Source organism: Mixophyes fleayi, chromosome 1 (assembly GCF_038048845.1).
Source record: "Mixophyes fleayi isolate aMixFle1 chromosome 1, aMixFle1.hap1, whole genome shotgun sequence".
NCBI classification, from domain to species: Eukaryota; Metazoa; Chordata; class Amphibia; order Anura; family Limnodynastidae; genus Mixophyes; species Mixophyes fleayi.
The window spans coordinates 279,373,075-279,445,163 of record NC_134402.1 but is presented as its reverse complement, the minus strand read 5'-3'; the positions used below and the strand labels follow the sequence as shown (position 1 = coordinate 279,445,163).

The 72,089-nt window shown below is 40.3% G+C and overlaps 1 long non-coding RNA gene across 3 annotated transcripts; it reads right to left on the bottom strand.

Annotated features, from left to right (window-relative positions):
* Window positions 1-41,783: 41,783 nt before the first annotated feature.
* LOC142154185 (uncharacterized) lies at window positions 41,784-46,681 on the bottom strand. Of its 3 annotated transcripts, none has more exons than XR_012691610.1 (3): window positions 45,149-46,681; window positions 42,623-43,927; window positions 41,784-42,488 (listed from the first exon to the last, which is right to left on the bottom strand). It is a non-coding gene; the product is annotated as an uncharacterized LOC142154185 (long non-coding RNA). The 3 variants fall into 3 exon arrangements; XR_012691609.1 differs by lacking the exon at window positions 45,149-46,681 and having other exon boundaries at window positions 42,623-42,704; window positions 43,812-44,917; XR_012691607.1 differs by lacking the exon at window positions 45,149-46,681 and having other exon boundaries at window positions 42,623-44,917.
* Window positions 46,682-72,089: the final 25,408 nt, after the last annotated feature.

The window sequence follows — 72,089 nt, the reverse complement described above, 5'->3', positions numbered from 1 at the left end:
GCCAGAGGTAGTAGCATGGGGTTGTTTATGTTCCACATGGCAAGGGATATTTTTAAATTTTTCCATGAGAAGTTTTAGGCTAAAAAGATATTATTATGTTTCTAAAAGATAAAGTAATTTTTTTTTTATACATTGCACTGATGAAATGTAGATAATGGGTGCTAAAATACTTTTTGTGGAATCTCAGGTAATAGCAGAAGACTTATACCTTTTCTATTCACTCTTACAGTACCCTTTATCACTAGCCGCACAAACAACTAATTAAGTAGCCATATTATCCTTGTGGCATTGAGATTTACACTCACCGATAAAGCTATTGTTATGCATTGTTCATGCACTGTTAGCAATAGAATATGTAACATTTATAACTTGCATTTATTGATTATATGTAAACAACTGACTGTTTGTCATGAGGGAAAAAGAGAGTATAAAAGATATTGTGGCCAACAGCCTTTAGACTACTCCTTGTGCAGATTGGATTTCTGTTCCGGGGCTATCCCTTCGCATCTGCTTCATCAGGTCTCAGCCATGTAAGCTGGATGGGGTCTCATCTCGGAACATAAGAGGAATCATACGGACCATACTATTCACTGACAAATCAAGTTGCTCTGATAAGTAGCTGCGTTGCTAACTCAATTTGATTTTTATTTTCTTGCATTCTTCTCTATCTGATTATAAGCTAGCTGTATACATTTGCACAGTTAGTGTCTGTCTCTTATTGAATCTAAAGTACTGAAAACATTTAAAACAGCCTTGAATATATGGCGTTATAATTCCAAACCATTACAACTGGTAAAGGTACCTATAATGCTGTATGTACAATATATAAACAACATGATAAATACAGTAAACATTAAGCACAATGTACCATATGTTAAATCAATACTTACCAACAAGTGTAATTATGTGACTTCACTTACTGGAAATTAAATATATACATATTGTTGAAAATTGTGATTTATTCATAAAAAGACTTTCATTGGTTTAATATATTATGGGGCAGATTCAATTAGCGGCTGATTCAATTACGGTAATTTCTCCACTGAGTTATGTTTGCAGCTCTAAGAGCTGTGAGAAAAAAAATCAGTGGGGAAATCCCACGGCCACGTTGTTCTGAAGAACGCGGATAATTGAAACTGCCCCTATTTGTCTTGTTTTCATGCTCCTCTATACTATATTGATATCTATGTAGAGTAAAAGTCTAATACTGGCCACTCTCTGATCGTTTTGGTGCCACACATGCTATGATACTGGATCAATTGCCTGATATCGCTACAAATTTTGCAGTGCCTGTTGCCAGATTAAGCCCTTTTATGAACAACTGTGACCTTAAATCTGCAAGCAAAAACATACTAATGAATATAATAAAAAGGAGAAACATCATTACAAAACAGTAAATAAGTAATAGGAAGCAGTAAATAAGAGGATGTTAAGTATGCATACTGTATAAATTTGAGCTTCAATAATTTGTTATTGCTAATGTTTGGTAAAGGTTAAGGTTCAGGGGTTATTTATCTGCAGATGACTGCATTTATTGACTTGTACATGCCCCCCTGCAGTTTTTACTAATTGCATTACTTTCTCCTTTAAAAAAATATATTTTAAATAAATCCTGGCACATGTTGGTCTAGTATTAATACTTTCTTAAAGCTTTTTTTCTTAAAAACATGTTAGATTTAAATCTCCATTCTGTGTTGACATACTGGTTAGTTAATTGGGTTATAAACTCTGCCTGTGACCTGACAACCCCTGATTGTTGCATGTATTGACCTTATTGTTTGTGACCCCAATTACGTATATTGCTGCCTTGACCCGACCCTTTTGCCTAGTGTTTGACTCTGCCAATCATCTAAGATACCATTTCCCAGCCACGGGATCGCTGTGTTTCACTATCCAGATTCATAGTTCAATTTTGCCTCTGCACATTCCCTTGCACTGTGTGTTGCTCTCCAGTGGGAACTCCACACAGGCCACAACTGGCATTGCATCCATCACCTACTCCATACTGATTTTATACTGGTAGAGGTTGGTACTACATCCTACTGCAACTCAGGATATCTGCTTAATTTGGTCCTGTATCCCTGTTGACATAGAGATCTCTGCTCAGCATCCCACTACCAAGTCCTCTGGTGCCCAGCTACCTGACTTAAGTTATTACTACTCAAGATTAAGTCCTGGGACAATCAAGTACCGGCGAGCATATCTGGTTCCATGGGAACAAGGGTTGCTAAAGGTGAAGCTCTCGTCTACAACAGGTTCTGATAACTTAACTGGTAGAGTGATTCGTGGCAGGCTCATGAACTTCTTATAACACCCAGACTACCATCTACCCAATGCCATAATAATTTGAACGGAACAAACTTCTTTGGCTGCCACCGATCCTGAAGGAATGAGTGCCGTAGTCAGCAGTGTCCAATCCCAGTCTATGCAAACATTGCTGAAAAACCACCCTGAACTGAAAGTTAGTCAAAGAGGACCCATTGCATTGCCTCAAACAGTTACAGCCAGTGGTAGGTCCCCTATCCAAATAAGAATCAGCAAAGCTAACCAGGATAACCAGAGCATCGTCACTACTAAGCAATGTAATCCAACACCCTTTACCGTGCTGATAAGCTTTAGACCTGTGGATCTTACTAACTAAACTGTTACCGTGAACAATAACATTCTTGTGAAGCTAACCCGTACAAAGTGAAAACCTGGAGGAATCTACCAACTCACTAATCTGGAAAGCACTGAAAAAGGCCATAGAGAAAGTCAGTGAAAAGAAGCACGGCTCAACCACATCAACTGCAATCTCGGCAACAACCCTCATCAGTCTCAACAAAAGATTCCCATCAATAGGCTGCCCCCTGTCTACTACCACTGGGTCGAGCCTGGCCCAGACTTCATAAGGTTTATGGGCCAAAAAGAGGATTTTTGTTGTCACGCGCCGGTCCCGTAGATAGGTGCCGGCTTTGTGACTTTTTCCCTATGAACTATGTTTTGGACTTGTTCCCATTCAGAAACACTACTTTCATACAGGTGCTGCTGGTTGTGTGATCAGGACCTCCTCCCTGATTCTCATTGGTCCTGAGTACTATTTAAACTACCCATGACCTTTGGGTCATTGCCTGTTCTTCGTGTTACTCAGATTGCCTGGCTCCTGGTTACCATTACCTGTTCCTCTGTTTGGGCCTCCTGAGTCTATTGTTGCTGTGACCTGCCGGCTGGACTTACCTAATTCATCGTTGCACTTGGTACCTGTATTTCTACGCTGTGCCCAGAGTTTGCTGCTTCTGTTACCTGCTAGCTGGACTTCCGCTTATGACATCTTCGCATTTGGTACCTGTAGTTCTACTATGCCGAATCTACTATCCGATGTCTGCTGATTGAACTTTTGCTTTTACAGCTATGCACCTGGTACCTGTAGTCCTCTGTGGTCCGTGGAACTTTACCGCTGTCAAGTTACAGATTGGAAACATCTTCCGTGAGTTGATCGCTGCATATTCAAGTTGATTCTATGCACCTGTGCTGTATGTTCAAGCTGGCTCCCGTTAAAGACTCTCCTGTGATGCTGCTCGCTATTCTACTGTGACTGTGTTCCATAGCGAGCTTGCTATTAAGTTTACTACTATTGAACTTCTTCTCGTGAACTTTGCTATATATTAAGATATCTCGGTGTTGGATTGTTGCTGGAAGATATTAGCCTTACGGGGCGGCACGCGGCTGGGATTCTTTGCTTTTCTATTACTTCTAAGTAACGGACTGTTTAAGGGCTCTCTGCTCTATTTGATCATATTGGGATTGATATATATATTGTCCAAGAATTATCGTGATACCTGTGATCACCTGCTATGTGGAATATACCATCTTCATGTCTGGACTATTTGCTATTTCATCCCATAACAGTTGCTCAGAGTTACTAACAAACTGAAGTATATATTGTGAATTGCATTCTGTTTGTATTCCATTGCCGTGTGTGCTTTCCATGTTATATATATTTTTCCATTGCTATTATACCATCAGCATATATACCTGTTGTGTCATCAAGCAATATATCCTTCAATTTTATCATCTCTCCAGTGTCTTATTGCTACTGATATTCAGCCTGAGTGTTGCCTCCACTATCCTCTGTCACTTTTGAGGTAGATCATTATAGACAGAGGCAAGGGATCATTAAAAAACGACTCAAATCGTGACAGTAAGAACAGGCCTCAATGTCTGATCCCACGGTGGAGTTCTCTGCAAGAGATATGCTACAACATCTTATTGCTCGAGTTGAGCAACAGGACAACACACAGCGTCAGTTGCTACAAAGTTTTCAGACACTTGCTGGTCGTTTGGATACACTTCAAGTAATTCAACCAACAGTACAAGTTCTTCCTCCTGAGCAATCGTCAGGACATCAGGTCTCTCTTGTGACTTCCTCAATGCTCAGATTACCCACTCCGGCCAAGTTTGATGGGGTCCCAAAATTTTGTCGTGGCTTTCTTAATCAGTGTTCAATTCAGTTTGAGCTTCAAGCACAGAATTTTCCTATTGATAGGTCTAAAGTTGCATTTGTGGTCTCTACTAAATGGCCAAGCCTTAGCCTGGGCTTCCCCACTGTGGGAGAGGGGTGATCCACTCCTTTTTGATTATGCCTCCTTTTTGTTGACTTTTCGTCAGATTTTTGATGAACCTGGGCGGCTCTCCTCTGCCTCCACGGCTATACTTCGTTTACGTCAAGGGAATCATTCTGTGGCTCAATATGTCATTAAATTTCGTACATTATCTTCTGAATTGTCATGGAATGATGAAGCTTTGGTGGCTGCATTCTGGCAGGGGCTATCTGATCGTGTTAAAGATGTTTTGGCTTCCCATGAACTTCCTACCTCCTTGGAGGCCATCATTTCATTATGTAACAAAGTGGACTTACGTTTCAAAGAAAGAACTGTGGAGAAAGAGGTGGTTCGTCGCTAAAGTTATAGACCAACTTTATACCCTGTATCGCATTCTTCAATATCTGATGAGCCTATGCAAATTGGGAGATCCCGTTTGACTCTAAATGAACGTGATAGGAGACGTCGTGACAAGTTATGTATTTATTGTGGTGACGCAGGTCACTTTTTGAATTCTTGTGGTAAGAGATCGGGAAACGCCAAACCCTAATCTGTTCTGGGGAGGTCAGATTGGGGCCTAAGAAAGTCTCCTCATCTACTGCTTGTATTCTTCCTGTTTCCTTGTTGGATAATTCAATGACTTATACCACTCAAGCTTTATTAGACTCTGGTGCGGCTGGAAACTTTATTTCTCAGACTTTAGTTGATAAATGGTCAATTCCATTTGTTTTCTTGAAGACCCCAGATTCTTAGAATCCAGAATCTGAGTAATTTAAAAGTCCTTTTATTGAGAAAATTCTGGCAAAACTGAAGAAGATGTAGCAGATGCAAAACGATTAATGACCACTGGCTTCAACAATGATACATGAAATGAATTGGAAATATGCAGTGATGAAGGAAGCCTTAATTTGAAAGAAACTGGATTAATAATCTTCAAAATTTTATAAGGACCAATAAATCTAGGAGCAAATTTCATTGAAGGAACTTTCAGACGAATGTTTCGAGTAGACAACCAAACTCTATCCCCCACCTTGAGGGCAGGAACAGCCCGACGTTTCTTGTCTGCTGCAACTTTATAGCGAATAGAAGTTTTCTTGAGCTGAGATGTAACTTGAGTCGAGATAGAAGAAAAGTTCCGAAGCAGTTCCGCAGCAGCAGGAACATGGTTGGGAGGGCTGAAAACTTAAGGCAACACAGGATGTAAACCTACACGACAAAAAATGGAGTAGAGGCCGTAGATTCATGGAATAAATTATTATGAGCAAACTCTGCCCAAGGCAAAAGATCCATCCAATTATCCTGTGTGGCAGAAGAAAACATACGAACAAAAGTCTCAAGATCTTGATTTACTCTCTCTGTCTGTCCATTAGATTGCGGATGATATCCTGAAGAGAAGTTAAGCTGGACTCCCAATGCTACAAAGAACGACATCATTGTCTCCGGCAGCCTCATGCATCACAGAAGGGACACCTGATGCCTGCTTTAGAGGTCTCTGAACTTGGACTGGATCAATAGTATCTTGTCTTCCAGAAGGAACACTCTCTGACACCTGGTGTCAAAATTTAACCCTAGAAAATGCATTATCTGCTATGGGATTAGAGATGACTTTGGCAGGTTGATTATCCAAACATGCTTCTCCGGGAAGTATCTGATCAAATGAGTGTGCTGTGACAGGATCTGAGCAGACGGAGCCTTCAATAAAAGGTCCTCCAAGTAAGGAAATACTTTGACACCCTGGAATGGAGTAGGGCCGCCATTACTGCCATCACCTTTGTGAAAACCCTTGAGGCGGTCGCTAGACCGAAGGGAAACGCCTTGAATTGGAAATTACTTTCATTTACTGCAATGCATAGTTGGCATTGGGAATGTGCAAGTAAGCGTCCTTTATATCCAGGGAAGCTAAGCACTCTCCTTGGCCTCAATCACTGACCTGAGAGGTTCCATCTTGAATGTTGGGGAGGAGTTCCAAGCCTCCCCTTCCTTTTTTGTGCAGAAAAAATGGCAGCTTGCATAAATCGGAGAAAACCTCAGATATTGTGCCTCCTTGGTGTGTGCAGCAGCCACAGCTTTACTCTCCGAGTCACCGGAGATCTTGCTGTGTCTGCAAGTATTCCCCCTCTGATACGGCATCTGATCGTTGTTTAGGGGGAGGAGGATGTGACCGCAGCAGCTAAGTAGCTCTGACAGCTGCTTTGCCGGCCAAGTAAAAAGTGACCTTCGGCTGTGCTGAGGGTGAGATAGCTGTCAAGGCTACTCAACCTGGTTCAGACAGCCAGGGTGGAGAAAGGCCGCGGGCTATTCACCCCTTGGGAGGCATCCATGAGCTCAGCATTTTTTCCTCTTAGTGTGAAATAAAGTTAAAATATCAATTAAAAACAGTAAATAAAATCAATTCAGGGCGAGACCTAAAAAAACAAGCCTGACTCCTGAGGGCACTAAAACTAATCTGAATATCCTTCCTATGGGAGGGGTATAGCAGGGGTGGAGTTACACTCACAGACTTAACTGTATAAGTGGCTGGACTCCTGTTATCACCTACTATACTCCTATGTATCGCATTATTCCCCAATTGGATGTATAAGAAAAAGTCTTAGTGACATACTCTGCTCCTCACAAGTCTAAAAAAAAGAGATACCAGCCAGATCAAACATCATCAAGGCCTTACACCTACCAAGAGTAAAACAGTCCCAAGGAAAAGTGAATAAACACTGTTCTCCGGTCTTACCTCAGAGAAATCTCGGGTTACAGAAACCATCCCATGCCGACCACGCCTCCCTATGCTTCTTCATAGCTGATGGAGACAAACATAAGCAGGACATGAGACACTTGAAGAGAAGCAGATCCCTTGTGGGCCCCTCCTTGTGCCAATCTAGGAGCTATTGCACAGCGCACCTCTCACAGTACAGGTAAGCCCCAAAGCCAGTGGACAGAGCCACATCAGTAAACGGCTAAATGTCCCCTTTAGTTGCGGGAGGAGGAACCCACAAGGAACATAGTTGAAATGTTGAAAGAAAACAAGCCACACCACCAGATCCTCCCTGATCTCGCCAGAAAGTTTGTCACACAGCGGTCCCGCGGATGGGTACCGACGTTGTTACCTTCCTCCTGTAAGCAGTGATCAGGGTGTATTAACTTCATTATCGGATCAACATCCACCATCTAGTCTCTTGTTCTGCGCATGTGCTACCAATTGCTCTCTCTTATGACCTCCTACCTGCTGTTCCATTTCAGCATTGCTTCCATTTGCACTACCGCTGAACCAGTGACTCTCCTGCTGTTGCTTTCAGTTACTACTTACAGTCTGCAACTCCATTGCTACTTTCCGTTACACCACTATTACTCCGCATGCCTATGAGACTGACCCTTTCGTCATTACTTTCTGTGTCTTGCTGACTTGTCGTCACCACTCCGATGTACTAAGCTCCACCACTTACTCTGCCAACACTCATTCAGGGAACCGCGACCTGCGGGATAGGAACAGCGAAATCCATACCCTCTTGCGGGGTCACTGGCAAAATCCACCTACCCGTTAGACTCCGCGCCCCTAGCAAGTACAAGGGATCCACTATCCATTCGGATTTGTTACAAAATCTAATAAAATAATTCCTAACCACACCAACAGTAGCTCTTTCAAGCTTTCCATCGGGATAACATGACATGCAAAATTCAATAGCCCCAGTAGAGATTGAACTTGTTTCAACATGACCTTGCTAACCCCAGCAAATAAATCTAGCATTCCCCTCAATTTGGCCACCTTGGCTGCGGGAAACAGGCAACAACCTGCCAACATATTGATCTCAATGCCCAAATACAACAACTTGACCGTCGCTCCCTCAGTCTTGTCATCCGCAACCAGTACCCCTAGCACTGCAAACACGGCCTACTCTGAAAACAAAACCAGCAGACTCACCAGGTTCATCCAAATAATGAATCACACCATGATTGCCCGTCGCAGCAACGATGCACCAGTGAAGGAATGAAGTAAAACACTCAAAAAAAGCACATGACACTGCACACTGCACGGGCAAGCATTTATCCACATGAAACTAGTCATCCAACTTAAAACCCATATACTGAAAGGAATCGTGGTGCAGGGTGGAGGAGACGGATACCTGATTCTACATCTAGCTCAGCCAGCACTGCACCAGACCCATACTTTTCTAAAGCCAAAGCCTCCTAAATTGACTGATACACCACCTTGAAACATCCCCATAAATCATGTCATTTACCAACAATCCAGGAGGGTGGGACACATGTTGAATTAAACGGATTTTAATGCCTTCAGAGCGCATGTACATCCTCTGGACCAAATAAATGTATTTAAGGACATTCTCATGCTACTCATGCTTGGTTTAATAATAGGATGCAGCAAACACTAACATCGCCTCCAACCAGTTCACATAACTCCTATACGCATCTTCACCAATGCCATTCCTCGCCTTGCAGCTGACAGTGCAGCCTCTGTTATCCATCTGTAAATTTTCTCCTTAAACTGTAGTAGATTGGAAATCTAGGAATAAAAACATGTAGTCATATTAATTTCAGAATCCAAAACTCTAGCGTTTTTCCAACTTGACAGTTTGTTTTGTATAAAATAAAAGCACCCCTCATACTAGTATCTCCAGTGCGTTACCTTATCCCATTCTCTACAAAGGGAAATGTAGGGTAAAATATAAAAAAAATAAAATAAAAAAATAATAATTCAGCTGCTCACTACACACTCGAAGGTTTCAAAAAGATTCACAGCACTTTTACATAGTTACTGAAAATAAAATACCACTACCCAAATATAGTAACACAGAGAAGTACACAATTTTTTTAAGAGGAAAATCCAACACCAGGGGATTTTTATTAGGTTATAAAATAGGTGTGCAAGACAATATGGGTACAGAGAACAGGTAAAATGTTAAGATAAAATGAACCTTGAAACCTATTTGAGCCAAGTTTAAATACCAGGCTTTGCCATCCCTGTGTCATGCCAGGGACTCTGCAGGTAATAGCAGTTAGCGCAGGCGACTAGAGGGAGGGGGAAAAAAGCAAAACGGTAATCAGTTGCACTGTTGTAATCAGTTGTCACAGGACACCCATGGGATTCATTTCTTTGCCTCCTCTTCCAAAAACAAATAATTTCAGCTACAGATGATAACACTAAAATGGACTTAACATTCCATCGAAAATGTGTAATAAAATTAACAAAATAAAACTGATAACCTGAAAGCCATTGTGGGATTCGCTCATATTAAAAAAATATGTTTTCTAGAATGAAACTACTAAAAACTTGCATTTACAAATTAGTTGATGAAAATATTTCTCTGAAATATACAAGGAAAGTAAAGGAACCATTGATAAAAGGACTTGGAACAAGATGCAGGTTATTCAGATTTCGATTTCAGTCTCCTCCATCAGATCCTTGTCACTTTTTGTTTTTCTGTTTTCAGATTGTCTTTAGCCTTCTCTTTGTTCTTCATTCTGTTTGCCTTTAGCTCCCTTCTTTCCCTTTGCTGTGGGACTCAGCTCTTGACCCGCTAGGTAAACTGCTGGCTCTGCAGAAACACACACACCTAAGCGGAGAGGCAAAGATTCCTCGAACAGTAAACAGTCAACAAAACATTATTAGATGACAGTAGTTTTACAAGAAAATATATCTATTAATTGTACTTCTCCACTGGTAATATAATATAGTATGTTTAATAATCTGCTTCTCTCCAACCAGGTTTCAATTTTACCAACAAAGATATCAACAATTATGTAATGAAATGGCATAATGTAAATTTGTTTTAAAACTAGAATTCCTTATACCTGCTTATACATACTGATATAAAATACTAACATTTAATACTAAAACTATCAATTATTTCTATAGCTTATCTTATTCTATACTTAAGTAACTAGAACGTAATTTTTCATGCTCTCATTTTGCAATATTCCCTTGTTCACATAAAGTACAAACAGTTTCTGAATATGACATTCATTGGTGCACTTGATGGGGATGTAATGGATATATCCAGTATATAAGATAATAAAAGAGGGTTTCCATACACAGGCTGATACTGTCATTCAGAGGAGAAATTAGTGTTCCACGATAGTGCAAATGAATAACTGATGTTATTAAGTTTTATCCCACAGCCTATGTATGTTATCAAATTGGAACCACTGTTATATAAATGTATTTACATGTAAGAGAACCTCACTTTTCTCATGTGTTTCTTTCAGCACCAACTATCTCTATTTAATTCTTTTCTGTGGTCAGTTGATGGCATGGAGTAATGTAATGCCAAAATAGGGTCTTTACCTACCGAGGATTTTCCTTCTCCCATTGTGAGGCTTAATATTTAATCTTTATAGCCCAGTACCAGTATCCAACACAATGGTAAACAGGGTCACACCCCTATTTAAGGAAAAATGACTTCTCTTTTATAGAGATCCTCAGTTACCTCATCAGGTAATCACTGCTTTCAACATTTTCACATATTTCACACTCTGCTAAAGTCGGTCTTATACGTGTATATGGTATTTTGAACTTTGGAATGTGTCCCTGACACTAACAAGACAGAGGAGTTTTACCGTAGCCTCTCCTTTGCTTGGACCCTTACCAGAGTCAAGACGCAGTGAAGGTTGTCCATATACCACACTATCATACTTTATCAGTCACACAGCGTCACACTATCATACTTTATCAGTCACACAGCGTCAGAGAAAGATGGCATACAAAAAGATACTACTTATTATCATTTCTATAATAATCTATTTTTAGCAATCTGTTAAAAAATATAATGAAGACTTACATGAGTATCTTACCAGAAATCAGTCCACAAAAGTAGGTTATCAGACAATTAAGCACTTGGAACAGAGTTAGAGAAAGGTTCTTACCTTGGTGCACTTATTTATCCAAGCACTCAATGGCCGATAGCAAATCCTTTTTCATTTCCTCAATTTTGGATAAGATGTCGAATGGGACCTCCACAAAATGTTATGGAATAATTCTAAGTAAGACCTTTCAGAATATGCTCCGTTTATTTTGTACATGTGCAGTACAGACCATGCAGATCAAAAAGATGCAATGGTAATCTCAAATCAATCTTTCATACCTTTTATAGTCAGCTGATCACAAGACAATATAACAGTATCATAAGCAAACAAAACAAATTATCTGATCTTTTAGGCCTGACCGCAATTTTATCTTTAGAAAGCACAAAATACATTTCATAATATATATTACACATATTAAGTAGGATAGTAAAAAATGCAAATATCAACAGTGTAGTAATGTCTGAGATTTTTATGATAGGTAAGCTATATTTTCTTAACTCCCTATTCATTTTATTAGGCATTAGTTTATCCAACTTCCAATACATATTTATCATCCAAATTACCAGCCAGTTAAGGAAGCGAACATCAACATGTATCGCATAGCCTCTGTTAGCAACTGCAGGTAATTGCTATTTTCGTTTTGGCTGCTACAATGTCGATGTCAGCCTGGGTGTGATCATATGAAATCCATTCACCTGCAGCTTAATCTGACGCCTGCCCTGATTAATGACTGCTGCTTTTAATACCTGTCAGTTTCACTGAACCACTGCCGGTTATTGCGTTCACATGCTTGCTTCTCCGTGCTCCTGTTCCTGTGTATATTCTACTTTTTGTCTGATACTCTGTTTTGAACTCTGCCTGTGACCTGACCAACCCTGATTGCTGAATGGATTGACTTTATTGTTTGTGACCCTAATTCCGTATATTGCTGCCTTGATGACCCTTTTGCCTGATGTTTGTCTCTGGCTATCAATTGAGATACCATTTCCCACCCACGGGATTGTGGTGCCCGCTATCTGCTCAATTGGACCTTCTTGTGTCATCTTTGTTTCCTTTTCAAGAGTTATAGTTCGATCTTGTCTCTGCACATTTCCTTGCACTGTGTGTTGCTCTCCACGACATCCCAAAACAGGCCACAACTACATCCTACTACATCTCAGTATATCTGATTAATTTGGTTGAGGTGCATCCTGCATCCCTGTTGCCATAGAGATCTCTGCTCAGCATCCCACTACCAAGTGCTCTGTGGTGCCCAGCTACCTGAGTTAAGTTATCACTACTTGAGATTAAGTCCTGGGGACAACCAAGTACTGGCGAACATATCTAGTTCCATGGGAATGGGGGTTGCTAAAGGTGAAGCTCTCGTTTACAACAAGTTCTGATAACTTAACTGGTAGTGTGATTGGTGACAGCCTCATGACCTTCTTATAACACCCAGACTTCCATCTACCCAATGCCATGATGGTTTAAAGGAACAAACCTCCTTGGTCGCAATCATGGCGGCATTGATCCTAAAGGAATGAGTGCCGTAGTCGGCAGTGCCCAAACCCGAAAAAACTGCCCTGAACTGAAACGTAGACAAAGAGAACCCATCGCAATGCCTCAAGCAGTTACAGCCAGGGGCCGGTGCTCTGCCAAATAACAATCACACAGACAAACCAGGCAAACCAGAACATTGTGACTACACAGCAATGTAATCCAATGCCCTTTACCGAGCTGATCAGATTTAGACCTGTGGATCTTACAAACTAAACTATTACCATGAACAATAACATTCTTGGGAAGCACAACCTGGAGGAATGTACCAACTCACTAATCTCAGCAACTCCCCCCCCATCAGTCTCAACAAAAGATCCCCATCAATAGGCTGCCTCCTGACCTCTACCACTGGGACGAGCCTGGCCCAGCCTTTTAAAGCTTTATAGACCAAAAAAGTCTTAGTGACATACTCTGCACTTTGCAAGTCTAAAAAGTAACGGATACCAGCCAGAACCAACATCATAAAGGCCTTAGACTTACCAGAAGTAAAGCAGTCCCAAGGAAAAGTGAACAAACACTGTTCTCCCTTCTTACCTCTGAGGCCACTTGCGTTACAGAAACCATCCCAAGCCGACCACGCCCCCCCATAATTCTTCTTAGTTGATGGGGCCACTGCATATTTGACCAGATCTTCTATGCCGACTGGATAATCTGCCAAACATAAGCAGGACATGATACATCCATATCATTAGCTGTATTCTAAACAGCATGGTACTTAGCCCAATCAAAAAGCGACAATGCATCAGCAATAGTGTTAACAGCCCCATTGACATGCCTAGCTTTAAAAGCAATATTGAGACACAATTTTATTTGAGAATCAGACGTCTAAGCAATCTAAGCGCAGGCTGGGAGGAGGCCTGCTGACTTATTTGCTGCTGAAATATTTGGGCAGCTGAGAGACTTTTATTTTTCTGTTAAACTGTCTGACAATATGAAAGCTTCATCATTTAAGAAGTTACAAAAGTTTTTTATATGTCTTGAACCTCCGTAAAATTATCGCACCAGAAAATTAGGCTCTTGTCGCACAAATGATTCGCCAAAAAATCAACAGCCACAATGATCGGAAACAACTCAAGGAGAAGGAGGTTCCTTGTGAGCCCCTCCTTGTGCCATTCAAGGGGCCATGGCGCAGAGCATCACTCACCTTACAGGAAAGTCCCGAAGCCGATGGACACAGCCGCATCAGTAAACGACTGAATGTCCGCATTAGTTGCGGGAGGAGGAACCCACAAGCGTGCCATGTTGAAATGTTGCAAGAAAACAAGCCACCAGAACCTCCCTGATCTCACCAGAAAGCCTAATAAAATGATGATTCCTAACCACACCAGCAGTAGCCCTTTCAAGCTTTCAACAAAAAACGTGCCCCATAACTTGACATGGAAAATTCAATAGCCCCAATAGAGACTGAACCTGTTTCAAAGTAACCTTGCTCACCCCAGCAAATAAATCTAGCATTCCCCTCAATTTGAACACTTTGGCAGCCGGCAATATGCAACAACCTGCCAACATATCAATTTCAATGCCCAAATACGACATCTTAATGATCGTCCCTTCAGTCTTGTCAGCCGATATCGGCATCCCTAACACCGCAAACAAGGCCTATGATGAAAACAAAACTTCCTGAGAATTAGCAGACATTCTTATGCTACTTATGCTTAGTTTCAAAATAGGATGCAACAAATACTAACAGCCTATCCAACCAGTTCACATAACTCCTAAACGCTTCTTCTCCAATGCCATTCCTCCCATTTGCAGCTGACAGTGCAGCCTCTGTTATCCATTTGTAGATTTCCTCCTTAAACTCTAGTAGACTGGAAAGATAGGAATAAAAACGTAGTCAAATTAATGTTAGAATCCAAAACTCTAGCGGTTTTCCAACTTGACAATTTGTTTTGTACAAAATAAAAGCACGCCTCATACTAGTATCTCCAATGCATTACTTAACCCAGTCTCTGCAAAGGGAAATGTAGGGTAAAATATTAAAAAATAAAATAATGTAGTTGCTCACTACACACTGAAAGGTTTCAAAAAGATTCACAGCACTTTTACATAGTTACTGAAAATAAAATACCACTACCCAAATATAATAACACAGAGAAGTACACAATATTTTTAGAGGGAAATCCAACACCAGGGGATTTTTGTTAGGTTACAAAATATGTATGCAAGACAATATGGGTACAAAGAAAAGGTAAAATGTTAACATAAAATAAACCTCAAAATCTATCTGAGCCAGGTTTAAATACCAATAAACAAAATACCGACCTCTGCGCACTAACTCTATCTACATATACAAATTGGCGTGCAGCTACAGTGGGAGATCCCACCCTCCTAAAAAACAATAGATTGTAGAAATATTGCAGCACTCAGTCAACTAGTAATAAACTACCGATATTGTGAAACACTTAGCAAACATATCCTGCAGTAATGACACAAATGAAAGCAACACAATGATAAGAAACTTGTAAAGTCCCCAAATAAAGTCTATTATAGTCCGTATCGTCTGTTGTATAACTTCGCTTGCACGTACCTCACCGGTAATGATCCCGTTCCATAAAGGTATAAAAGAAAGACACAATCAGCCTTCAGGATGGTAAAACAAAAAATTAAGCAATCCGTTACTTACATGTGGATTAGAAGAGTCTGATTGAGTTATAACAATGTTCTTGCCACAAGACACCTATGGGATTAATTTACTTGCCTTCACTTCCAATAATAAATCATTTAAGGTACAGATGACAACACTAAAATGGGCTTAACATTCCATCGAAAATGTGTAATAAAATTAACAAAATAAAACTGATAAACTGATAACCTCAAAGCCATTGTGGGATTCCTTCACACTAGTTGGACTAGGTGTAGTGTACTACCTAAACTAAACTTCACTTCCCAAAAAAGAACAAGTAGAAATGCAACACAATACAATACAATGTAATCAAAACACTATATCAGACAATCCAAATAAATTATAATATTATCTGTTTTCTGGCAGCTTTCAGCAGGGGGATGGTCTTCTTAGTTTCAGCACTGGTATCACGGCCTTGGCAGCTTTATTGAGAAATTTTACCAAGGACTTTTTGTATTGAGAGACTGGCATATTAGTGTCGTTGAGTTGCCAAAATCTCGGGCAGTTTGGTAAATCGGTTCCTACAATTGATTTGGAGATGAGGATAACCGCATCCCAAAAAGGTCAGATTGCCCAGCATTCCCACCATATATGTAAAGGGGTGCCCGAAGCTCCTTGACACCTCCAGCAGAGATCTGGGACCCCGGGGATCATCTTTGCCAAGAGGGTTGGGCACCGGTACCACCGAGTTAATATTTTGTAGTGTGTTTCAACCACTCTTAAACTAATTGAGCTGGCTTAAGTGCGCTGAAATATGTCTCCCCATTCTGACTCAGGTATGTCCATGTTTAACTCCCGCTCCCAGTCCCTGGTGAGTTTGGGTAGCGCTTTGAATGAATGTACGATCAAGATTTTATATATAGATGATAAGGTATGCCTAGGGCGCTGAGCCGCCATACATAGGGTCTCAAACTGCGTGCACGTCCTACCTGCCTCCTCACGGACTCCCCTAGAACCTGCCAAGTGTCTCAATTGAATATGCCTCTAAATTTCTACATTGTGTAAGCCCCATTTTGCCTGCAGATCAGCAAAAGGTATGACTCCAGACCTGCCCACCAGCTGGCCGAAATGGGTTATCCCCGCTTGGATCCAGTGTTGGAAAGACTGTCTTGAGAGGTCCGGGGGGAAGTCTGGATTGTCAAAAAGTGCCTTCAAGGGAGAGTGTTTTGTGGAAATGTTTGGAGTAGTATGCAGCTTTGACCATCTAGCCAGGGTGGGGGAGATAGTCGGGTGTTTAATCGTGGGAAGAGAAGACTGCCATGGGACAAGATCAATAGCTGTATCTAATACATAATCTTCATTCCAAACCCATTGTCTGTCTCCTCCTCCTCTTGTCCAGTCAAGAACCCTGTTCAGCATAACATCATCATATTATGTTGAAAAATGTGGCAGCTGAAGACCACAGTCACATTTGCGCTTATATAGTATCTCATGCTTGAAACGAGGTTTCCTGCCCCTCCAGACAAAATGTCTAATAGCCTGATGTAGCTCATTGAACCATGAAGTGAGGACATGGATTGGGAGTGTGTGAAGGAGATATAGAACTCTCGGGAGTAGGTTCATTTTTACAATGTTAACTCTACCTACCAGGGAAAAGTCCTTCTGAAGCCAGTCCCTTAAGTTGGAACGTATAATTGCAGTAATGGGTTATCCGTATAAATCTTTGCGTTGTCTTTGTTTATGATCACCCCAAATACTTAAGATGCGTGGGGTGCCAGGCAAAGGGGAAAGCCAACTTCAAACCTTCAATTACGTTAGGTGGAGAGGAAATATTGAGGGCCACTGACTTTGAGAAGTTAATTTTAAAATTAGATAGCTCTCCAAAAACACGGAATTCTGAAACTAAGTTCGGAATAGAGACAATTGGGTTTGTGAGGATTGCAAGAAGATCATCCGCGAAGAGTGCTAGTTTAAATCCTCTCCCTCCCATCTGGACTCCGGAGATATCCGGGTTTGCTCTAATTGACCGCGCGAGTGCCTCCATACATAAGATGAAAATAAAGGGAGAGAGGGGGCAGCCCTGCCTTGTTCCATTCGCTATATTAACGGGTTCTGATTGATCTCCAATAACTCTAACTCTGGCCTTCGGGTGTGTGTATAATGTTTGAATTCTTGCCAGTCCCACTGGCCCCAAACCCAAATGCCTAAGTGTCCCCTGCATAAAATCCAAGTCGACTCTATCGAATGCCTTTTCCGCATCTGTGGATAGTAAGACGGTTGAAGTACTGGTAGAGGTGACATGCTGGATCAAATCAATTATTTTAGTGGTATTGTCACTAGCTTCGCGCCCTGGGACAAATCCTACCTGATCTGAGTGAATAATTTTAGGTAGAAGTGACTTTATTCTGTTTGCTATAAGTTTAGCGTATAATTTAATGTCCACATTAAGCAGAGATATAGGTCTATAGCTTGGACGAAGCGCTGGGTCTTTTCCCTCTTTAGGCAAAACTGTAATGTGGGCTGACAAAGAATTATATGAAAAGTGGGATTGGGCGGAAATTGCATTGAAGGCTTGAAGCATGAGTGGTATCAGTTTGGCTTTAAAGGTTTTGTAGTAAGATATTGTGAAACCGTCTGTACCAGGACTTTTCCCTGAGGGCGTCGTTTTGATTGCTTCCTCTAGTTCTTCAGACGTAAAAGGCGCCTCCAACATTTGTATGGTATCTATATCTAGCGTGGGAAACAACCCTCTCTAGGTAATTAGCTATGCGTTCCTGCTTAACAGAGCGCTATGCCAGCGATACCTTACTGTTGAGATTATAGAGATTAGAATAATAGGCGTGGAACGTCTTAGCTATGTCAGAGGAGGCAACGCATAGCTTCCCGGTTTCTGATTTAATGTTTGGTATATACAGCTGGGCTCTCTGAGTTCGCAGGGCTCGGGCCAAAAGTTTTCCTGGCTTGTCACCCCACTGATATAACTTATTTCGGCATTTACGATAGTCCAACTGTATCTTACCCAACATCAACCTATTGAGGGTCTTTCTCACTTTATGTCTCATTTCAAGAGATTTAATTTTTTCCAGGAGTAGGTCTCGATATGCTATCTTTTGTTTTTTCATGAATGTGCCTAACTGAATCATCTTTCCCCGAATAACACATTTATGGGCCTCCCATAGTGAAATTTTTGGTATGTCAGGAGTGTCATTATGAAGTATATAGTCATCCAGTGCTGTCTCGATTTGGGACTTACTATAGTTCTCCTGGATCAAGAGCTCATTCAACCTCCACGTGAATGGCCTGTGGCCAGGTTGGGGTAATGAAAGGGACAGGTATACCGGGGCATGGTCAGACCAAGTGACCTGACCTATTGTTGCTTCCCTTACCAGAGCTAAGTGATTATGTGATAGGAAAAGGTAGTCCAGTCGGGAATATATGTTGTGTAGGTGGGAGAAAAAAGTGTAATCTCTCTCCGTGGGGTGCTTAAACCTCCATGTGTCGACCAGCTGCTGCCCATGCATGGTGCGTCTCACCTTGCGGTAAAGTTTGCCGGAATATCTAGTTAGCCCTGATGAGGCATCAACGGCAGGATGAAGCACCCAGTCGAAGTCTCCTCCTAGAACAAGAATACCTTCCCTCAGCGGGTCCACCTTATCCAGAATGGCTTCTAGGAAAACAGGTTGATTGTGATTAGGCACATATAAAGTCACCAGGGTAAAGGACTGGTCAAAAATGTTGCAGGTCAGGGCTAGACCCCTGCCAGCTTGCAGTTTGTGAATTGCTATATCTTTGACCTGCAGTCGCCTGGAAAGAAGAATGGCTACACCTAATTTCTTGCTGTCGGGGTTATTGCATGTGAAAATGTGCGGATAATGTTAAATACGAAGGCGAGGCTCAGCACCCTGCTTAAAGTGTGTCTCTTGAAAAAAAGCCACATCTACCTTTGTTGTTATGAGGTCCCTTTGAAGCCTAGATCTCTTCTCTGGTATATTAAGATCCTTAACATTAAGGGTCATACATTTAAGTTTATGCCTTGTCATCTAAGTGGAACATGGAACATATGATGGCGTGGCAGCTGCTCTGTGGGGGACATGCCCGTGTAGCCCAGAAATGTGGTAGTGGAGTATAATGAGAAGAGGGAAAAAAGGGGGGTGGGAAGGAGGGACAAGGTGAAAAAAATGCATATAACAATAACATTTGGAAATAATATTAGCTACTTTAAACAGAAATATCAGCCCGCTCCGGGGAAACATGAAACATCAAGCCTCGGAAAAAACTCTTGCGGGTCAGGGGGTACTGGGGGGTTTAATGTCAGTGACAACTTTGTATAACAATTCTTCTGTACTGCTATTTAAGCTTATTAGTGAGAAAATATGTAAACTAACATATCTAAAACTAAAAACAGGTGGTCAAAAATATAGGCAAGAACCAGAACAATCATAACTTTGCAAATATTCTAACTTAAAAACGTTCTGCAAGGAACAACCTCCCCCCCTCCACCCAACTTTCCTCAAAGAAACAGACCACATTTAGCTGTCAGTTCTTTTCTCTGGTTTTGTGGTTTTTCTGACCCTTCTCCTGATGATGGGGCACTTCCGACCTGTGGGAACAGATACAGGAAAAGAGGGGAGGGGAGGGGTACGGTGGAAGGGAGAGACAAGGAAACAGAGGACAAATGGCTTGTCTACGAGGCTTCTTTACTGTGTCCATTGTTTAGGAACAAAAGGCAGCAAGCAAATCTGGTCCTCCTAGATCCACTCCCTGTAGCATTTGGACTCTTGAGTCTGTTATTGGTTGGTCAAGTGCCATCTTGACTCGGCTGACTTTGGCGTTTTTGAGGACCCCTCCTTGACCTGCCCACCTGTCGGAACCTTTCCGCTCACTGAGGAGCCTCCATCAGCGACAAGTGGGAGAAGGACTCTTGCCACTCTGGAAGTGTAACCTTTGGGATACCCAGTGATGAGCAGAAATCCGAGAGGCCTGATGGTTCCACCAGCGCAGCGGATTTCCCTTCGTGGACCACCTGCAGCTGGAAGGGAAAGCCCCAGCGATACGTAATGTTATTCTTCCGTAATTCTTCTGTAAGGGGCTTTAGCATCCGCCTTTGCTGCAGCGTGTGCCATGATAAGTCCTGAAAGACCTGAATCTCATGACCGTTGAACTGGAGGCCATCCAAGCGTCACAGCTTTCGCACAATCTCATCTTTTTGTGTGAAATAATGCAAGTGGCAGATGACCGCCTCCTTCAACCTGGTCTCCAACATCTCGAAATCCTTCTTGAAAGAGACCTCTTGTTTGGTTGGCAGGGTCCGGAGCATGCCCATGATCTGGGATAGTTCTAGCTGGTCTTTGGCGGGAGAAGCTCCAGCGGCCTGAGAGACGGCTACTGGGGAATCGGGTGTAGATGCCCAAGAGTGGCTAGTGGATGTGATCGGAATTGCCTGAGTTTAGTACAAGAGTTATTTCGAGATTGTGTTGGTTTTAAAAGTAAGACCTCATTTTGGTATGGATAATGTTAACTGCATGCCTAGTAGTAATGTTGCAATGCTGCGTAGATATAATATAGGTAAAGGTATGGTGTTAGTCTTGATTTGTATGTAATTGTGTAGTCTAATAAGAACTGGGCACCGTTGAAGAGCTGGGCCCTATTGCTATGAAAGACTGCATTGGTAGTAAATTAGACCATTGCGAGCACATGTATTAAGATGGCTGACAATGTGTTTGACTCCTGTAGTGCTGTACAATTCTTGGAATCCCTGTTGTGTTTGGGATAGATTGTTGGATTAAATGGAAGCATTTGTGTTATACATAGTCCTGTGTGGTTCTGTGTGGGTTTAATGTTGTAATGGGGTTTTTGTATGGAAATAGTTTGCTTTATGCAGTTTATTGTAAATGTATAGTAAGTAATTGGATGGTTCAGGAAGTGGTCAGATTGTTAAATGTCACGTTTTGTGGGACTGTTGGTTTAAAGGGTAGTTTGTGGCTCTGAATCTCTGAAATAAGGTGGTTGAAATGTGTTTAGAGCCTAGTTCAGACAATGGATAAGATGGATCTGGTGTCTGGCCTGTAGAATGGCTGCCATCTAGAGGCTCTCATGTGAAGGGAATGTGTATAGTGTATAATGGCTGTTGGACTTTGAATGAGATATGTGAGATGAATGGAGTGTGTCTGTGTGGTCTTCCTCCTCTTCCCCCTTCACATACGCAATGCATTCACATGCCTGGCACAATAAGTATAGCTTAAAACACACACACCTTTAGACAATAGTTAGTCAAAACACACACACAATTACTTATATATTTATATTACAGGCAATTAATGTAATAAATATATGGCACCAAAATCTATACTTTGTGTAAAATGTTGTTATGCTGTTTACTGTTTTATAATATAATACAACACACTTTAAATGAAGTTATATCTTGCTGTGGTTATTCTTGAAGATATGAGCATAAGTTATTATATAAATATTGGTCCTGTGGTTTTAAGGGAATATAAGAATTATATTTCTTAGATTAATTTAGAAGTAGTGTTTTGGATCACCGCACTGACTATAAGATTTTACCCAATATTAATACACATATCCCTATAAATATCTCCTAAATAGGGTCTCTGGATTGGTAATTGGGGTGCAACCTTGAAACTCCAGGTGTAATCTGAACAAAAGAAGAAAAAGGCAAAGTTTCTGAAATAAGGTGCACTAAATCTTCTAATTGATAATATCGATAATTGCCATCCTATAAAACATAACTTTTATTAGGTAGTAACTTAAAAGCGAAATATACTAAAATAAAACAATTAAAATCCCATTGATATAGATAAAAAGCTGGGTACATTCAATATAGTACCTATATAATCCCACTATAAGTTATATGGTACAGAGGTATAATAGTGTGATTAATATGAATGATAGTAAATGAAGAAACATACGCCATAATAAGCAATTGTTATGTCTCTAATATAATGCCTGTTAAATAGCAGGCTATACAGGCTAGATAATGTCCAGCTAGCAGATAGAGGTTGAACCAAATATCCCAATTACCTCTTATATAAATCACAAACGCTGGTATGTAATCCCTTCTGACTAAATCCTACAGATCAACAGTCAGTTGATATGTAAACTACCCTGCAGCACACTCAATAGCGTAACATGAAAAATATAGCAGAAACGCTATTGCAGAATAATTGTTGCTAGTATGCAATCCCTTCTGACTAGTTCCTGCCGATCTATAATCGGTTGTAGTGCAGACTACCCTGCAGCACACTCAATAGCGCTGCATGGTAGATGTCTCAGAGGCGCTATCACAAATTGATAATAGCTGTTATGGGGAGTGTATTGCTAACTGCCTGCTAGGTTTCCCCTCTAACTCTGGGCTTATAGGGGTAGTTAAATAATCAGACTCCTCTTAGTACAAACATCAAGTGTTGCCAGCTAATACGCCAACGCGCGTTTTGCTGTTGCTTAATCAAGGCAAGCAGACTGAATGAACTGACAGTTCTTATATACTGTCAGTTCCGTGTGAACATGCTGGCATCACCACATAAGGAGCCAATCACGTTGGGGTATCAAGTGAGTGAAAGTTACAACTGCCAATGGGGGGAGACTCTCTCAAGACTCCACCCAGCAACCATTATAATTGGTCAAATATCGGCTGAGGTTAAATCAAATGAATCAGATAAATAAACCCTATTTCTGCGGACAAATGGATAAGAACCCACTTCATACTTGATAAATATTTGAATTATGTAGCTCACCATTCTTTTTCTTTATATATAGAGAGCTGCATATCAAATTTATAGTCCCTCGGGGACCCGCTGTATAATGCTCATAAAAAGATCTTTGTCAGTGATTCTATAAGTGAAACCTGCTTCTGCTGACAAATCAATAGACACACAAAAGTACCTACATATTGGTTTATACAGCATCTAACACAACTCTTCTTCTTCTTGTAGGAAGCTATTGTTATCAAGTTTATAATCACTCGTTAATCCACTATAAAATGCTCACTAAAATAATCTTACAACCGTAATTATGTTCAACAGATAAACATATACCTTAATTGATTTAGTGCATGAATTCAACGTGTCTAGTGCATATCTAACTAGTATCGTCATGTACAGATTTGTAAAAATATGTGATTGTTGTAATTCTACAAGTGATGAGATCTCTAGTATAGAGTTATAAAATTATAAAGTGCTAAAAGTATTTAACAACATAAATCAGTTCTATACAACCAATTTATCCTGTCGTATATCTGAAATATATGATTATATAATTATATATCTAAATCCTCATCTTAAATTGTGTTATAATTAATTAGAATATTAATTAATATTCATAATAAGTGATCCATTTAATCTTCATAATATTAGTGAACAAAATTTGTGGAACATTAGAAGTCAAATCTGACTATTATGTTTAATAATAACAAAAATAATTATTAAAATATAGTGAATATGTGTTCGTATGTGAAGATTAATGTGATATTAAATAATAATTTAGTATCTAAGTGTCATTTAAGGATTTGTTACTGTTAAATTAATATGGATTTATCAATGACTTTAGATCTTAAAGTAAATATACATTTAACATGGTATTTAATGATTATTCTTATTCCTACAGCTAAGTATTATTGTATAAAGATCTATATACTCTTACTAAAGAAAGATAGTATATTTGTTGTTTTCGTTAAGTCCAGTAGGGTGTATTGTTCCCATTAGAAATATCATTCTTGCTTCTCTCTTTAAAAGTTCAGATCTTATATCACCTCCTCTTATTCCCAATGGAACTTTCTCTAATCCATAAACTGTTAGCTGTTGTGGATTGCTGTTATGAGATTTCAAAAAATGTTTTGCAACTGTAGTAATAGTTCTCATTTTTGATATATCTTGAGTTGCATTTCTGATATTGCCGATGTGTTCCAATATCCGCTGTTTAAGTGGTCTATTGGTCATACCAATATATTTCATATTACAAGTACATGTTAGGCAATAAATTACCCCAATAGAGTCACAATTAATGAAGGATTGTATTTTGAGGATCCTATCAAATTTATCATGAAATTGTTTAGTTTTCCTGGTAAATTTACATGCCCTGCATTTGCCACAGGGAAAAAAAACATTTGGGAGATCACTAATAGTACTAGTTTTCAATATATCTTGGTAATGACTATGTACTAGTGAGTTACGTAGGTTTCTGGACCTTATCCAACTTGTGAAGATCTTTTCACTAATAATTTCTTTTAAATCAGGGTCCAATTTTAGAACATGACTATGTTTTTGTAGACTTGCTTGAATTCTTTGCCATTGATTATTATAAGTACTAACAAACCTAACAGTACTATTTGTAGGCTTCATTCGCCGTTGAGGAAAGATCAGTTTATCCCGGTCAATATTCTTGACTTCATTGTAAGCTCTTTTTACTTGGTTATGACTATAACCTCTTGTACATAATCTTTCCTGCAGTTCATCTGCACGTTTTTTAAAAGTAAATGAGCTACCGCAATTACGTCTCGTGCGCAAAAGTTCTCCCTATGGTATACTCCGTATTGTTGACGGGAGATGAAAGCTAGAAGCATGGAGTATGCTGTTGGTTGCTGTAGCTTTCCTAAACATATCTGTAGATAGTACTTTGTCTTCTGTGATAAATATTGTTAGGTCTAAAAAATTAATTTTTTCTGCATTAATATCATATGAAAGTCTCAGATTCATGTGGTTAACATTAAGTTGGTCCATAAATTCAATCAAAAGTTCCTGCTCACCCTCCCATATGATGAGTATATCGTCTATGAACCTTAACCACAACATGATATGATCCGTATATCTCTCATTTTCGGTAGTAAAGACGGTTTCTCTTTCCCACCAGCCTAAATATAAATTTGCATATGTCGGGGCACAAGTAGTTCCCATAGCTGTGCCCCTAGTCTGCAAGTAATATTTATTGTCAAATATGACATTTTTTTTGTTAGAACAAATTTTAATAATTCAATTATAAAGTCATTATGATCACTCTTTATTCTGTTACTCAAAAATTGTCTAACGGTCCGTAAGCCTAATTCATGTTCTATGCTGGTATATAATGTTTCAATGTCACATGTACAAAGCCATGTATGGTCTTCAACAACAACATTTTGTATTTTACCAAGGACATCTGTAGTATCTTTTATTAAAGATGGCAACGTATACACAAATTCTTTCAAGTGTTTATCAATATACATGCTTGCTTTTTCTGTTAAATTCCCCATCCCTGAGACGATTGGCCTCCCAGGGTTTTTTTTCTCATTTTTGTGCACTTTAGGAAGTACGTAAAAGGTGGAAGTTATAGGGTTATCCATAGAAAATCGAAATCATTTTTGTTAATAATGCCTCCATCGAATGCATCCTTTATTTGGTCTTGATACATTTTAGTAAACTGGTCAGTAGGATTAGAGGGCAATCTCGTATAGCAATTACTGTCACTTAGTTGTCTTATTATTTGCTTTGTAGTCACCTATTGGCCAAATCACTATATTCCCGCCTTTATCTGATGACTTGATGACTACGTCTTTCCAAAGACTAATCTCTTTAATTGCCATCCTTTCCTCCTTTGTAATGTTACTTATTTGTATATTGGGTTTGTGAACCAGTCTATCTAAATCTTTAGAGACTAATTCGATGTAGGTGGAGACTTGAGGGCATAACATGGGATTAGGATTAAAAGTAGATTTTTTCCTCAATACTTTTGATTCATCAGGTCTCTGTAAAGAATCACAAACTGATTCTGCCTGTAGTTCTTCCAATATTGTAATAATTTCCTGTTCCTGTGTGTCAAAAATGTCACATTTAACATTACAACTAGTGGTTTGTTGATATTTAAAAAAATTATGTAATAATAATTTTCTACCAAAAAGAGGTAAATCTTTCTCAATTGTAAACCTATCCATATTATTGGTAGGTGAGAATGAGAGACCCTTTGACAATATTGATTCTTGTGCTTTAGTTAGTTGCCTATCTGATAAGTTGATAATCCTCAATGGGCTATCTTGTTCTTCTAATATCTTTTTTTCCGAAATTGTCCTTGAGGATTCCTCTCCCATTCTCTCTGATCTCTTTTGTGCGAATTTCTGACCCCCCCCCCCCCGTTTCGTTTTCTTAAATCTCTTTCTGATTCTCCATGTCCTGGGCCTTTCCCTAAAAAATCTTGCTGATATTATCCTGGGACTCTATTTCTAGTTGGACTATCAAAAATTTCTCCGTCTGACGTTTCTACCTCTAAAGTAGTGTAATCTGTATATAACCTTTGCTTGGCAAATTTCTCTCTCCTTAAGTTCCACTTAAATACTAAGTTGTTATCAAAATCATTCTTGTCTCTAGCAAACTTTTTCCTTTTTTATCTTTGATCATTTGTTCTATATAGTGTACTTTTTTTTTATATTTTTCATAAGTTTTTTGAAATTTGTCTAGGTTTTCATATTCTTTCAATTTATCTCCTAACTTGGTTATATCAGAGGTATATTGGTCTAATCTAATCTGATCATGTTTCACCAATACCTTCATAAATTCATGTGAACATTGTAACAGGATCCGTTCCCATTCATTTCTTAAAGTATCTGTTGCCAATTTATAAGCAGGAAATATTTTTGGTCTAAGACCCCTTGGTACAAGTTTTTGTTTGATGTAGTTATCAAATGTCAATTTATTCCAATAGGTTTTAGTTTCTTTAATCAGTAATTGTTTAAGGTCCAGTAGGTCTTCTGACCAATGTAAATTGTTTGACTCTTTTAATTGTATTTCACTAAATAAACAATCAGAATTACCCCATTTGTCTTGTCTTGAACTTAAATCTTGTATTATATTTAGAGAAACCATCTCTCTAATTTGGACTCTTTTTTTTATAAAAGGATGGATATATCTTCTATTTCAACAAGATAGTATATATTTTATTTTCTTAACACTTAAGAAATATTATTTATCTTTAATACAATTTAGTCGTGCTGGTAGAAAGAGTTTGAACTGAATCAAAAATTGGTTCATATAGAGTAGAGTTTTGGATCACCGCACTGACTATAAGATTTTACCCAATATTAATACACATATCCCTATAAATATCTCCTAAATAGGGTCTCTGGATTTGTAATTGGGGTGCAACCTTGAAACTCTAGGTGTAATCTGAACAAAAGAAGAAAAAGGCAAAGCTTCTGAAATAAGGTGCACTAAATCTTCTAATTGATAATATCGATAATTGCCATCCTATAAAACATAACTTTTATTAGGTAGTAACTTAAAAGCGAAATATACTAAAATATAACAATTAAAATCCCATGGATATAGATAAAAAGCTGGGTACATTCAATATAGTACCTATATAATCCCACTATAAGTTATATGGTACAGAGGTATAATAGTGTGATTAATATGAATAAGTCAGATAGTAAATGAAGAAACATTTCTATAGAAGTACCTTTGCGAGGAGTTGGTTGACGGTAATAGTCATATATATAATGGTATTAAATGGTCTTACATACATTTGCCAGAATATTAAGGAAATTAAAACCCATCAATGGTACTATCCACCATCTCTGCTGCGTCTCAAATGATATGTAAATACTGTAAATGGTTGAGAATGGTTCTGTTTCATGCTATTGACTTGTATTGACTTGTACTGCCTCCCTTTCTCCCCTCCCCCTTTGTCCTCCCCCATGCCTCCCTTGTATATTACAATGTATGTCTTCTCTGTTTTTTTTTTTTTTTGTATACCCTGTAACCAAAAGTAAACACTTTAATAAAATCATTATTGAAAAAAAAAAAAAAACATCAATGGAAGAAATTCTTTTACTGACCATATTTAAAGCCATTCAGGCTATAGAGTATTTGTCCCAGGTAACAAGATTTTTTTTAATTTCAGAAATGGAGGGTGGTTGACTATGTAAAGAGAGTCCACGTTGTCTTAAGTAAAGTATACTGTTTGATTTTCATATGAAACATTGCAGGTTACTGTGATGTTTAATGCATCTGAATTTTGTGTAGTTAATCTTGACTACCAACAGGCAGCTGATTTTACAGATTGTAACGTAACATTTAGGATGGAAAACAAGAGGGCAGATACAGTTCAGCATGAGGTGACGCAATGTGTCTCCAGGCCAGTCCATGTAGACAAATCTCCTCAGAGTTTTTCCAGAAATTTCCGCCAATATTTCCTCACGTTTCATAGATGTGCGCAGAAAAATGATCAGATTTCTTATCATGATAGCCAGCAATATACGAGTTGATGTTCTGCAACATCTCGTGTCAATGTGAATCTACCCCAAGATGTTGGGTCAGGGAAAAAAACGGTGACAACAGTAAGCAAGGATATTTTGCCATAATGAAGATCAACAGAGATTCTTTTGATGTCTGGATTTAAGTGGACCGACTAGCCAAATGGTTTAATGCATAAAGTGATATAGATAGGAAAAAGAAAGAATCCTTGTAGTTTCCTGTACCAGATATGCAATATTTTAGAGTTGTTTCCAGCATTGGTGACTTATACTGTAGGGCCATTATATATATAAGAGCTGTGATAAGTTCTGGAGGACATCCAAAATCAATAAGGTTGAATGCTTTCTTGCCATTGAGAGCTTACAACATCAGTGGGGTAGAGTCATGGTGGGCCTTATGAATGAGGTTAAGTGTTCTACATATGTTATCTGTGGTTCCCTGAAAGGGAATAAATACTGTCTTACCAAAATGGTTAATGGTTCCCAGAATTCCATGAATTCTCTTAGCTCATATGATACATTAAATGCTTAGAGAAGGAATATTGTATTGGTAGGCCAAGAAGGCACACTTTAAGAAATTAGACATTCTACCACATCAAATTAGAGGATCAGTTACCTTTATAACCTCATTCACAAATGATCACATATAATACACCTACTAAAGGGTACCACTGTTTGAAAGGAGGTAACCCTGTTTCTGTAGAAGCCAGGATAGGAAAGATTGAGGCTCTTTTCGTGTCTGTCCTGATTACTCTTTCCTACCTTCATCTGAATCTATAATCCCACCATTCATTCTCTATTCAGATTTTTGTCTCCTGTATAAATTATTTTACATTTTTATGTATTACGTTTACCAATCCACTACTTTCTTTAAATCACTGCAGATTTTTAACCCTTTCTGGAGATTTATAACATAAAGACAGCTTACAAGTAATATCTTTAATGAATACATAAAACCAAACAAGGCCCAGGACCGATCCCTGAGTTACTCCATTGGTTGCCAGCCCTTCCCCTAAGCGCTTACACCAACAACAACAACAATCTCTCTCTTGTCCTTTAGCCAAACCTTTTTCATTCCACAATCGTTGTGTCATATCCAAAAAGTTGAGTTTCTTCATATATTGTGGGATACTGTATCAAATGCTTTGCTAAAATAAGATATATCCACTGATCCACTCTTATCTACTTTAGTTATACTCCTTGCTGCATTCGATTTTGTAAATTGTTTTACACTGAATAGTCAAAAACTCTTTAAGGAATTCCATTTATTTCATTGCTATTGATGTGATACTCCTGGTTTATAGCTATCCTAGTCTTCCCTATTGCCATTTTCTAATCACATGTAATTACACCTATCAGCAGTGATTGGTTAAAAAGTTTGGTTAGTGCCTCATTCTGCTGCCAGAATTTGATCTAATACCATCCTGTTTTACAATGCTACTTTCCTTATTTAAGAGACCTCTTGTGTGATTTGATTAATTGCCAATACCAATTTTCCAACTATGCTATCCTGATTATATCTGTGACAACATTTTCTATCATTTATATAGTGGATAGGGGAAATAAAGTTCATGCAGTTCCTTTCACATCACTGAATCTGAAGCTTTTGTCTCCTCTTTAATCTTCTCTTGTTATTGTGTATCAGAGAGGCTAAATCTACTGCAATCAAGTCATAATTCATGCGAGTATTTCTAGGACTTTGTTTTACTTCTTTTGTGGCTCTAACAAATGGGACAACATACGATAATGCACATTGTCCTGCAGCGCCCATTGGAATCCATGAGTATGCCTTACTACTGCATACCCAATATAATCTTTTTCTGACTATCCTTCGTTCAGGTAGCGCAGTACAAAGGAGAATCCAAATAGAGGTGGTCAAAACAGTCCGGGTCAAAAGGTCACAAGCAGCACAAGGATAGTCAGGAACAATGCAGAATACTGGAATACTCACTAACACTCTGTTCCAGAAGAGATTTGTATTGGTGGGGGACGACAGGGAGGTCGAAAGAATTTGTTGAGTACCAACGGTCGTGGTAATGAGACATGAAAAGTATTATGACATCTCAGAGAAGGAGGAAGTTTCAATTTAACGCACACAGGATTGATTACTTGCAGGATGGTGTAAGGGCCAATAAATCGAGGAGCCATCTTCATAGAAGGAACTTTTAGTTTCAGGTCCCGGGTGGATAGCCATACTTGGTCTCCCACTTTTAGGAGGGGAGTGGCCCTACGATGACGGTCTGCAAAGATCTTGTGATGCTGAGTAGCCTTGAGTAAAGCCGTCTTAGTTTTGGCCCAAATGAGAGCAAACTCCCGATAGAGCGTATCTACAGCTGGAACCGGTGAGGAGGACACTGGAAAAGGATCCGGAAAAACCGGATGGCTTCCATATACAATAAAGAATGGGGAGAATCCAGTGGACTCATGAATGTGTTGGTTATGGGAGAACTCCGCCCAAGGAAGTAATTGAGACCATTTATTCTGATTGTCAGAGGTAAAACAGGGAAGAAACGTTTCAAGATCCTGATTGATTCACTCCGTCTGTCCATTGGTTTGGGGATGATACCCCGAAGAGAATTTCAATTCTATGTTCAATTTACCGCAAAAGGTTCTCCAGAACCGGGATGTGAATTGGACTCCACGGTCCAAAACGATCTCCTTAGGGCAGCCGTGTAACCTGAATATCTCCTTGATAAAGATATCTACAAGACGACCGGCTGTGTGCAATCCAGTTAGAGGAATAAAGTGTGCCATCTTCGAAAAGCGATCAATAACCACCCAGATAGTAGTAAATCCTGCACTGTGGGGTAGATCTGTGATAAAATCCATGGCCACACTTTCTTAAGGAGCATTGGAAATAGGGAGTGGATGAAGGAGCCCTACCGGAGTTCTTCTACAAGTCTTGTGTCGAGCACAAGTAGTGTAGGAGGCAATGAATTTGCAAATATCAGCACGTACAGTAGGCCACCAGAAGTGACGGCAAAGCAATGCTGTGGTCTTCTTTATTCCAGCATGGCCGGCAATGCTGGATAAATGCGCCCACTGTAGGGTCCTGAGTCGGAGATGGGGTTCCACAAATGACCGGGCTGGAGGAGGAGAAGAAGGCTTGGTCCTAGTGAGAGCTACAATATTAGAAGAATCAATAATATGCTGAGGAACCAATGGTCTTAGGCGATCAGAATCGTCAAATGAGCGAGATAATGCATCCGCACGTCCGTTCTTGGCACCAGGGCAAAATGTGAGCTTCATGTTAAATCGAGCAAAGAAGGATGCCCAGCAGGCTTGCCGAGGATTAAGGCAATGGGTCTCCTGAATAAACACTAGGTTCCGATGATCGGTAAAAACAGTAACAGGAAATATAGCCCCCTCCAACAAATGTCGCCATTCCTCCAGTGCAGCCTTGATGGCCAGTAACTCCTTATCCCCAATTCCATAATTGCATTCACTCGGAAGGAATAGTCTGGAGAAAAAAACACACGGATTTCAAATCTTTAGAAAATATTAAAATATTGTCTAAATACACTACCACTGAAGTGTATAACAGGTCATGAAAGATATCATTAACAAATGTTTGGAAGATAGCTGGGGCGTTACAAAGGCCGAAGGGCATCACCAGGTACTCGAAATGCCCATCTCTGGTGTTAAAGGCCGTCTTCCATTCGTCCCCTTTCTTGATGCAAATCAAATTATAGGCCCCACAAAGGTCTAATTTAGAAAAAAATTAAAATCCACTGAGCCTGTCAAAGAGGTCAGAGATGAGAGGCAGTGGATATCGATTTTTGACAGTGATGCGATTGAGAGGAGGATAATCGATACAAGGCCGAAGAGACCCATCCTTCTTCTTGACGAAAAAGAAACCTGCACCAACTGGGGAAGTGGACCTACGAATAAATCCCCGTTTCAGGTTCTCTGTGATGTATTGAGACATGGCTGACGTCTCAGGATGAGATAACGGATAGGTCCGCCCTTTGGGGATTGGTTGGTCAGGAGACAAAACGATAGCGCAATCCCAGGGACGATAAGGAGGCAGGGTTTCTGCTTCAACCTTGCTGAATACATCTTGGAATTCCATATAGGCCGCAGGAATGGGCCATAACTTGAAATCTTGGAGGCAACACTTTGGACAAACATTTAAGACTACATCCTGAACCCCACGAAATAACTTGAGTGCGGCCCTAATCCATTTGGGGAGAATGCATCCTTAACCACAGTAGCCCCAAGATGAGGGGATTAATGGACTTAGGCAAAACCAAAAGTTGGATCATCTCGCTATAAAGTGCTCCTACCATCAACCGCACAGGAGAAGTCACGGAGGAGATGGAGCCGTAAGTGACACTACTACCGTCGACTGCCGTCAGGGATAACGGTTGAGACAATGATTTTAAGGGTATTTGGAGCTGCGAAGCCAGATCCGCCGAAATGAAGTTCCCGGAGGAGCCGGAGTCCACAAAGGCTGTGGTGGAGAAGGTACCTTTAGGGGTGCTGAGGATGACAGCCATCAGAAATTCTGGGGAATTCTTGGAGTAAGGAGCAACAGTGGACTCTCCTAAGGTGGCCTCCCCGCCACCGTTTAGGAGGAAGAGTTTCCCGGTCTCTTGGGGCAAACTCTCAGCAGATGTCCCGGATCTCCACAATAAAGACACGGACGTTGTTTGAAGCGTCTCTCTCTTTCCTTAGGGGACAATTTAGAACGTCCTACTTGCATGGGTTCGTCCACTGGCAAGATGGGGTTTTGAAACTGGGGCGCAAGCCGTGAGACGAACCGTTTGCCAGGAGGGCGTTCTTGTGTGCGCTCTTGGTAGCGCAAATCCACCTTGATGCACATTGAGATGAGGGAATCTAGATCAGCCGGGAGTTCTCTGGAAATTAACTCATCTTTAATCCGATCAACCAGACCCTGCCAGAAGGTTGCCACCAGTGCTTCGTTGTTCCATTTTAACTCGGAAGCCAGAGTCTGGAACTGAACCGCGTATTGTCCAATGGACAGATCACCTTGACGGAGGTTCAACAAACTAGTAGCTGCAGAAGCAACTCTCCCGGGACTCTTCTAAAAGCTTCAATGAAAGAGTTTGAGCTGCTGAGAAGGGGATCCCCTCATTCCCATAAAGGTGAGGCCCAGGCAAGAGCTTGACCACTGAGGAGGGAGATAAGAAAGGCCACTTTGGTGCGTTCTGATGGAAAGGCCCCGGGGTTACACTCAAATTGAATGGCACATTGGTTCAAAAAGCCCCTGCACTTTTTGGGATCTCCGTCAAATTTTTCGGGTGTCGTGATGCGTAGACAGGAGGCCGCTGTAGAGACCGTAACCACACTGGATGATGCAGACGCAGAAGAGGTTATGGCTGGTGTAGCAGGTAAAGCACCCTGAAATGTATCGAAACGGGTTGCAATCCCTTGGACACATTGTAGGAGATGCGCCTGGGCTGCTTCCTGTTGTTCCACTTGCTGAGCCAGGTGCAGGAGTAAATCTCGAGCCGACGGTTCATCGGACCCCTCAGTTGTCATGGCCAGAGTATACTGTCACAACTATATGCGTACCTGCTATTGTTGGCGCAACTCAAAGGAAGGTGCGGAATCTAACGTGCCCCTGGTATTCACCAGGAACCCCCGCAAGGAAGTATGGACTCCGCTGCAGGGACACGCAGGTCGCGGTCCTCCCACGAGTCAACAGCGAGATACAAGAGGTGTCAGACAGGCCGGGTCGGTAACGTTCTGGTAGTATGAGGTACACAAGGATATCCAGAAGAATGGTGAGACAAGCCGGGTCGATAGCGTTCAGGTAGCGCAGTACAAAGAAGAATCCAAATAGAGGTGGTCAAAACGGTCCGGGTCAAAAGGTCACAAGCAGCACAAGGATAGTCAGGAACAATGCAGAATACTGGAATACACACTAATACGCTGGAGACAGGAAGACCTGATACTCTGGCACTGGTAGGAGGGCCAGAGGAAGTTTAAATACTGGAGTGCTCCAATCAGCATCAGCGCTGCAGCGCTGTCATATTCCGCACCAGGAATCTACTATAGCGTCCCGTTGCCTAGCAACGGGGCGCGCTGTCTTGCAGATGTCGGGCAGCTGAGTATCCGGAAGTGATGCGTCTGGTTGCCAAGCAACCAGACACGCTGGGCGGAAGGACAGGCGGCCGTGCGGGATGACACTTTTTGGTAGGGGAAGTCATATAACCGTATTATAAGTATGGCCCATGTATGTCAAAGTATTGTGCATTATTTCCCATTTCTGTGCCACAACTGCTATTATCAAAAGTACATCCATTCTGATGTATTTTATGAACTGACTGATTCTTAAAAAAATGGAAATCTACTCTCCGCTACCACAGTAAGTGCTGGGGATTTTATGCCTGCTTACCTTGATACATTTCTCCATGGTATTTCTATATTTCTTTTGGATGTACCCTTGTTGTCTCTCCAATAATCAATCAATGTGTGGTTAGCAAAAGACGCACATATTCAATCCATTTCCCTTATATCTTGTTTATTAACAGAATGTGCCAACAAAGGTATACCAGATTTTGTATTCAATGGCAAATGTGTACATTTCCAACAATTACTTTGATTTAACCTTTGGGCAATTTTATTATACATATCTAGTACAGATTTTCCTGTTAAAATATTCTCATGATTTTCTTTTTGTAATTCCCTCTTTTCTCTCTCTGTTCCTAACCATGACATACCTGTATCATAACAACATTTAACACACTGTTTCTCAGAGGAATATCAACAGTCTTGACAAATGTACTGCTTGATTGGAGACACTTCCTGACACCTCCTATCCTGCCTACTTATTTCCCTCTTGCTTATTAATTAGTTTGCACCTTTAAACTCTTTCTTATCACGTAAGGAGGAGAGATTTCTTTCAGCATATGTAATACCTCAGAACCTTCCAGTTATAGCAAGAATATCATGGCAGACATTTATTTCAAACATTGTAACACCAGATAGCAGTATGTAAGCCCCAAATCCTTTATTAGGTACAGTCCAAATAATTTGTTGACAAACATTTTTGACAAGATATCTCTTCACAGTGCCCTTCCTTTGCTCTTAGATCAGTTAATCAGAGTCATTGCTGATGGTAAGTGTCACAGTGTTTTTATGACTGTAGAAATATCACTTGCTTGAGAGAAGCCCAGTATGTACCTGGAAAACTTCTTACATGATGACTGATGACTACTTTTCTTCAGGTAAGATGACAGTGACTTGAAGAATATCTTCTGGTTGGGCTATCTCACACATGGTTTTCTCCTTTACTTTAACAGAAGTTGGGGTTGTCATTAACACTTGGTACTGTCCTTCCCACCGGTCAGTCAGTGACCCTGATCAAAGGATCCCTTGGCTCATCACCTCATCACCAGGCTGTAGATTATGACAGGTACTGTCCACATGAACTGGATGTGTGTCAATCACAGCTGCTTGGATTTTTTTCAGTTGAACGCTAAGCGAAATCAAATAGTTCACAGTCATTTTTTTTACTCAGTTCAAATGCGGATGCTGAAACTATTTTAGGCAATTATCTAAATAAAGTCTCTTCGGGAGAAATGTTCAATATTCCTCTGGCCATCCATGGCCATCTTACTTGCATGGGTTAATCCATGAGACATTTATGCCAATGCCAGTAAGGGTGATTTAGGGGCAATAGGCTTACCTTCAGAGGTGCGCCACATGCCTTGCTCATCCTGTGAGCATTCTACATCCTCACATTTGGTCTTTTGTAAATCACAAACCGTTTTAAGTTCCATTAAATATCGTACATCAGGTAAACAAACTTTTGTATTATACACACTGTACAATTGTTCTTTGTGCAGATACTTTCACTGCTATATCTTTTCTGTGGTTACCATTGGTAACTTCATCATGTCCTGTCATGTGTCCTTGACATTTTATAACAGCAATTTGTGATGGTACCTGTATGGCTGCAAGTTCCCTAACTGCTACTGCATGTACAACAGGTGAACCTGTTGCTGTCAAAAGTCTTTTTCCAGATATTGTCAAAATCATGCACAACACCAAATGCATAACGGGAGTCTGTGTATATATTAACTCTCTTGTTTTCTGCTATCTCACACGCTTTTGATAGTACTTAACCTTTATAGAACATAACCTTGCAGTGTTGTGCTTGTTTCTGTCTGCTTGTGGCAACTTCCATCAACATAATACATAAGTCAGGTTTGTGAAGTGTATTCCACTTATATCAAGTAGTGGCAGAGTTTGTTCATCAACATGTAATAAGCAGTCATGTGAAATTTCAGAGCTGTCTATAGTACCCCCATTCCCTTCTATCTGAAACGTATCAGTTTCATCAACCTACATAGGAGAAGCAGAATACAAAACATTACACCCTGCAAGCTCTATGTGTTGTGGTAATATGAGTGACAATTCCTATTTCGTAATGCATGCTGTGGTAACATGTTTTGTCATAATTAAGAGGTGCTAGAACTGTATGAGGAACATGTCAAAGGACAGCCTAGCACAATATCAGCAGATTTTTCAACAATGAGGCAGTGGCTGTGTGGCTGGATCGTTTAAAAATAACTAATGGTATAAATTTATTTAAAGGAAATAGCAAAGGGCGCTTATTTATATAATTACAATGTAATGTTTTTTATTATATCGTGTGGCACTTTGTATCGGAAATGCATTCAATTTTGAGCTATAACTTTGTAACTTCTGAGAGAGGATGTCATGATTGGATTTGGATAACTTTTCTAAAGAAAGTCCCTCATGTTAATTAGACTTTTCCATCTCAGTGGCCAACACGTCTGTTCGGCCTGTATACACAGCGGGGGGAGCGTCTGCTTCTCTGTGTGGCTTGTATCCTGCATCTCATATCCTGTCCGAATAATGCACACAGAAGGTTTTGGGATATAGCAGATTGGTGTAAATTTTGTTAACTTTGCATTGCATTTAAATCCGTGTTTTGGGAAACCTATTGCATCCTGATACTAAAAATAACTCAGACTTCTTGGGGCCAGCAAAAAGTTCAGGGGGCTGGCTTACCCCCTGCTAGGATGTGTCCAAAACTGTGTGAAACAGCACTGGTTTGTACTGAAATGTATCATTATTGTTCCATCTGACCTTCTGATCATTGGTACCTTAAACCAGTGTGAACTGTTCTATTCAGGACACTTGAGCGAATAAACATCACTAGATTCAAGATCCTGCTTTGACAACTTCTTTCCTGCTTTATTTCCTGTGACCTACAGATTAGACCCAAATCTAATTCATTTCTGGCTGTTCTGAGGTTTGGACCCAGCTTTCCAGTACCACAGCTTTGCCGCTGCCTGCAGCTCTTGGCAGTGGTACCATCCACAGCAACCCTGAACTGAAGTCAAGAGGTCAGGGGTACCAGCCAATGTGTACCAGCAAGGGGGTACACTAGCAGTGACAGTTACCCAGAAGGACGTGGTTCTGGATGCCGCTAAGGAGTCCAGTGGTGGCAGCAGCTTAAGCCCCTCCTACTGCGGTTAGAGGGTGCAATTGAGATGAAGAAAGAGAACGGTGCCAAAGTAAGGCCAGGGTGCAACAACAGACAGGATGGCATTGACGGTCTATCCTGTCACAGGCTGCTATTGTTTTTAATCAGACCGGGAACCCTTTCGCAACTAATTGTGCACTATAGTATGCTATAGGCCTCTAAATATTGCCATGTTTTTATGTGAGTATACCTGTGGCGTGTAACATATATTCATGTCAAGATAAAGAAAACAATAGTTTATAGTCAGCAGTTCTGGGATTGTAAACTTAGTTAGATCATACAGTGGTACTGCTAACTGGGGAAAAAATGTATCCACTGTCTTCAGTGAGGTGTATGTGGCCTGGTGAGATGCATTGACCTTTTGTGTGCATAACTTTAATTTATATTTAGAGACCTGGCCTGATTCATCAAGGCACGCATACAGTCATGGCAAAAGTTTTGAGAATGACACAAGTATTGGTTTTCACAAAGTGTACTGCTTCAGTGTTTTTAGACCAGATGTAGCTATGGTATACTGAAGTAAAATTACAAGCATTTCGGAAGTGTCAAATGCTTTTATTGACAATTACATTAAGTTAATGCAAAGAGTCAATATTTGCAGTGTTGACCCTTCTTTTTGAAGACCTTTGCAACTTGCCATGGCATGATGTCAGTCAACTTCTGGGCCACATATTGACTGATGGCCAGGGCCATCTTTTCCATTGGGCACAATGGGCAGCTGCCCAGGGGCCCCACGGGCAAGGGGGCCCCATAGGCACGGCTCTTAATGAGAATAAATAATCCTGCAAAAGGAAAAAACCTGCATAAAAACCCTACAAGGGTCACTGAGCAAGTACATCTATCTATCTCTATATATGTATCTGTATGCATCTATATATCTATATCTATATCTAGGGGCCCCGGTGAACTGCTTTGCCCGGGGGCCCATAATGTTGTTAAGATGGCCCTGCTGATGGCTGCCCATTCTTGCCTAATCAATGCTTGGAGTTTGTCAGAATTTGTGGGTTTTTGTTTGTCCACCCGCCTCTTGAGGATTGACCACAAGTTCTCAATGGGATTAAGATCTGGGGAGTTTCCTGGCCATGGACCCAAAATTTCAATGTTTTTATCTCTGAGCCACTTAGTTATCACAGCGGGGGGAGCGTCTGCCTTATGACAAGTTGCTCCATCATGCTGGAAAAGGCATTGTTCGTCACCAAGCAGTTCTTGGATGGTTGGGAAAAGTTGCTCTTGGAGGATGTTTTGGTACCATTCTTTATTCTTGGCTGTGTTCTTCCCTCTGGATCACCCTCATGTACTGCGCTATCGTTTGGTATTTGACCCAGACCGTACAACTATTCATGTTCTCTTCCGCTGCACTAATAACTAGCCCGGAGAACCGCGACCTGCGCACCTCACGCAGCCAAGTCCATACCTTCTTGCGGGGGTCCCTGGTGTTTGTTAGGGTTGCGTTAGACTCTGCACCTCCCTGTCTAGTTGTGTCAATATCAGTCAGTGGCATCCTCAAAAGTCATTATTGTGAGTTTTTCCTGGAGAGTGGCTTCTTTGCTGGCCTTCTTGACACCAGGTCATCCTCCAAAAGTCTTTGCCTCACTGTGCGTGCAGATGCACTCACACCTGCCTGTTGCCATTCCTGAGCAAGCTCTGCACTGGTGGTGCCCCAATCCCGCAGCTAAAGCAACTTTAGGAGACGGTCCTAGCGCTTGCTGGACGTTCTTGGGAGCCCTGAAGCTTTTTTCACCACTCTTGAACCTTTCTCCTTGAAGTTCTTGATGATCCGATAACTGGTTGATTTAGGTGTAATCTTACTAGCAGCATTATACTTGCCTGTGAAGCCCCTTTTGTGAAAAGCAATGATGACTGCACGTGTTTCCTTACAGATAACCATGGTTAACAGAGGAAGAACAATTATTTCAAGCACCACCCTCCTTTTAAAACTACTAGTTTGTTATTGTAGCTCAATCAGCATGAGAGTGATCTCCAGCCTTGTCCTTGTAAACACTCTCACCTGTGTTAACAAGAGAATCACTGACCTGATGTCAGCTGGTCCTTTTGTGGCTGGGCTGAAATGCATTGGAAATGTTGTTTTTGGGATAAAGTTCATTGTAATGGTAAAGAGGAACTATGAAATTAATTGCAATTCATCTGATCACTCTTCATGACATTCTGGAGTATATGCAAATTGCTATCATAAAAACTAAGGCAGCAGATTTAGTGAAAAATATTTGTCATTCTCAAAACTTTTGGCTACGACTGTAATGAGCACAATGTGCGTTTGTCTCAGAACGCATGTAATCACCATTCTCAAACAAATTCGCAATCAATTTATTTTAAGGATAAATTAATGGCCTAAATTTAATTATAGATTATGTAATAACAAATTTATTTTATTATAGTGGCAGAGTTGTTAATCACCAGTGGGGCAATAATCATATTTGTATGATGTGGCCACAGTAAATATTTCCAGATGGGGTCACCATTTAAAGTACTTGTGACACTACAACACTTTGTGTTTTATAGGCGTGATTAGCAAATATATCAGCCATTTCTCTATACAGGCTAATGTGGACTATAAGAAGAGACACACATGCCCATTACTCTGAGGGTGGTTGAAAATGGTGTTTGTAGGAAAAGTTTTGTTGGTTGCTTTGCAGCATCTGATTTTTGAGTCAGCACCAACAGGGAGAGAGGAACATCCACAGCACTAGGCTCCTCTTTGGCTGCGCAGGCCACGTGGGTTCTTAATTTTCTTTCTTTTTGGTGTTTTTATGTTGTGTTGCAATCCTCTATAAGTATTTATGTTGAATTGAAGTTGAATCTGGATATGGGTGTCAATCCTGGTTTATTACACCTCTATCATACAGATGATAGACTTTACGTTTGGCCTTTAGAAGTCCACATTCACGTGGCTTGATACATCAGGTTGTGTGCTTCTCTATGTCCCAGTTAAGCCGATATGATATGATATATAACTGCAGCAAGATATATATCGCACCGGGTAGACTATTCCTCCTTACTATTTGATTTTTAAGTCATATATTAATTATATTAATTTATAATCATAATGAGACTCAGAGGACAGGTGCATCCACACATATGAATCAATTATTTGGAGTTGGAGAGAGAGAAAGAACAAATGTGTTTCTAGGGCACACACAGTCTAAATGTTAATACTTGCAAACAATGGTATGATATATGTTGTGTTTCTGTGTGTTGCATAATTTGGTCCTAAACCAAAGTATACCCCTAATACCAGCAATATATAGTAAAGAACCAGGTGAGCTCCTTCCAGCAGCTGATGTGCATGATAGAGGGTGGCGAGTCATAGATAGGATCATCCATACTTATTTTTCAGGTGAGAAGGCATTTACAGTGTAATTGTTGTGTAATTACCAATAATCGTTTTTAATTATTACCTATTCTTGTATAACCAGCATCATTATGAACGTCATATCCAAACACGATTAACCTTATTCTATGGGTATGTTGAAATATCCATGTATACATTACTGAATGTTAAAAATAATGTAATAAGTGTACCCAGATTACCCAAATAAACAACACCAGTTTGCATAAAGAAAACATTTATTAACTAACTACATGTAAATAAACTGAAATAACACACTGTGTTGCTAAATCAAAAACGGCACTTTGCCATAAATACAAAGTTATCAATTTTTTCTTTGCTGTGGGCTCAGGAGATTTGGGCCGGCTGGTGGATGCCCATCTGCCACCCCTGATCCTCCCACTGCTACGTAATGGAGTACTGGGCAATGAGGTGGTTGGGGTAGTGGTCTGCCTGCTACCACCTTACGATGGGGGCCATTATTGCCCAAAAATAGCTACTAAATTGGTGAACAATTCTCGGACTATCCCAGTAAGATTGTTTACTCCAGTGTTCATCTGCACCAAAGATCTGTCAATCTTTTCCATAGTGGTACACAATCGCATTTGATTGTCCTGAATGTTCTGCAAGTAGCGTAATCCTATGGTAAGCTGCCTTTGGATACCCCTCAAGAGAGTCCTGGTGGAGGCAACCAAGTTAGCCTGTATCTAACTAACTTGCTGTACAGTTTGTGTCAAATTAGGGACAGATGGCTGTTGTCCTTGGCTTGGTAGGGGATTTTCAGGAAAGGCTGGTGGTGCAAATTCATCAAGCTGCGGCGCTTCAGTGACGTCCGGCAGTTTCCAGGGTCACATAAACGTCACCTTGGATGTCTGGTTCCTCAATATCTTCTGTGTCCCCAATTGTGCCACATGAGTCATGGGCTTCTGATGTTTTTTTGAAAAAAAAATAGTAGTCATTAACAGGAGAAATGCATTTACCAGATTTTATATAAACCTGAAAATAAATAAAATAAAAACAGTGTTTACAAATCATACAATGACAACATAGGTGCAATTACCTTCCAAGGAGTTATCATCCTCCGTCCTGACGACTGATGCTGGTGGCTGTATTTATCTCAACTTATTATGTTTGGATGGTTTCTATAATAAAATAAAAAAACACACAAAAAAGACCACAAAATGACATTTGTACATTAGATAACCAATTGCAGACAAAGACTTTCAATGTACAGAACAATATTACATTTACATGATGCTGCATTGTTTGGTCAAGGTGCATCCTGTATCCCTGTTGCTATAGAGATCTCTGCTCAGCATCCCACTACCAAGTCCTCTGTGGTGCCAAGCTACCGAGGTAAGTTATCACTACCTGAGAATAAGTCCTGGGGACAGCCAAGTACCGGAGAACATATCTGGTTCCATGGGAACGGGGGTTGCTAATGGTGAAGCTCTTGTCAACAAAAGGTTCTGATTACTTAACTGGTAGGGTGATTTTTGATAGTCTCATGAACTTCCTATAACACCCATCTACCCAATGCCATGATGGTTTGAACGGAACAAACCTCCTTGGCCGCAACTGATCCTAAAGTAAGGAGTGCTGTATTTGGCAGTGTTCAAAACCAGTCTACGCAAACATTGCTGAAAACCCACCCTGAACTGAAATTGAGTCAAAGAGGACCCACTGCATAGCCTCAAACAGTTACAGCCAGGGACAGATCTCCTATCCAAATAACAATCAGTCAGACTAACCGGGCAAACCAGAGCATCGTTACTACTCAGCAATATAATCCAACGCCCTTTACCGAGCTGATCAGCTTTAGACCTGGATCTTACAAACTAAACTATTTCTGTGAACAACAACATTCTTTGGAAGCAAACCCGTACAAAGTGAAAACCTGGAGGAATCTACCAACTCACTAATCTGGAAAGCACTGAAAAAAGCCATAGAGAATGCCAATGGAAACAAGCACGCCTCAAACACATCAACCACAATATCGGCAACAACCCCCATCAGTCTCAGCAAACGATCCTCATCAATAGGCTGCCTCATGTTCTCTACCACTGGAGCGAGCCTGGCCCAGATTTTTAAAGCTTTATGGACCTAAAACGTCTTAGTGACATACTCTGCACTACACAAGTCTAAAAAGAAAGAAATGCCAGACAGAACAGACATCATCAACTCATTAGACCTACCAAAAATAAAACAATCCCAAGGAAAACTGAACAAACACTGTTCTCCCGTCTTACCTCTGGGGCCACTCGCGTTACTAAACCATCCCAAGCCGACCAGGCCTCCCTATACTTCTTCATAGTTGATGGGGGCATCGTTTGCTGAACCAGATCTTCTATGCCGGCTTGATAAACTGCCAAACATAATTGGGACATGATATACCAATATCATTAACCGCGGGCCCAACAGCACGGAACTTATCCCAATCAAAAAGCGATAATGTATCAGTAATTGTGTTAACAGCCCCAAGGACATGCCTAGCTATAAACACAATATTGCGGCACATGGTTTTGAGAACCAGACGTCTAAGCAATCTAAGCACAGGCGGGCAGGAGGCCCGCTGACTAGTAACCACCCCAAAATTATGGCACTTGAAAATAATTCTCTTGTCGAACAAACGATCCCCCCCAAAATTCAACAGCCACAATGATCGGAAACAACTCGAGGAAAAGCAGGGTCCTTGTGAGCCCCTCCTCGTGCCAATCAAGGGGGCATGGCGCAACGCAGCGCACCACTCACCATACAGGTAAGCCCCGAAGCTTGTGTACATAGCCGCATCAGTAAACAGCTGAACATCCCCATTAGTTGCGGGAGGAGGAACCCACAAGTGAACACGGTTGAAATGTTGCAAGAAAACAAGCCACATCACTAGATCCTCCCTGATCTCACCAGAAAGCCTAATAAAATGAAGATTCCTTACCAGACCAGCAGTAGCCCTTTCAAGCTTACAACAAAAAAAGTGCCCCATCAGGATAACCAGACATGCAAAATTCAAAAACCACAGTAGAGACTTAACTTGTTTCAACGTGACCTTGCAAACCCCAGATCTAGCTTGCCCTTCAATTTGGCCGCTGGCAACATGCAACAACCTGCCAACATATCAATCTCAAAGCCCAAATACGACAACTTGACCATCGTCCCCTCAGTCTTGTCATCTTCAACTGGTACCCCTAGCACTGCAAACAAGGCCTACGCTGAAAACAAAACCTCCTGACAACCAGCAGACTCACCAGGATCTACAAACTAAAAATCATCCAAATAATGCATCACACCACAATGGTCCTTCCCAGCAACGATGCACCAGTGAAGCAAAGAAGAAAAACACTCAAAAAAGGCACATGACACCGCATGGGCAAGTCCCATACTCCTCAACTAAAACCAAAGCCTCCTCAAATGACCGATACACCACCTTATAAACGTCCCCATCTATCATGTCATTCACCAACAAACCAGGAGCATGGAACAAATGTTGAATTAAACGGCAGTTACCTTGTTCTTTTTTGGGTACCACTCCACCGGGGAAAAAAAATCAAATCAGGGATGGGAAAGGATCACGCATTCTCCCCAAACTTACTTCCTTGGCCACCTTCTCGTACAATATGTGAGGCAACTCCCAAGCTGTCTTTAAATTACAGGGAGAACTGTCACAACGAACAAGCAGCCAAAACCCAGAAGCCATCCTGTTTCTTACGAAAAGGCCTCATCATAGTGCCTTTAGAGCACATGTACATCCCCTGGACCAAATAAATGTATTTAAGGACGTTCTTATGCTACTCATGCTTGGTTTCCAAATAGGATGCGGCAAACACGAACATCCCATCCAACCAGTTCACATAACTCCTATACGCATCTTCACCAATGCCATTCCTCGCCTTTGCAGCTGACAGTGCAGCCTCTGTTATCCATCTGTACGTTTTCTCCTTAAACTCTAGTAGACTGGAAATCTATGAATAAAAACATGTAGTCAAATTACTGTCTGAATCTAAAACTCTTAGCGGTTTTCAACTTGACAATTTGTTTTGTAGAAAATAAAAGCACCCCTCATACTAGTATCTTCAATGCATTAGCTTAATCCAGTCTCTGCAAAGGAAAATGTAGGGTAAAATATTAAAAAATAAAATAAGTTATTCAGCTGCTCACTACACACTCAAAGGTTTCAAAAAGATTCACAGCACTTTTACATAGTTACTGAAAATAAAATACCACTACCCAAATATAGTAACACAGAGAAGTACACAATATTTTTAGAGGGAAATCCAACACCAGGGGATTTTTGTTAGGTTACAAAATATGTATGCAAGACAATATGGGTACATAGAACGGGTAAAATGTTAAGATAAAATAAACCTCAAAACCTATTTGAGCCAGGTTTAAATACCAGGCTTTGCCATCCCTGTGTCATGCCAGGGACACTGCAGGTAATAGCAGTTAGCATAGGCAACTAGAGGGAGGGGGAAAACAAAACGGTAATCAGTTGCATTTAAAACAATGGACTTGTCACAAGATACCCATGGGATTAATGTATTTGCCTCCTCTTCCAACAATAAATAATTTCAGCTACAGATGACAACACTAAAATGGACTTAACATTCCATCCAAATTGTGTAATAAAAATAACAAAATAAAACCAATAACCTGAAAGCCATTGTGGATTTCCATTATGATTAAAAAAATGTGTTTTCTAGAATTAAAACTACTAAAAACTTGCATTTACAAAATAGTTGATAAAATTAAATCTCTGAACTATACAAGGGAAGTAAAGGAACCACTGATAAAAGGACTTGAAATAAGATGCAGGTTATTCAGATTTCGATTTCTTGTCTCCTCCGTCAGATTCTGGGGCCTCATCACTTTTTGTTTCTGTTTTCAGATGGCAGATTGTCTTTAGCCTCCTCTTTGCCTTTAGCTCCCTTCTTTCCCTTTGCTGTGGGACTCAGCTCTTGACCCGCTAGTTAAACTGCTGGCTCTGCAGGAACACACACACCTAAGTGGAGAGGCAAAGATTTCTTGAACAGTAAACAGTCAACAAAAGATTATTAGACGACAGTAGTTATACAAGAAAATATATCTATTAATTGTACTTCTACACTGGTAATATAATATAGTATGTTTACTCAAAAGGTTTTTATTAAGTTTTTAGTAAAAGAATATGTAACAAACATAGCAGTTACCACAGAGTACAGTGCATAATGTATAATGTAGATCCAATAAATCAGTCAGAACTGCACATAAACCATCAAAAAAGTAACAAAACACAATAACACTGGAAACATTCAAGTACACATAAGACAAGGACTTCAATGGGGAGGAGGAGGGAGACAGACAGGGGGGCAGGAGTCGGAGACTGGCCGTATTAACCCCAATCAACCGTAAAGGCACATTTTGAGAGCGGGACATCTACCCTCCAGAGGGGTATACAGCATGGAAGATTTAGGTGGCAGACACAGGTCTATACTTTGAAAAGAATTCGTACCATGTGAACCATTTAACCAGGGGCGAGGAAGCTCTTGAGGAAAAGTTAAAGCCTATGGTCTCCATCTCACAGCTGTGTTGTACTTTGCTGATGATTTTGGTAAAAGATGGAACCAAGGGGGATTTCCAGCTTTGAGCTATTGCGGCTCTGGCTGATATGAGTATGTGCCCAGCCACATAGTGGTTATGACGCTGAAGATGAGGGAGATATAGGTGTAAAAGTGCCATAGCCGGACATGGGGATAAATCGTCCTTAGTGACCTGAGTAATTAGATGGAAAATTTCAACCCAAAGAGGTTGTAGCTTAGGGCAGTTCCAAAAAACGTGTATAATTGTACCAACTTCCCCACAATTTCTCCAACAGTACTTAGTTTCTGATGGCCAGATGTTATGCAGTTTGTCTGGCGTGAGATACACCCTGTGAATCATTTTAATAAGCATTTCTGAATGATTATTACACTTTGACATTTTGTATATATTCTGATTGATTTTCGACCAGACCTCTGGTGAAATATCTATATTTAGTTCTTTCTCCCAAATCCCCTGTACTGAGAGATCTCTGCTGTCCACAGGAACCATCAAGAGTCGGTACCAAACCGAGATGCCTCCCGCATGAGAAGTGGGAGAGAGAGACAACATAATACCAGGGGGAGCCGGTTTTAAGACCGGAGGGAATGAGGGATGAGAATGTACCCAATGTCTAATTTGGAGGTACTTGTAAAAGTCACAGACTGGGACATCATATCTCTCTTGAATTTGGGAAAAAGAGAGAAGTGAACCTCCCTCCATAAGGTCCCGCACCCGGCTAGCCCCCTGCCTGTCCCAAAAGCCAAGGCGCAAGTCTGGAATCAGTTGGGACAGTGCAATTGTAGAAAGGCTAGAGGAGGGGAGATGAAAATCTGGCAGGAGAATCAACATCTTGTCCCAGACAGAGAGAGAGTCTCTGACACTTCTCAGGGTTTGGGAAGGACTCGGTCTACTTGGCTTGTCTAACCATAGCAGGTCTAGTAGTGGGAATGGGGAGAAACTATGCTGCTCAATGTCAACCCAAGGCTTCCTTAGCTGAGGAGGGGCATGCCAATCCCTAAGCTGGTCTAGGATAGCCGCAGACTGATATGTTTCTAGCTTAGGGGCAGCTAATCCACCTTTTACTTTAGCTCTAAACATCTTATCTCTTGAAAGTTTGGGGCGTCTATTGCTCCAGATAAATTTAAATGCAATAGAGTAGAATTTTTTAAGCAAACACATAGGCACCAGGTAAGGAATACAACGGAATAGGTATAGTATCTTTGGAAGGAGCATCATCTTTACGGCTGCTACTCTCCCCACCTAGGAAACCTCAAAGTTAATCCAGGATTTAGTGAGTTTATCAAACAAGCCTAACAGTGGTTGGTAATTAAGTTGGATAGTCAGGTTGGGGTCAGATGGTATACATATGCCTAAATTATGGAGAGGGAACACCAATGAAATTTATATGTAGACTTAAGGAGTTTCACGGCATCTTGTGTGAGGGCCACCCCCAAAGCTTCCGATTTGGTAGTATTAAGCTTATAATAAGATACCGCTGAGTACTCTTATAAAATGCGGGATAGGGTGGGTAGGGAAGACTCAGGGTTTGAAACAAACAAAAGGACATCGTCAGCAAACAAACAAATTTTATGCTGTTGAGAACCAATGACCGTCCCCACCACATTTTGATCCATTCTAACTTTAGCCGCCAGGGGTTCCATGGCAAGGACAAAAATCAGGGGGGATAATGGACAGCCTTGCCTGGTACCATTGCTGATCTAAAAGGCAGAGGAGAGGAACCCATTACTAAAGACTCTAGCAGAAGGAGAAGTATATAAGGTAGCTATGGCTTGCAGAAAGGAACCCCCAAAACCAAATTTAGTAAGAACCGCCATCATATACTTCCAGTGGATTCTATCGAATGCTTTTTCAGCATCCAAGGAAAGCAACAAGTGGGGCACAGAGCCAGCTGAGTGTGTCTCTATAATGTTCAGAACTCTCCTCGTATTGTCTGGAGCCTGTCTACCTGGAATGAAACCTACCTGATCCATATGGATTAATTGTGGGAGAATAGGGTTTAAGCGGTTAGCAATCAGCTTGGCAAACATTTTTAGAACTAAGTTAAGGAGCGCTATGGGCCGATAATTAGGACATTGTGTGGGGTCTTTCCCTGGTTTTGGAATAGTGATTATCTTTGCCTCTAACATTTCCGCCGGTAAGAACGTGTTTTTAGTGGCCAAATTAAATAGATTAGTGAGCACCGGGGACAGTTCAGACCGGAAAGAGGAATAGAAATCTTGCGTGAACCCATCAGGGCCTGGGGCCTTCCCACGCTTCATGGATTTTATAGCGGCGTGGACTTCGTCCTCTGTCCAGTCCGAACATAAAGCCTCGGCATCTTCGGGAGGCAAAACAGGAAGCGAAATAGAGGCAAGAAAATCATTAATAGCCTCTGGGGAGGGTTGGGTCAAAGTTGTATCTGACTTTAGATTGTATAAACTTTCATAATAAGAAGTGAATCTGTTTGCTATAGAAAGAGGGTTAGATATATATTGGTACCCTGTGCACTACATATAGATTTAATTCTGTTAATAGCATTCTTCCCACGTAGTTTACGAGCAAGCAGCTTACTAGCTGTTACCTAAAGTGTAAAATTTCTGGTTGAGCTTATCTATTGCGTTGTTAATTTGTAACACAGAGATTTCGTTAATTTTCCTACGGAGAGTTACTAGGTCAGCTTTAACTTTAGTATTCTGAGGGGTACGTTTATGAAGAATCTCTAACGATGTCAGCTGTGACTCATACGAGGAGAGCACTTCGGACTGTGTTTTCCTAATTATTGCTGCTGCCTGAATTGCCGCCCCTCTCATTACTGCCTTAAGGGCACACCAATGGACATATACTGAGGTGTCCTCAGGTTTGTTGATCTCCAAATAAGAATCCAGAGCTACTCTCATAACTTGATTACCTTCAGTACTGGTTAATATATGTTCTGCTAGTCTCCAGGGCCTCAAGGGTCGGTCTCTAGCAATGGTCTCCAGATGCCAAACCAGAGGAGCATGGTCCGACCATGTGATAGGTAATATCTCGACTTTCTTTATACGCTGGAGGGACCATTTGTCAGTTAATACCAAATCGATTGTTGAATATGAGTTATGGACATGGGAGAAGAACGTATAGTCCTTTTCCTCCGGGTGCAATACACGCCAAACATCGTATAAGTCATATTCCGCTAACATTTGGGAAAAAGCTAAAGAAGCAGCGTTAAGAGAAGACTTAGATTGCTTGGAGGGACTTGACGAACGATCCAACTTTAAATCCGGGGCAACATTATAATCTCCCATACATAACACCATTCCCCGTTCAACTTTGTAGACAGCCTGACAGAGTTTCCTGAGGAACGGAAGTTGTCGGGAGTTAGGCGCATAAATAGACACAAGTGTAACAGACTGACGTCCGATTTTCCCCACCAGGATTAGATATCTACCGTTTTTATCAGAAACTTGTTTATCTAGTTTAAAAGGACATTTGGCTCCAATTAATATAGCTACACCATTCCTCTTAAATGGGCCAGATGCGGCATAACAAATAGGGTATTTAGAGTTATGGAATTGGGGCGAGGCATGTGATGAGAAATGAGTCTCCTGGATAGCTACTATGTCAGCCCCTTGGAATGTGAAACTCTTAAGGGCAATCCGTCGTTTATTGGGGGAATTTAGACCCTTTGCATTAACAGAAAGAAACTTCAGCATATCAGAAATATTTAAGATAAGTAGTACAGCTTACCCAGGCTTCCATCTTTGGCGGCCTTCTTCTCCATAGAGTCTCCGACAGGATACAAAACACAAAGGAAGACACAATAGGGAGGGGAAAGACAAAAAAAACACAAATAAACTGAAATAGCACCCATGAGGGAACTAGTACTTTGCCACTAAATAGGAAAATAAAATAGGCAAGTGGCAAAACTGAGTATATATGTGGGGGCGTGTGCCCGGGCCAGGGGCACTCTAACCCAAGGAGAGAAACCGTCTAAACAGATAGCTATGCTAAACAGTTCGCTACCATAATGTGATATAGTATCTATCAAATAGGTAAAACATTTGTAACTGTGGGTGAAGGCAGTGTGTACCAAATTCGAACCTAAGAGCTCGATCAACAAGAAGAAAAGGTAGCATGATAAATCCCACCATATTGGTAAAAAGGTATTGAAATAATAGTAACATCAGAAATTTTGGACCACTGGTCCTGAACACATAAACTGAAGAATAGGTTCTTCGCCCTAACACCTTCTCAGAGAGAGGGGTCAGCATCCGGAAGTCCGAGAACCATTAAACTATTTCAAATCACCACGGGATGTGACCAGAGCAACAGGATGCGCCGACCACTCATCGTAGAGGAAATATAAATTGTGTAACAAAACAACTCTTAAGATAACATCATATATATGAGAGCTCATGTATCAGGTGTGGACCATTCTCTGGTGACCTGGCTGGGCTTAGGTCGGGCTGGTGGATCTTGGAACTGAATATCCCATTCCCTCAGTAATGCTGAGCCCTTTTCAGGGGAAGAAATTATCACAAGAGTTCCGTTTCTGTGAACAAGGAGTTTGGTCGGAAACCCCCAGCGATATTGGATGTTGGCTGATCTCAGGGCTGAGGTTATATGTGAAAACGACCTGCGCTTAGCCAATGTAGGCACCGAGATGTCTGGAAATAGCTGGAGGTCTCCCAATTGATCGCTGGAGGGGGAAGACGGCATAGCGGCTCTCAGGATCTGTTCCTTGATTTTGTAAAAATGAACTCTGAGTAGGGTATCCTTAGGGGCTGAGATCGGAGCATTATTAGCTTTAGGCAAGCGGTGAATCCTATCTAAGAGCAAATCTGTATCAGAGGCAGAAGGTAGAAGCTTGTGGAACAAATCTGTGGCATACTGATACAGTTCTGCGTTGGTGACAGAGTCAGGTATACCTCGGATCTTAATGTTGTTACGGCGTGACCTGTCTTCGAGGTCAACTAGTTTGTTTGTATGACCAGAGACTTCCTCCTACAGAAGGTCATGTGCTGAGATTAATTTATTATGGGAGTTGGCCAGTTCTTCAAATTTTTGTTCCATATGGTCTGTTCTAGATCCTAGCGCGGTCACCTCATTTTTAATTTCTTAAATAGATGATCTCAGCTCAGAAGAAATATCAGCTTTAAGAGCAGACGAGAGATTGAATGGATCTCAATGTAACCGGACCATCTATTTCTAGAGCCTGTGTGTCAGACATATCTCTGGATGCTTCCAGTTGCACATCAGACCGTGCAGACTGAGATAGCTGGCAAGGTTGGCGCGGTACAGATTGTACTGAAGACTTTTCCGCTGAGGATGAAGTGGAACCAGAACTGAAGAAATTCACAGGAGGTGCAGATTTGCTCGGTTTGTCTTTTTTGGGAGGCATAGTGTTCAGGATCACCTACAGGCTAAGAGTCCCAGTGGTCTTGATATTACATATAGTAACTGATGTTAAGACATATAAAACGGTTTACTTAGGTTAGAGCATGGCCCGAAAGAGTAGTTTTCAGTTAGGCATCCTCAGTCAGGCATCTAGATTGACAAACTTGCAGACTGTATCCCTCTGAGGCACCATAACATAGAAGGACTTGTGGATGTAAATCTGTGAAATGTTTTAAATTATTCAATTCCAGATTTAATATTGCTGAAAGGACACTAGATGGCAGCAGAGATCAGATCTCAGTGATGCTAAAAATAGTAATTCTTCCCGACAGGGTATAGATGCTGCTGAAGCTGTTATGTAAACAAAGCAGGCTGACAGGCTAAAAGCACTCACTGCTGATCAATAGAGCAGGTATTCACTCAGTGTTCTGAAGTGTTTTCTCAGCGTCTCCAATCAGAAGTAGGCATAGGGAGTGAGCTTGACCACAGAGATGTGGATGTAGGAGCTAGCTGCAGACAACAGGACAGATGGAAATCCAAGGATAATATCGCCACCTAGCGGATCCTTCAGGTAATGACCATGCAATATGACGCCGGAAAAGAAGATCAAGAATGGCAGCCACAGCTTCCGGTCAGCGCGGAGGGGAGGGGCACTGCTCGATTTTCGGATAGCAGATCCAGAGAGGTCTTAAGCCAGGCGATCACTGAGAAGGCATATATTTCCACCCTATAGTGGCTCTCAGTCTCGGGAGAGCAGTGAGTGCGTGATAGAGGTCAGTGAGGGGGTTGTAATGTGCTTCAGCCCCGCGGTCTTCACTAACACTGACAGAAGTGCCACAACACACCAGGGACAGTCTCCCCAATCTCCCCTAACCCCAAATGCCAGACTCAAGGGTGGAACCCCTGGGAAAAGCAAGCGGGCACAGGAAGAAGGAGAGAGCTGCTTCAGCATGCATCCATTCAGAACAGCTGCTAGGCCACGCCCCCCACATAATATAGTATGTTTAATAATCTGCTTCTCTCCAACCAGGTTCCAATTTTACCAACAAAGATATCAACAATGTAATCAAATGGCATAATGTAAATTTGTTTTAGAATTCCTTATACCTGCCTACTCATACTGAGACCATAAAAACAGCTAGTTTACAATATTATTCATCAACTAATTACTACTATGAACCAGGTTATATTTAAGTATTAATGGGATATTCCCTTATTTAAAATACTAAAATTTGATAACAAAACTATCAATTATTTCTATAGCTTAACTTATTCTATACTTAAGTAACTAGAACATAAATTTTCATGCTCTGAGTTTGCACAATATTCCCTTGTTCACATAAAGTATTTTCTGAATATGACATCTGTTGGTGCACTTGATGGGGATGTAATGGATATATCCAGTATATAAGATAATAAAAGAGGGTTTCCATACACAGGCTGATACTGTATTTCAGAGGAGAAATTAGTTTTCCAGGGTAGTGCAAATGAATAACTGATGTTAATAAATTTTATCCCACAGCTAATTTAAGTATTGTTATCTAATTGAAACCAGTTATAAAAATGTATTTACATGTAGTATAACCTACATTCTAATTCTTTTCTGTGGTAAGTTAATGCCTAGATGTATCACAGTTAATCACTGAATTATAAATGGTTATTAATCATAATAAATGTTAGTAAATATTAACTCATTTGGTATGAAGTAATATGTCATTGAAGTAGTTCTCCAATTTAGTCTCTGTGGAATATGAGTATTTAAGTCATTCACATCTATACTCTTTCCATTGTAACAATTGGTGTTTATCTATCTCCTTTAAACATATATACACTTGATAATCAATCTCACTTGCAGTATGACAATAGTCTGATATCAGTATAATTAGCTCTGACCACTGATGTATTTAGTTAATGAATATACTGTATCTGCTCCCGATTTCTCTCTGGTGATTGAAATGGTTTACGTACCGTATTTTTCGCTCCATAAGACGCACCTGACTATAAGACGCACCTAGTTTTTAGAGGAGGAAAACAGGAAAAAAAGTATTCTGAACCAAATAGTGTAATAAAATATGTAATAAACTGTAACAGAATAACATGTGAACCATGTAAAGTGAATAGCAGTCAACAGTGGCATTAAGAACCATTATCACTGTCATTAACAAATGGAGAGACTTAAAGGTTTGAGAGTTCTAGTTTTATGGAAACCCCAAGAATTCATCATCGCTAGAGTCAGAATTTAGGAAGCTCATTTGCTCACAATCACTGACATCACTTTCTTCGCTGTCTTCATATAACATACCGTCTTCACTTCCATCTAAGGCATTGCTAATGCCACATTTTTTGAATGACTGTACAACGATCTCCACCTTCACCGAGTCCCATGATGTTTTCACCCATTCACAAACTTGAGTGATGGTGGGCCTCTTCATTCGTCCAGTAGATGTCAGATCATGATTACCAGCAGCCATCCATTTGTTCCACTCTTCTCTCATTAAGACTGGCTTGTTAATGGCTTGTTGATGGAAACATCAAGAGGTTGCAACTGGCTGGTAAGACCTCCGGGAATTACAGCTAGATGAGTCTTCACTTCTTTGAAGCACTTTTTCGTTGGTTCGCTAATATGTGCTCTAAACTGGTCAAGCACTAAAAAGGCAGGTTTTTTCAGAAGTCCTCCAGGACGTTTGGACCACACCTTTTCAACCCATATTCTCATTCCCTTTTTATCCATCCATCCTTTCTCATGTACATGTTCAACAACTCCTCGTGGAATCACTTCTTTTGGAAATGTTTTCCTTTTGAAAATCAACATGGGTGGCAATTTGGTGCCATCGGCACAGCAGGACAACACACATGTGTAATGGGTCTTCTCATGCCCTGAAGTTTTCACAGTGATGGTTTTGGCACCCTTCAGATCTACAGTTCTATTAGATGGCACATCAAAGGTTAGCGGGACTTCATCCATATTCCCAATCTGGCCAATTTCAAAGCCATTTTTCTTCCTAGCATCAATAACAAATTTATGAAAGTACAGAATTTTAGCTTCATATTCTTTTGGCATTTTTTGCGCAATTCTAGTTTTGGTCCGCATAGCAAGACCATATCGCTTCATAAATCTGTAGCACCATGATGGTGATCCTGTAAAATCCTGAATGCCTTTCTTTATAGAAATGCGTTTTGCTTCAAATATGATCATTTTTGTCGAGACACAGAAGCCATTATTCCGGTGATGTATGATCCATTCTTTCAGGTCCACCTCCAACTGTGGGCACTTTGCAGCATGCCCACGGAAAGTGTGCTTACTTTTATCTACTTTTTGCAGCTGATCTTCCTGTTTTCTCCACTCTCTAATCATTTTTTCAGTTGGAGGAGGCCCAAAATGTCTCTCTGCTGCTCTGTTTCCATGCTACTTAGCATATTTTACTACCTCTAGTTTAAAAGGAATTTTACATGCTAGCCTTTTCTGCTTTATCATTCTTGCACTGGTAGAATGAAGTACTGTAGTATTTTTCTGCAAGACATGAAGGAACTGTCAGCATCATTTCTTCAATGTTTACCATTGAGCACTAACCATTTGCCTGCGCAATATCACTGACCAATAACCTGCACTAACCTGCACTGAGCATTGTCTTACGGTAAATCAATGACAACAACAATCAGCCATATTAAAATTATCATTTTAGACAAATACACAGGCAATACTGTGTGCATTACTGTTAGGTGCACACAGTTCTGCCTTCACGAGCAGTACACGGTGAAGCGGGACATACCTCCCAACTGTCCTGAGCAAAACAGTCACTTAAATTCGGGACTGTTCCACCAGATTCAGGACAGTTGGCAGACTGTCCTGCTCTCTCCTACCTGTTCTTGTCAGTGTCAACACTTGTGTCTGCTGGTTTCTTTTGCTCACTTGCCGCTTGTCTGGATCATGCAATATTGGAGGCCCTATTTGGAGAAAATAATGGGTCATAGGCCCCACTATTAAATTAAGGTACCGTAAATTTCCCCATCATCACAAACACAAATAAAATAGCACACACACACAAAATACACTGGCCCCCACTCTCACTCACCAACACACACACACTATATTAACACACTGATCCCCACTCTTAGACACACATGCTATGTTAGCACACTGGCACAAACACTGTAGCCTCCAGCACCCACACTGTAGCCTTTAGCAACCACACTGTAGCCTTTAGCAACCACACTGTAGCCTCCAGCACCCATAATAGCCTCTAGCACCCACACTGTGGCCTTTATCACCCTCACTAGCCTCTAGCACCCACTAAGCCTCCCATAACTTACCTTATTCCTTCCGCGCGATGTCTTCAGCACTTCTCACATGGGACGGCACGTCAGTCATGTGGTGCACGTCCCATGTGATAGCTGGGCTCTCACTGATAGGCGGGGGGACGGACGGATCAGGAGGATCCGCAGGAGCGCTTACAACCACCACCGCCACTGATCTCTCCGGCCCGGAGGACATCTGCATCAGCCCGCTGAACCCGCTGCCAGAAAGTAAGTTTGCCCGCTCTCCTTCGCTCCATAAGTCGCACACACTTTTTCCCCCTCTTTTTATGGAGGAAAAAGTGCGTCTTATGGTGCGAAAAATACGGTATATCCAAATCTCCCTTCGATTTAATATTTATTTCTCGACTGTCACATTGCCTCTCACACTCTCTGCTCCTGTCTTTTATCTCCTATTCTTGTTACATCTGCTTTCTACCAGTCTCTGTCCCTTCTCATTGATCCAGCTGTCACTTCTCCTCACTCCAAAAGTCACTCTATTCACCAGCACCTTCCAGAATCCTCACCGCCACAACATCCTCAAGCAGCTTCTGGGATGACGGTCAAGTCTTGATTCCCATTGCACATGTTTTGTTGTTGATGAGTTAAGGTATCACACATGCACACCTGAATTGTGATGGTCAGGGACAGCCAGAGGTCCTAGCATGGGGTTGAGCATGTGCAGCATTGTCAGAGAAGGTTTTTTTAAAAAAATTTCCTTATGGGAGGTGTGACAGACCCGGGCCTTATATTGAGAATATCCTGCCAACCCGGTCTATCCTCAGTGGGCCAACTGAACAACCATGGCCCACTCTGTTATTAAATGCCGCCCGGTGGCCAGATCTATTATTGCTGTGGTGTCCAGAGAGGGAGGGGAGAAGCAGCTCACAGGAAGTGTGAATCAGCTGTGGACCCTGTGACATCAAAAAGTAGTGGAACGGGTTAAAAAGAGGAGGGTCAGGACCTTATCTAAAATCAGGAGGGGGTCTCTCCCTGTTTGCTAACTATTGTTCTAGCAAGTCTGCAACAGTCTGAATGGCACCATCACCGCAGGGGGGGGAGACCACTGATGTCATGCACTATTTCCACCCCTGTTACCACCCAAACTCTTTCACACCACCAATCACAAGAGGACAATGAGTGGGGGGTTGTGGAAGGGACAAAAGGGGAGTTGTTGGAGGATCTTGAGACAGTGAGGACTTGGACTGTTGGAGAGTAACCGTATTCTCGCAGGGCCTTAAAGGAATGCTTAAGGCAGGAGCTTCTTGACAGAGATCGGACAGTGTACCTCTAGGACTGATTCTGTTACCACTCCAACGGGAGACACTCGCAGATTCTGGGGAATTGGTGAGCCTACATCGGTAGGGAGACTATATCCAGGGTCCCACCAAGCTGGTGGAGAGTTGGCCGAGCGGCTGGGATCAGCAAGATACACAAACCCACCTTAAGGATCAGAAACCGTGGCCCACTTGGATTGTCAGCTGTGGATGTTATTACCAGGAGTTTGGGCCTGCTAGGACTCTGTGCTTGGAGGTAACCTGCTGGGGACTTGGTTGGGGAGTTTTTACTTGCACTGGTGATTTTCTGACACTTGATATATTTGGTGGGGGAACAAGTTTCTCCTTGGGGAGCACTGTTGTATTTTACTAAGTGTGTATACTTTGTTTAATAAAAGGGATTATTATTTCTTTCCTGTCTCCTTACCTGTGTGACCTGTGAACCTAGAGGACAGGGTATCTAGTGAGCTTTGGTTCTAACCCCGGTGTCCTCACAGGAGGTTTCACTCAACCTGTCTTATGCATATAAAATAGTTAATTATGCTAACGGTGGTGCCTTACAATGAGAGAGCACTGAAGAAACCTCTACCTGTATTTACTAGGTATATACTTTTGTAATGTCCTACTTTTATTATTTGTATGGTGAGGTTTGCTTTAAGATATCTCAAGATTTTGTCTAGCCTTTTTTATACCCTATACATTTGGCTGAGATAATGTGGGATAATTGTTTAGTGTGGAAGAAGCGGACAATACAGACTCAAAAGATATAATTGTGTTTCTACAAGATAAACTTATTTTTTTTTATACATTGCACTGAGGAAATGTAGATGAGTGCCAAAAAACTTTTTGGGGAATCTCAGGTAATAGCAGAAGCCTTATACCTTTTCTTTTCACTTCTACAGTACCCTTTATCACCAGCTGCACAAACAACTAATTTAGTAGCCATATTATCCTTGTGGCATTGAGATTTACGCTCACCGATAAAGCTATTGTTATGCATTGTTCATACACTGTTACCAATAGAATATGCAACATTTATAACTTGAATTTATTGATTACATGTAAACAACTGAATGTTTGTCATGAGGGAAAAAGAGTATTAAAGATATTGCGGCCACCAGGCTTTAGACTACTCCTTGTGCAGACTGGATTTCTGTTCTAGGGCTATCCCTTCGCATCTGCTTCATCAGGTCTCAGCCATGTAAGCCGGATGGGGTCTCATCTCGGAACATAAGAGGAATCATACGGACCATACTATTCACTGACAAATCAAGTTGCACCGATAAATACCTGTATTGCTAACTCAATTTGATTTAAGCTAGCTGTATACATGTGCACAATTTGTGTCTGTATCTTATTGTTGAATCTAAAGTACTGAAAACCTTTAAAACAACCTTGAATATATGGCGTTACAATTCCAAACCATTACAACTAGAGATATCTGAAATCCGAGCCTAACCGAACGTTGCCGACCCGAGCCGGATCCGAGACAGATCCGGGTATTCCCGCCAATTGCAAAACTGAAACCAAGGCTCTGAGTCATAATCCCGCTGTCGGATCTCGCGATACTCGGATCCTATAAATTCCCCGCTAGTCGCCGCCATCTTCACTCGGGTATTGATCAGGGTAGAGGGAGGGTGTGTTAGGTGGTCCTCTGTCCTGCTATATCTCGTGCTGTGCAAATAACAATGCCCTTAGAAGGACACAGCCCAGCCCGAAAAATTTTAAAAAAAAGTTATAAAAAAAAGAAATTAAAAAAAAATATCCAAAAAAATATCAAAAAACAATCCTGCAGTATAAGTCCATTGGTACTGCAATATTACAAAGTTCACTGATTCTGCAGAATGGACTTGGAATTAGTGGAAATGATTGTTATTGAATGTTATTGAGGTTAATAATAGCGTAGGAGTGAAAATAAACCCAAAAACTTGATTTTAACACTTTTTATGTTTTTTTCAAAATAAATCCGAATCCAAAACCTTAAATCCGAACCAAAACCTTTCGTCAGGTGTTTTGCGAAACAAATCCAAACCCAAAACCTCAAGCAAATCCGAATCCAAAACACAAAACACGAGACACCTAAAAGTGTCCGGTGCACATCCCTATTTACAACTGGCAAAGGAACCCATAAAGCTGTATGTTCAATATATAAACATGAGAAGTACAGTAAAAAGTAAGCACAATGTACCATATGTTAAATCAATACTCACTTACCAACAAGTGTAATTCTGTGACTTCCCTTACTGGAAATTAAAATATATATAAATTGTTGAAAATTGTGATTTATTCATAAAAAGACTTTCATAGGTTTAATATATTATGGGGCAGATTCAATTAGCGGCTGCGCATTATTACCATTACTACGGGTTTGCTCGCAGCTCTAAGAGCCGTGAGAGAAAACCTACGGCCACGTTGTTCTGAAGAACGCAGAGAATTGAATCTGCTCCTATTTGTCTTGTTTTTGTGGGCCTGTATAATATATTGATATCTTTGTAGAGTAAAAGTCTAATGCTGGCCACTATCTGATCGTTTTGCTGCCACACATGCTGTGATACTGGTTCAATTGCCTGATATCGCTACCAATATTGCAGTGTCTGTTGCCAGATTAAGCCCCTTGATGAACAACTGTGACGCTAAATCTGCAAGCAAAAAAACATCATAATTAATATAATAATGAGGAGAACCATCATAACAAAACAGGAAATGGGTAATAGGGAGCAGTAATCAAGAGGATGTTAGATATGCATACTGTATAAATCTGAGCTTCAATAATTTGTCATTGCTAATGTTTGGTAAAGGTTAAGGTTCAGGGGTTATCTATCTTCAGATGACTGCATTTATTGACTTGTGCATGTCCCCCTGCATTTTTACTAATTGTATTCATTTCTCCTCTAAAAAATAATATTTAAAATAAATCTTGCCATATGTTGGTGTAGTATTAATACTTTCTTAAAAATATGTTAGATTTAAATCTCCATTCTGTGTTGACATACTGGTTAATTAACTGGCTTATGACAAAATTTACGTGTGTGTGTGTTAGTTAGTGTTAGGAAATACAGATTGTAAGCCATCGATGGGCAGCCTAATATACTTCAAGGACTGCATGTGTGGCCCCCTAACATTGCTCTTAATTTCAAGGATAACAAAACAGCCCGAAAACCTTGGTACACCCACACAACTCATTCAAAAATGCAACCACATGCCCCTCATTGGTTCCAAAATTCCACATGTCACTCAGACTTCCCACTTGCTACAAAATAACATCAATTGCCCCAAGACCCGCACTTGCCACAAAATGCATCTACATGAGAACAAGAATTCCTGACATTAGTATAATAAAAGTAATTTTGAGTTTATAAAATGTAATTAAATATTGAGAATACATTACTTTTTCAATTATTTATAGATTACAATGTACCCAATATAAACCTTAAATTCATGAGATAATGAAAATATTTATATAAAAATAGAAATAAATGGAAATATACTAAAGCATATTAGAGATGATTATTTATGGTTACATTTTTGTTTTTCCACAGTAGCCACATTTTTGAGATTTTTTTTCTATAGAGACCTTAGTCAATCGCTATTCTAAGTGCCATCAAATAAATATTTTCTGTTTTAGATGTAATTTTTTACCATAAGACTGGCGGTGTACAGCAGTATGAATCAATTGTGAGTCGAATGGCCATACATAGTATATTAATTAATTTTGATGACAACATTTTAATTTCTGGGATAGAGCCTCCAAGTAAACATATTCTCTTTGATTATTTAAAAGTAGGTTCAAATTCTTCCAAAATGTTGTAAATCAAGGTTGAAACCTTATCCAAAATTCTTTATAGGCGACTTTAGCACAAGATCACCATTTGTGATCAGTATCTTCTATATCTTGACATTCTCGGAAGTAAATATTTGGAATATGATGGTATGTTTGTTTAATTTTACTGGTGTCCAATACAAAAAATGAATATTTTTTGTTGCCTGTTTATTGAGGCTGATATTTGAAGTTAGCCGTTTAGTGCTTTGAAAAATGTTATTCCATGATTCACCATCAAGAGATTTCCTTAGTAGATTATCCATTTTTAAACAGGTAGGCGGTGACATTTCAATGTCATAATTATTGAAAATTTTGTATATTGAAGATTGTGCTTTTTTTAATTTATTGTTTAAGGCTATATTTTCAAGTATTGTAAATGAGTATGTGTTAAGTGCAAAGTAGCGCGAGATCCTCAACTGCTAGAACCGCTTCATGAGATATTCACCTTTAGCAGCCCCCTTTCCAAGGAACTAGTTATGTTCCACAGTACTCGGTTGCCCCCAGGACTTAAGCTCAAGTAGTAGCAGCTGTTTATCTAGCACTTGCCAGGGGAGTGGACAGAAGACGTTAAGAGATAGTAAGTAAATCAACAGTTCCTTTTAACAAGCCAGAGATCAGGGCAGGTAGAGATATGAGAGCAAATCCGTTTAAACAAGCGGAGGTCAGAATGCAGCAGACAAAGAATCCTTAGAACAATCCAGGTCAGAATTTTAACAGTAGAACAGGTCTACAAGGCACACTAGGTCAAGAAGGAACTATTGCCGGCATTGGACTATCAACTGGAAGCAGTTTATAAAGCCTGCAAAATCAATTAGAGATTGCTGGAAGATTGACTGCATGAGTGCAGCAGTGATTGCACAGCTGATGCTGTACACTGAAAGCTGAAGAGATCCTGGTTGCTATTAACATAGCCAGCGTCTCATTCATTTAACTGGTTGCTAAGTATACAGAGATTGTCAGCAAGACTTTACTTACATACACAAGTGCCCCAGGCATTGTTAACTGACATGGAAGGAATATAGATACTATTTCTTAACAGTATGAAGGTGTTTTACCACAATAAGCATACAGTTAGGTGATTGAAATAATTTTTGTATAATGGAATTTGTTTTATTTTGGATATTTCATTCCAGCTTATCCATCTATTGATGTAAACTCACCTATATGTATACTATGGTTTTGCCAAAATAGAATCTGGTGTTAAGTTGTGAGTGAATAATGGGTTGAACCAAATTGGTATTAAAAGGCTGCAAATGTTATTTCATGAAAATCGACCTTTTAGTTGCTGCCATAGTTTTAACTCTTTTGTAGTCGTGAAAATTGAGGGTTTTGGGGGTTTTTTTAGCAATTTTTACTATTTACCCAAAATAGGTCTATTATGGTATTGTAATCTGAAAAAGATGATTCTAAGGTACATCAGGTTGGCTGAATATTTTTTACATTATAGAATTCTAATATTTGTTTTATTCAAACTGACCAATAATATTGAATGAGATTGGGAACTCCTAGTACACCTCAGTCTGTGTCCATACACTGTCAGATCTTGATATTCTGCAATGGTTGTTTTTCCAGATAAAATTATTGTTGTTATCCCACAATGGGAGTAAAGATTTCAGTTTAGTGTATAGTTTTGGGTAACTGATCTGATGTAATGTAAAAGGATCTATAAAAATGTTTACTCCAATATATTTGATATATTTCTCCTGCCAAATGAAATTTCATTTATTTTTTAGAACATTTTTCTATAAAGTGGATACATTTACAGGTAATGCCTCTGTTTTTTTCTCATTACGTAGAAGGCCTGGGTCCAGATACATTTTTTACGGTGTATGTAAATGTTTGGCAAAATGATTGTGGGATTTGTAAAGAAAATGAATACTTTCTCTGCAAAAGGTTTCATTTGCAGATCATATTACCAACTTGTACACCTTAGGCAGCTTCATTTTTTCTAATTGTCTCAGCAAGAATTTCCATTACTAGTGCAAATAATAAAGGCAATAAGGGGCATCGTTGACGTACTCCACATTTCATCTCGATTTGATCAGATTAACAACCCATAAATTCTCAATATTGCAATGGGATTTTTGTATAGTTTCAAAGTATGATGTAAATTCTCCTGTGATGCCCGCTAGTTTAAATGCTTTTAAACAGAAAATGTCACTTTACAGTATCAAATGCTTTGCAAATATCCACACATGGTCTCAGACCCTCACAAGCCATTCAGACCTGCCCCCATACCTCAGAACTTGCCACATGCCCCTTAAATGGCCACCAAACTTCCCCACATTCACATCAACATGCACTTTATACACCAATCATAGCTCCCCACATGTCTCAAACATTCCTCACATGCCCCACTTACTTTTAAAGAGTGTGCAAAGAAGGAGGGAAAGCAGCACACTGCACTTACTCCTCCAGTATGCTGCGTGATCTCTGTGCATTATGCAGGGGAGGTTACGTGACATGGAAGTCACTGCTCCCAGTCAGTCTAATTGTGCAACAAAGCAGAGGATGAGTGAAGCTGCCGGCTGGGGACTGCAGGTGAAGTTGCAGCAGGCCGCTGGTGAGCTGTCTATTGCCCAACACTGTAGTAATCTCCACTGTGGCACCTCTTGAGCCAAGTAAACTTGATAATGAGTGGAATGAGAAAGGAAGCTTATACTGCAAATGCATTTACGAACAGCTGATTTATGCTGAAATGTGTTATGAGATGTAAAGATAAGAGGCTATATATATATATATATATATATATATATATATATATATATATATATATATATATATATATATATATATATATACACACTGTAAATTAATACAACTAATATATATATTTTATTCAAAGACATTGATCTTCTCGTATTTCCATCAGTTCTATCTGTGAACAACTTCACCTGCTGTTTTTTTATTACTTATGAACCCTAATTTATTTAGTGCCAACATATTATGCAGTGCTTTAGAGAATTTTTAATCGAAGTGTGCCCCTGGTGACTATGGTGTACTACTTAGTGGGCTACGTTACAGTCTCATTCCTTGGCCCCGATATTGTTAAATCACTAAGTTTTTCCACACCAATGCAAATATTTATAACAAAAAAGTAAACGTTATATCTAATAACCACCACAAGAAGGTTATAATCACTTTGTACAAAAAAACAAAAAAAACTAAGCTGTGCGGTGCAATTCTTAGCCAAACCTTAGCCAAAGTGCCATTGTGGATGTACTCCGATTAGGATTCATCTTTTCCTTATGGCAAATTTATAAAGACTCACAGGATTTTCTTGGGGCTTAGTTGGTTCCCTTTTCTAGTTTGCAATAATGACAGTGGGAACCATAATTCACAGTCAGTACCATATTCAATTTCTCCTTCATCCTTTGAGCATTGTTTCATATACCTCCATTAGTTCCCACTCTGCAGCATTCATATAGGGCGCATATTAGGAACTGTCAGGATGAGAGCATAAATCTGATATGCTTAAATAGAATATTGAATGTCAGGGCCCAAATAAAACTTTGCATGGATACATAAATTAACCTGATCTTCAACTCAGATAAATGTGTGACCAAATGAGCCCAGTAGGAGGTAATTAAGTTAAGCAAACACCTTGTGAAGAGACCAGCTTAAGATATGCAGATCACAGACATCCATTGTTTGATCATGTATTTCACTAGCTAATTGACTTCCTTTTAATAGGTAGTGTAAACACAAACTAACCCTAGGTGTAAATTAGTGAGCCATATGCCTAGGTGAGATCCTTGTAGACAAAGATAGCGTTTGAAGACTGCCTATAAAGATATATGGAAATATGGGTTTCAAAGGAAAATGTCTACATCGTTCATATTTTGGGAAAACCGGATGCCACTCCGTACTGAGGGGCTAAATCCACACAAGGGTCTTAAAACATAGATACCAACTATACAGGGAACAGCCATAGCCACATGTATTTCAGGATGAGATTGGATATTGTTGTAATCTCATCATATTTGGTATTTAAATGTGCAGGAAATTATGATCGGTTTATTGAAGGGAAAGTTATGTCTCTGTGAGATATCTGAGGAAAAGTTAAGACCGGTCAAAACTTAGGAATAGTTTGAACAAACCTTAGGTGGCACCCAGGGGACATTTACGCCCCCACATTAGCATTAACACTGCCCTTGTGAATGCCATCCCATTTGAGTTTGCTTAAAAATCTGTGTCCTGGAGGGACAAAGTGTCAGCTTTTTGGGGATCAATCTAATTGAAGGACTGTTCATCTTTTCTGCCCGCCCCAGGCATACAGACTATTATATGTAAGTAATGCTCTGTAATTTCATCCCATTTGTTTTTATAACTGTTTGCAATTGTTAGGAACCCCTCCAGCCAGTACATCAACACCCGGAGTCTGCTCTGAAGTCTGGTTTTCGCTGAAACCCCTAGTGGTGGGGACAGACTTGGCCGCAGACAACAGAGGGTCGTGAGTTGTGCACTGACTGGGGAGAACCCAGCGATAGAGTATAGGAGTAACCATCAGAGTGAAGTCCAAGCAAGGGACGAGGGACAGCAGCAAACACGAGCATCCAGAAGTCTAGCCGAGGTCAGAGGTCACAGGCAAAATGGCAGCGTCAGAGTCCAGGCAATAAATCAAGGGGCAAGGGCAAACAAGCGTAGTCAAGCAAGGGTCGGCAACGGTAAACAGGATCAAGGATAAGCAGGTACAGAGAGGGAGCAGGCTACAGCACTGGAGCAGGAACTATAACCGGCAGTGAGGCCCAGTCCTCACTGCCTTAAATACTATGATGGGCAAATCAGAAGGGAGGAGGACAGGGATGATAATCAGCCTCAGGAGGCTGCTGATTAATTACTAGCTGTGAACTAGCATAGGACATATTACAACCAGGAACATGTATGAATGACAATATAATCATGCGAGAGCTCCCCCTGGAGTTGGAGGATGTCCCTACAACCTCTACAAATAGAACAGTGCATTGAAACTAATGCACATGCTCGGCTGCTACCTCACGCCAGGATGCGGCTTACCGCCGCGGCTCGTAACAGCAATTTTTTATTTGTATGTCAAATCTTTATCCAATTGTTTTTATTATCTGTAAGCATTGTACTTTTTGTATATTAAATCTAAAATTTAATAGTTCTGTCCTTAATGCTCTAAACAAATCCATTGCCTGTTTAGAAGAGACAGATTACTTGGCTGGATTAACTCTTTAGATACCAGAGTGAGAAGAGTTAACTATTTAGCTACCGATGCACAGAGTGTGCGCAATTGGGTGATTAAGTCATAGGCTTGCTACGGGACTTATTCGTAGCTGGTGGCAGTTGCTGAGAGGTGTGAAGCCTGCGTTTGTGTTGGGAAAGGGACCAGCAAAATCTGTAGCCTTAGAGAAAGAGGTGAGTGTGAGATTTGGGTCTGGAATCCTGTGTTCCCTTACAGTAAGCTTCCAAGTCACAAGTGCGCAGAGTGTGGTTTTTTTGACTGATAAAGGGGTTCAGGAGCGATTTCCTGACAGAATAGAGGTGATATATTGTATGATTGTTAGAATATAAGATAAGATATCTAATCAGGGAGTAGCTAGAGGGGCTTATCCCTGACAGGAACAAAGACCCATTTTTAGTTCATAGGGGTCAGGGCTTGGTTACCTCCTCAAGTTTACTTGTTAATTGATTAGCCGATTAACTTTAATATTGCCAGCAGCTTCTGGCGCAGTCAGTACCTTAAGGCTGACTTATGATCTCTGCTGAAAGCACCAGGCAGTGGTCTTGACACATTACACAAAAAGATTACAGGGTCAAAGATATAAGGTAAGTACTACTTTCACCCTCATATCTCAACCTATATACCCTATCGTATTGTTATGGAATTTCTACAACATCCTACTTGCCTCATCCAGCTTTACTGTGTAGCCAGATTCCTCATGTGCTGGGTGATTGTGTATGGTCCTGAATGATTTGTTCTGGTGCGTGGGTAATTGCACTTACATTCTGAATGTAATCATGAATTTGAAGGTGATGGCTGCTGTATACTAACTTTGGCAGCATCAAAATACTCTCAGAGCATATCTTCATGTGGCTGCACATTTACATTATATTTTGAGATACATGCATGTCACGATATGCAGATTAACTTTTGGGATGTCATGCTCCTCTTTCTGTAATTGCACTCATCTAATCCGGAAAGGCTCTTGCTTAGTGTAATAAGATCACAGCAACGTCTTATTAGAATAACTGGGCACAGGGTATAACTACTGCTGGTAAAGGCCCATATGGCCTGGTGGTGAGGGGGGGCCTGGAGATACTGGGCCATTCATTTCTTACGTTACAGAACTGAAGGTCCAAACGGATCTTCACTGAACATGAACCAACTCCCACACACACTCAGAAAAGTAGAGCCTGGCCTACAGCGTAGTTGAACACATACTGCCATGGCCTCCCCACAAATATTGTTATGAAGCCCGGTGATCACATTTTATTTCCTTTAAACGTAGGCAAATCAGGCAGTTCATGATTTTGTGTTGTTGGACAAGGTATTGAAATTAACTTTAATGGGTGGGGATTAACTAAAGACAGTCAAGGAATCCTCTTACTCATGACTTATTTAAGAAAAATAGTCTGAAACCAGCAGTTTTGTAGGAGAAAATGTAAAAGTTGTAAATACAGTAGTTGATCCCTTGACAAAGTCTGCAAGTCAGACGAAACGCGTTGGGTCACTAGAGGGAAACTAAGTGAACCCTCTGCCCTCCTACTATTTATGCAGATAAAATAGCAGTGCTTCAGACTACCCTTTAGAAACCACACCGGCATGAGACTGAAGTTAGCTTCCAGCTTCTTATTCAGAAAACTGTATATTTAAAGGATTAAATCAAGATGGATCACTTATTTCTCATTAGAGTAACACTAAAAGGGCTACCTTACACAAATTGCAATAGTATTCACCCTGCCCCAACATGGGTTAGGGCATAAAATCAGGTGGCAAAGTGGGTACAGTCACCATATTTTATTTTTGTTAAATGCAGTTGGGCCACCAATAATAGTGGGAATCAACACAGGGTGGTCAGTTACATTCAAACCACTGTGTTTTGCCTGGCACAAGACTGTTTTGGGCATAAAATCAGGTTGGAAATTGGGCACAGGTGTAAATAGTAGGAATTACAGCCACTCTCTCTCAATGTTTTTAACTTGGTAAAACGGACATGTAACCTGTTTGAAACAAACTATAAGATCTATCTTATCTTGGAAACTGCCGCTAAATTGCAGTTCTGATTGACTTATGTCTAAGTCACTTTAACTCGCCTCACCCTCTCATCGTTTAACCGCTCTTCCACCATCCCATGGGTCACTCGTTCTTTACTTCAGACCTCACTCCTCATGTGTCACTAAATATTAACCCTTTAGCCGTCAGTAACAAAAAAAAACAAAAAACATAGCTGGCCCCCACTGACAGGATTAATGACAACATATAGGGCTATATTTACTAAACTGCGGGTTTAAAAAAGCAGAGATGTTGCCTATAGCAACCAATCAGATTCTAGTTATCATTTATTTAGTTCATTCTACAAAATGACAGATAGAATCTGATTGGTTGTTACAGGCACCTTTTCAAACCCGCAGTTTGATAAATATACCCCTTTGAAGTGCTTAAGCACCTGAAAATGCAGCATTTTAAATGATTAAATTGCCTGTGACTGCTATATACCACAATATAATTTAAATGTAAAAAAAGGTAAAGAATATGTAATGGAATTGACTCATGCATACACTCAATAATTATAAACTTTGAAGAAACTATAATTTAATTACAGTGTGGTGTAACAAAAATTAAATGGAGCATATAAAAATTAAATGTAACCTTGTACAAAACATCTGTCTAAAAACAAGAATATCTATTTACAAAATTCCAATTTGAATAATTTATTTCTTAATATTAACATTTATTTAGCACACGTAATGCGGTATGTACCTGTATGTGCTTATTTGTCCCTTGTTTCCTGAAATTACTTTTCCATATAATTTTCTCTTTAAATGTGAACACAAATGGCTAGTAGTTTGTGATGTAATATTCTGCATGGTTCTTCGCCATTTAAAGTAGAGATGGTTCAAAAGAAAAGCTTGACCTAAAGATGTATGTTTATTTTCTTTCACCCATTTAAAATAAATACTCTTTACATATCAAATATGCAACATTTAAATGATTTAGTCCCCATTAATCCTAAACATCTGTTAGAAAGTTAAACAAAAATAAAATGAATACATATATTACAATTGGAAAATTATTAGAATTTGAACACATGTATTTTAAACAATTGACTATTGCTAAAATATAAGCTATATTTTAGGAACAGCGGGTAATTGCGGTTTTCATTTTGGCTGCTGTAGTGTTGCATACCTTAGAATGTCAGCCTTGGTGTGATCAAATGAACGCCTCTCACCTGCAGCTTGATCTGACACCTGCCCCGATTGGTGACTTCTGCTTTAAATACTTGTCATGTTCAAAGACTTTCCTGTGTCAGCTGTGATACTCACTCCAGATTTATAGTGCAACCTTGCCTCTGCACTTACCCTTGCACTGTGTGCTGATCTAAATCATTGCTTTAGGAACAGTTATTCAATAGTTAATTGAGTTTCCTTTACTCTGAGGCTTGCATCATTTTTTTATTCTGAAAGGGGGACCATACATCCTTTTTTTGGTTTTATCAATTAGTTCATCAAGAAATTTATGCATGCCAGTGAAAAAAAATAAAAAATCCTAATCACAGCTGTCATTTTATAATTGCGTTTTAGAGTTTTTAAACAGTAATTTACCTTCTTCCACAAACTATAACAATAGATGGAAATGCTGTATGACTTGAAGGACAGACCAAGGGATTATCAGTTGTAGGTTTAACGACAGTGACAAACATGCATGGTAAACCATGTTCAAATGCTTTTCCTGAAAATGACCTTGTTCCATTGCAGGAACCAGTTCTCCTGCAAACCTAAAAAAAAACAATATTGTCAAATTCAATTTATACAGTCTACAGAAACAACTTAATATACATGTCATTGCCTAAGCTTTATATGTATATATACACAACTAAATAATATATAACTAACAATAAGATTTCTAACATGACATTAGAATATGATAAAATAAGTTTAAAATGAATGATATTTGATAACAAATGTAATGGAATTTGCACGTGATCTGAGAGCCAATTAGACAATACTACATATGCACCCACATAAAGGGCAAGATTTATGAAACGGCCAAGTGCCTTTTTTGCGCAAAGTTGCACATTCTCCAATTGGCAACAATGGGATAATGTTCATGCACTTATACAACTTTTATGCAAAAACAGCACTTAGCGGTGTCATAAATCTCTACCAAATTCTACAGCAGTACAACAGGTTGAAAGGAAATTGAATGCCAGTAAAATATAATGTACTGAACTTTAGTTATTTATATATATTTATTTAGCTTTGTACAATATTTTTCTTCACCCTTTTCTTTTGCAATCATATTATATGCATATGTCTGGTATTAAGTACAGTTTGAATGTTTTCAAGGTCTTCACAACTGAGGGAGATATAACAATGTTGCTACAGATATAAATTATGTTTACCCTTTGAAGCAGATTTATTTCTTAAAAAGGTGATATTTAGGGTACACACTGGGCCGCTGCCATATTTTGGCAGCTGCCTAGGCCACTGGGGGGCAGCACTAACAAGGTCTCTGAATGAGAAATTATTAAGCAGACAGGGCGCCCACTATTTCCCCATTCCGCATCCCTCCAATGCTGGGCTCCTGGCAACATTGTGAAGTCGCTACGCTGTCAGTATGGAGGCTCTAGAAAGAGAAGAAGCGGAGAAGCGAAGAGGAGAAAAGAAAAGCTAATTACAGTAATACAAAGAATGGAGGGAGAGGTGGCTGGAGAAAATGGGGGAGTGTTATGTTGAGAAATCCCCACGAGTTGCATACATCTCCCCTGTTGCCATCAGTATAATTAATATAAATCCGCAGAATACATTTAACACATAAACAAAGGTTAAAAAATGACATACATGCAGCATTAAGCTGTTTATTTATTAAAGTTTTGTGGGCAAGAGGGCATGTGAGAAAAAAGCTGGTGGGCAACTGGGGACATGTCAGTATGTAATAGGTAAATGATGCAATTTTTTTTTTTTTTGCTTTGTTCTGAAATCTAACATTTGGAGCATCCCCTCTAGAAATCCTGTTTGTT